The 70,559-nt window shown below is 32.8% G+C and overlaps 2 protein-coding genes across 4 annotated transcripts in view; both read left to right on the top strand.

Annotated features, from left to right (window-relative positions):
* Positions 1-12,858: 12,858 nt before the first annotated feature.
* On the top strand, positions 12,859-39,656 carry LOC136980573 (zinc finger protein 60-like). 3 transcript variants are annotated; one of them, XM_067276713.1, is made up of 7 exons: positions 12,859-13,043; positions 15,029-15,204; positions 20,444-20,631; positions 21,678-21,797; positions 32,052-32,191; positions 35,908-36,022; positions 38,913-39,256. In XM_067276713.1, the coding sequence occupies exons 1-5, from the start codon at positions 12,943-12,945 to the stop codon at positions 32,061-32,063; spliced, it is 597 nt and encodes a 198-aa protein (XP_067132814.1). In that variant the 5' UTR covers positions 12,859-12,942; the 3' UTR covers positions 32,064-32,191; positions 35,908-36,022; positions 38,913-39,256. The 3 variants fall into 3 exon arrangements, with proteins under 3 accessions (XP_067132814.1, XP_067132812.1, XP_067132813.1); XM_067276711.1 differs by lacking the exons at positions 12,859-13,043; positions 15,029-15,204; positions 20,444-20,631; positions 21,678-21,797 and having other exon boundaries at positions 32,071-32,191; positions 38,913-39,656; XM_067276712.1 differs by lacking the exons at positions 12,859-13,043; positions 15,029-15,204; positions 20,444-20,631; positions 21,678-21,797 and having other exon boundaries at positions 32,074-32,191; positions 35,964-36,022; positions 38,913-39,656.
* Positions 39,657-60,887: 21,231 nt separating this feature from the next.
* LOC136980559 (general transcription factor II-I repeat domain-containing protein 2B-like) overlaps positions 60,888-70,559 on the top strand; it is an 11,449-nt gene continuing 1,777 nt past the window's right edge. Inside the window, exons 1-2 of the mRNA XM_067276691.1 lie at positions 60,888-61,209; positions 70,511-70,559. The exon at positions 70,511-70,559 is cut by the window's right edge and continues 1,777 nt beyond it. Coding sequence (XP_067132792.1) covers positions 60,888-61,209; positions 70,511-70,559 — 371 coding nt within the window. The remainder of the gene's footprint in view (positions 61,210-70,510) is intronic.

The following is a 70,559-nucleotide window of genomic DNA, read 5'->3' as shown; positions in this document are numbered from 1 at the left end:
TAATTAACCAATGCTTTATCAGTACACATAATTTAATTTTGAGTTACATTTATGAAAAGGCTTGTATGATAAAAATTATTCCGTTTTACAATAACACATTTTATGTTTGGTTTTATACAAGTTATGTTTAATTCATTTTAATTTATTTTATTTCTATAGTCAAATATACTGTATAACTAATAAAAAATTAATTATTGTATTCGATAATAAATTTTATCGAATGAAATGCCTTTCATCTCTGCCGTGCCCTCGTCCAATAAACGTCTGTGACCATTTGTAAACACTTGTGAAATTCTTTGGTCTTTTAACGAAAGAAACTGGCCAAAGTAGAACTAGGTCAAAGTGGTGTGGCTCATCTTGAAACGTTAACCAGCTTCCTCAATCCATTCGAAGTGACAACTGAACTATTTTTGTACACATTTTTTATCACACCCCAAAAAGGAAGACAAAACAATGTCCGGCGCAAGGCGATGCCAGATGGAGGACAGAGTCAAATGCCTGACAATCCGGCGAAAATCCGGACGTCTAGTTGTCTTGCATCCTACTATCAATACAATACAGTCGTATCGCTATCACTTCTTAGTATATTTAATCGAGATTAACTGAAATCACTTTCTAGTATTATATATAATAAAGAAGTTACGGCCAAAGTTTTCATCTCTAAAACGTGAACGTCGAACGTCGAACGACGCCATCTTGTAATACTAGAAGTTTAACAAATGCGTTTGGAACGTCGAGCATGGCGAGTAGGAGTTCGGCTTAAACGTCTGCATTTTTCTGTGTTTTGGGTTATAATTATGACGTATTTTATTAAAATAATGATTATTTAAGCATTTATGAATAACACTGTAAAGAAACAGACGGTTTTTTTTCCTTTTACGTCATCATCTACGTCATTAACAACATAATACGTTTATAAATTTCTAAAAGTAATTTTTCAAGCTGTTTTCGGATTTACATAAGCCATAACTTCTCTCCAGAAAATTATGTGGTGAGAACCTACAAAACGCATTGGAATTGTCTTACTATTATATCGTACGGTGGGAGAATCGACGCTAATTAAAGTCAAAAATAATTATTTAGTGTTATTAAACATTGTCTAAATATTTTAAAATTTACTTTTGCTGGTAACCTTCGTCGTTCTTAAATTTTTCCGCCAGTTTTCAGCAAAATCCAACGAAATAGTGCGCGACGTCACGTTGTGGCGCAACTTTTTTTACTTGAAGTTCAAACGTCAAACGTTTACTTCTGCTTGCGGTACAAGTTTAAAGTTTTGAACTTCGGCCGCAACCACTATAATATCTATTATAAAATGATCTGCACGCAAATTCTCATTAGTATTTATAAATTATTTACATTTAGAAGCCACATTTCTTTATAAATCTAAAGCTGAAATTGGTGATAAAAAGGTGTATTATACAAAAGAAGTGGTTACATCTACGTTTCCAATAATTCGTCATAGACAATATAATTTCAGCATCTTATCTTCCTTCATCCACGCTGATTGATTACAACGTGTTTTAGGTCTACACGTACAAAGAATAAATGTGAATAGTAAAATAATTTATAACGAGCGATTGACTGACATTAAAGATGTAAATTCAAGTGTATTAACTAATGAACATCGAGGCTCGTGTCTTGCTAATGGGCAGTTTTCTAAAATGTTTATAAAATTATGCATGTGAATATTCTACTGTAATATTTTCATAAATACGTAGAAATATTGAATAAATTAAACCGAAAATTTGGTTAGATTTATCTTAGGTATACAAAATGGCGGTTCGTTTCTAATTCCAGCAAACAGAAGAAGAGAAACAGCGGGGACGCACGTTCTAACCTAACCTAACCTATTCTAATAATTTGGTTTGTTAATTCTAATAATTATGGTAATTTATTAGAATAGGTTAGGTTAGGTTAGAACGTACTTCCTCACTGTTTCCCTTCTTCTGTTTGCTGGAATAAGAGACGAGCCGCCATTTTGTATACCTAAGGTAAATCTAACCGAAAATTTTATGAATTTGTTTAAACATTAAATATATTTTTTTCCACATTTATTCACATTACATAACAAGCCACTACATGAAGCAAGTTATTTATAGAGTTTATTATTTTGAATTAAATTTTTTTCTGGATGAAGTTATAAACTATCAGTAGACCTAATCATATGAATTGATTTGAGTTGCATAAACAGATAAATATTTTTAATATTTTTTCAAAAATTTCAAAGCAAACGAATTTAAAAATAAATTAATCTATAGGAAATAATATAAATATAAAACACTGTTAAAGCAAAGTCCTTTTTATTTACATAAATAATAAGTACAGTATAGACTCGTTAATCGGAACCCCGGTAATCGGAATCGCCGGCAATCGGAACGATTTTCAGTCGGACTGTGTCGTGCCGAATCGAACGTTTTTGATACTAGATTTACTTCTAAAATATAATTTTCATGTTTTTATATTCTTCAATATATTTATTTTGTTTGTACAAAATGCAGAAATAATTTTTAACGATACAATAGCCTCGATTATTATTATAAAAATTTTCGTTAGGCTTAAAATCGACGAAAATTCAACACGAAGCGACACGCAACGGAGAAAAATTCAACACGAAGCGACACGCAACGGAGAAAAATTTGAACATCGGACAGGTTAATGTATTTTTCGTACATAATCGGTAATCGGAACAAATTACTAATCTGAACAACCCCAGTCCCCAATTGATTCCGATTTTCGGTTGTCTACTGTACTTTGCTTTAACAGGGTTTTATATAAAATCTACATTTTTTGAATTTTCATATATGAATGTGTTTTTATTAGTTTTATCTCATTAATTAATTTAAATACTAAAATAAAAAAAATAATCATAATAAAACGGTAAGTTGTGTATTACACTAGAGAGTGAGGATTATCATAATGTAAATATTTATGCTCTTGTTTTATTTATACACTGAAAACTAATATAAAACTAACGTATCCAAATGCGAAGTCACATCTTTACACAATGTAAAATGTTAATTTTTTACGATTATTTTTGTTTCACAGAAACTTTCCTCACAAATGAACAAATTACTCTATTTTGAAGTAAAGTAAATATTAATACTCACCTTTAACATTGCATTTGACAGTAACCTAGATGCGACAACAGTTCCAAAAGTAAACACTAGGGAAATGATGATAATAATTATTCGAATGTTAAAATTCATGTGTCCAAAAATAGCTCCGTAAGCAAAAAAACAATTGAGATAATGGAGACAAGTATAAATTAATGGAATCAGCCAGTAAAATGTCTCGTTGAACATTTGATAAACTCCCCATAATTCTGTGTGTTTTTCCATAATATCATTTAACCGGTTTGTTAACATGCTCATTCGAATGTTTGTCTCTTTTAATTCTTCGGATAAATTCACAAATCTTTTCGACAAAACGAATATAGATAAGCCAAAAACTAGCAGAAGAGATAGGAATTGCCCTACTACATACAGAAGCCACAATGCTTCGTGAATAGAACACGACAATGCTTCGAAATCGCTTCCATTTTGTTTCTTTATCTCCACGTAGATTAATAACGACGTCATTGAACACGTTAAGAGCCAAGCCAAGAAGACGATGGTTAAATACCCAACTAAAGCCATTTCTATACGTTTTGCAATTTTGTATTCTTCTTCGTAACTAAATTTCGAGTAATGCAAATTCAATTTTATTCTTTTTAAGATGCTAAATTGCAGAGAAACATATACAGAAATGAATAGAAGAATCAACGAAGCTAGTGTCGAATTGTCTTTATACATCTTCACCACTCGGAAGCAATAATAATCTGGCATTAACAAATGTAATATGAATTTGAGAGTATTTAACCAAAGATATGCTTCAACTAAATTCGCATAAAATGTGATATACTTTGACGGAGAACATCTCCTTCTTCTCTTGTTCTGTTGTTCCACGCATTGGCACGAATCGAGCAAATCTATACCAAATACTTTTACTGTGGAGAAAATAGGACCAAATAAGAATAGTGGGCAACACTTCATCTTTCTCCTCGAAAATGTTTCTGCAATATTAAAAATCGGCTTATCTTCTATTAACTATCGGACGTTATCTAACATCATCTTCATTTAAGATTGATTTTACTTTTAATATATTGTTTTATCAGCAAAAGCATTAGAGCCTACTTCATTGCAGTCAGTTGTAAGAGATTATAAGTAATTATGGATTTATGTAACGTTGTACGGTACACGTACAGATTTAATAATATTTTAATGCTCGTGTACGACACAAAAAATCACAAAAATAAATGTGATTAAATTTGCTTACTAACTGATTGGAAAATTCCAATCAACTAAATCTGTTTACTTTTCATACAAAGAATTTTCTCTGTTCATATTAATTAGTAAACGACCTATTCATAAATTACGCTTAATCGATAGAGTTTAGATTTTTGGAATATATTTATGGAAAGAAATTGTGTAGGGGAGAGCGGGGCTACAAGTTCCGTTTTTTAATCAACCTTATATTTTGTTAAGGAAAAATAATTCTAGCATAAGTATTAAGTGATTAAAATTTAGTAATATATCTAACTTTGCTATAAATACAGTTTTTGGGGTTGATTTTTTGTAAGTTTTTTTTATAATTAATAATACAATACCTAAAGTCGGAAAGTAACAACTTACCCCGGTTCGGGGCTAGTTGTTAACAGGGTGGGGCAAGTTGTTACAAGATCTACGGAAGGTGTAATATGTAAAAAAACAATAATTTATTTAACTAAGTATGTATTTAAAGACTAATCAATAATATCTTATCAATAATTAGTTGTTTTTCTTAAATTTATTATAAATAAAACATTTTTACGTTTCAACATTTATAACTTTTACTTAAAGAAAAGGGGAGAAAGGAACATCCTTTCCAAGTTCTTGTATAACACCAGAAGTTGCAGGCAAATTTACAACTCCGATGACCCTGACTGATCCAAGATTTGTCTTTCGTCAGTAAAGCTTACATTTAACAAATACTCTGCTAACTTGTTTTCCTGTTCTTCAATAAAGACCAATTTTACTTTTTTGTAGCCAATCGCAGTGTTTTCTACTCCAGGTTTCAACTTCTTTACAAATCTATATAACGTCATATGACAAATATCTAATTCTCTGGCAACAGTTTTTATTTTTTAACCATCTTTAATAACTGCATCTGCAGCTCTTTGCATCAACTCCCGAGATACAGAACCCCGTGTTGCTTTTCGAATATAAGTCCGCATACTGCAAAAGGAAAAAAAAAACATTATTTTTACTGCATTACCGGTACAGATGAACTGGGGCAAGTTGTTCCAAGGTCACAACATGCCCCCAAAGAAGGGAACATCTAGCCCCGATAGCACATGGGTTCAAAACAGCAGCTACTAGATTAGGTTACGAGACATATACAGTTTTAGCGTAGTATATCAAGATACTCGATATATTTTTGAATAAAAATACCAAACAACTAATCGCTAATTATTTAAATTCGCCAGATATACCAAAAATATCAAACACGAAAATATTTACTTATGTGGATCAGCGACGTACAGGCTCTCTTTCCAATGTACCGGACGTCACTGGCCTGATTAAGATAGCTGCCGTCGGTGCGCAGAAACGTTCGATTTCATGACATATTTACTAATTATATATATATTTTTTCCTTGTGGAGCTATTTCAATCGGAACAACTTACCCCGGGAACTTTTAGCCCCGCTCTCCCCTAATGGAAATAAAGTGATTTTGCTAGATGAGTGATTATAATTACAATTTTTATGATCGCATGGAATGTACAGCACTTTAATATAAGTGTCGTAACACTCGAAAGCAGATTTAGCATTGTACACATGAAAAAGCTTTAGAGGAATGTCGCATTTAGGCATTGTTACGGTCCTCAATACTGTTCTGTAGTAACGCAAATAGTATTTCATACGCTGCTTTATCCACAGGAATTGTTCGTATGATGTGTACATTATGCGTGTGCCACGAATCATTTGCAGTTGACCGAATCTCGTAGTGGCGAGTTGTAGAACTCTTTTCTGCATGTCAGTTATGTAATTTTGTGTGAGTACGACCTGCTATATAATCCCTACAGACAGCATTGAAGATGAATTTATAAATTACAAGTCAACACGAGTTCACAACTGCCACATCGTTAACATTTTAAATGGTATGTTTACAATTCTCTTCAATTTTTATCTTCATGTGTTTTTAATTTCGAATTCGAAACACTACAGTATATGAGAAGAAATTATACACAAATTTTGTCATATTTTTAATTAATTTGTAAAATTTATACTAGACAATAGGCATACAATAATATCGTTATGAATTGGTAGGTAAGTATTATGAAATAAAGCAGAATAACAATAGTTATATTCTTTATAATTCTTGTCAGACAAAAGAATAAATTTTATAAATTTTAATCTCAATATATTGATACATGATAAACATTAGACCAATAAATTCCCACTGTCTACTGTCTGTCTGTTTTTCTTTAATTTCGAGAACGGTGTTAAGTAGATAAAAGACGAGACCAGATATGGAAAGCGTAGGTGAGGTGATCTTGTTTAACTACATAAGAACATCCGCTTTTAGCCGGAAGTCACGTGATTTCAATTCGAAATTTTTCTCCTAGACGGAATTAGACAGATGATTGGCGTGATTTAACTGTTAAGAATGTTTAGTTATTTTATTTAATTATTTTTCATTATATATTGTAAATATTTTATATAATATTAATAGGAAAAGCATGATGTACAGGGGAAAGACACTACTAAACTTAAGTTCACTCTGACGAAAACTTACAGCTTCGCCTTGTGACGATGTCACAATAAATAATTGTTTTTTTTTTATACCTCGACTTATTTCCTTGATTTTCTCATGAATAGAATGAAAATGATAAACCTTTTTCCATATATAATATTTGTATGATGAAACGACAAATATTTTAATAGTTTTTCTCTGTATTTGTGGTTTTCTCTATCAAATGCCATTTATTCAAACCAAATGCACTATCCATTATATATACTCTACATTGTTAAGTATTGTATATACGGCGTTAAATGAAAAACGTAAAACAATCACTTTCAGGCTTATATGTAAAGTTTACCTATTAAAATCCAAAGATACACATACTTTAACGCTACAAAATTATTAAAGTTAACGTATCTAGATCGTTAAGAATGTTTTAACTGTACAAACGCAAAATTTTGAATGTGGTTTTTACGTTCAGCACATTTGACGTTACGGATTATTCATTTTAAACTATCGATACATAAAATTAAACTAATCTTCTATGACAGAATACAGGAACTTAAAAAGTCATTATATAACGAAAACAATGAAAACTGTGCTAGATGATTCTTAATCTTCCATTGTCTCTACTAATTCGTGTCCAAATATTTCAACCGCTTTTGATTTAGTTTCTTTCCTGTACTTTTTCAAATTTCTTACGACTTTATCGATTTCTTTAATCTGCTCAGTTTCTGATCCTCGGTGGATATCGATAGAAGTTGTAACCAAATCGACTAAACCCCATATTACAAATACGGCATTCAAGACACCAAGTCCTGCTCTTACTGCCAGCCTTGCCTCTTTCAGAGCAATCATAAATAATCGTCCTGTTTCTAAAATCGATTTTACGATCCGATCACTAGAAACTGCTGTTTTAGCGATATTTGCAAGAGGTCCTGCTTCTAGTACATCCTTTATCGGTGTAGCTTTAATTATATTTACCATATTATTATCGTTCATAACATATTTGATTAATTGAATAATGAGAGATAATTTTAACATGATCTCTTCATTCGGCGCCATTTCTTCTAGTTTTGAAAGAGTTGGACACCAATCATCTAACGATTTCTGTGTGCTCGTATTCACATTTTGTATACAATCGTCTAATAAAAATTTCAGTATTTGGTAATGTTCTTCGTCTAATTCTTCTAACAGATTTTGGAATCGTGTCAAAAGTCGACTATATTCATTTGCTGCATTCTCTACTTCTTTTGTAAAACTGATATGTGTATTAAATATTTCATAGACTTTTTCACATAAGTTTTTAGAAAGAACATAATTGGTGACGGTGGATCCAGCTGAAACGACTCCTCCCGTTGTGGCAGTAGCAATTCCCCCAATTGTAAGAGCCAGAGACGTTCCTGCAGTGACTGGCGAGAGAGCAATTCCCACAATGCTGGCAATTGAACCCAAGATAGTAGCAGAGGCACCTGTCAAATTCGCACAGTTTGATCCGAACGAATGCTTTCTCAATTCGTCACGAATATTAAGTAAACTGAGGATAATTTCCCAGGTTTTCTTGTGCCATGACGTATACTTTTGAAAAAATATTTCTTTCGTTTCGGTATTTTCTTCCGCTATTATAAGTAGGTTCTTGATTAATTCTTCTTGAATATCTGTAAATAACAACAATATTGTAAATAAAATTCATGATAACGTCTAGCTGTTGGTAATATAACCAAAATGCTCGCTGTTGGCAAAGTAAATAAACTACTGCACAATGGCGCTGTACTTCTTCGTATGTTCGCGCCTAACCAACCGGCTAGTAACGTGGTTGTTTTACAGTTTTAATCACGCGGAAATAGGTACTAATTTTCTTTTGGCAGATCGTATCATTTCTTGCATTCATGTATCCTGCCTTCATCAAAAGCTCACGTTAAGACCAAACGACTTGATCCATTTCATACGAATCGAACTACATCATTGGTTTGCTCACTCGGTTGCTTGTAGGAGTACCCTGTGTAAGTACCCTAAATTTTTGAGCGGAGCTCTTCATAAGTCAGAAAGTGTTATGTCTGTGATCGCAGTTTAAAGTAATTGCTCGACTGTTAAACGATTTTTTCAAAGTTGGCAAGACAGCTGTCGTGACGAAGCAGGAATTTTTAAATTCAATTTTGGCTGAAGTATCAGGGCCAGATTTCGCCGTAAACTCTATGGAAAACACGGCGTGAACTTTGGCCTATCGACCCGGAAATTTCGCCAGCTCCTCACTGATAACGAAAAATGTCTAAGTTTAAATTTTGAGCCTTCTAGAGCCATTAGTTTTTCTCTACGAGTGTCTGCAGTGCCAGATGGAAGAAGAAGAAGAAGAAAAAAGAAAATACAGTTTTTTAATTGCTTATATTTCTGAAACCACTTTATAGAAAATCTCGAAATTTTGCACACAAACTAAATATGCAATTATCGTTTGAAAGAGTTATTTGGAATTACCATAAATGTTTGGTTGAGGAGAAATCGACGCCGAAAATCGGCAACTGTGATTCCTGTATACATAGCCAGACAGTGAGTTTTTTATTTGGCAAGTGACATCGTGATCCATTAGTTAATGATGGTAAAGAAAATTATACTAACCACTATTTTAGCTTAAATTCTAATCTATATTCCTAAAATAATTAAACACAGAAAATTTTTATTACAGACAATTCGTAATTACCTGGCAAAACATCTTCCTTCCTCAATGCCATTCCCATCATTTTGCTCCTAATAACTTTTTTTCTTTACCAAAAGTTGAAAAAAACTTCAAAATAAAAGTAATTATTTAATGTTTTACATTTTATTTTAGTGTTTTACACTAAATTAAACTTTATATAATTCTATAATTTTTTGTTTATAACATTAAATCTATATATTATATATTTCAACGCATTTAAAATCATTTCTTTGGTTTAATCTGTTTTAAACATATTTAAAACACTAATTACCATAAATTTAACCTATATTTTCTGTATAAACTATCGTTTAATATTAATTAATCTGAATATTTTTCTATATATACCATACAGCCACTTCTCGTAGATCTATTAATTATTGGAAATATATTTTTAATCTTTATGTACAAGATACAATGTATCTATTATTATACACAGTTAAATCAAGTTACACAATACAGTGTATTCGTAATAACACTGCAACAAATAATAATACAAGTAAGCAATGATATATTTATCATTATAGTTATGACGATTTTAGTGTCGCTGATACTGTAATAGAGTACAGGTATCCTTGAGAATTTCGGAAATAGTCTAGAAATCGCAATCAATTGTCTGCAACGGAGTCTACAAGTATATAGAAAGCAACTTAAATATAGTACTTACACGAATATTCGGGATTAGGCACAGAATAATAGAACATTAAAATCTTCGAAAAATAGAAAATAGTTTTGATATAGTAAATTTTATACAACAATAGCTAGTAGTGAAATTATGATACGCACCAGTAACTTCTAAATACGGAGTAAATAATGAATTATGTTTATACATAATCAATACAGTGGTTGTCTAGACAATACCTAGACAACCTTAGCTGTTCCAAACCATTCTATAAAATTGTTAAATTATTCTTTACAACATGATATACTGTTACTTAATTTATATGACACTCGGGTATTTTTTATATTTATAAATTTTATTTAAACAGTACAGGATTTTTTTATATACAACGATGTAAAGCTTTAGATTGCTTTATATTGTAAATTAAACAGTTTGAGGCACGACTCTATTGCTCACAGGAAAAGAATGATGTACAGGGGCAAGACACTGCTAATTTGAGATGGAGAGCATATATTTTAATTGAAATAAATTAAAAATTTGATTTAAAATTGCTTTCTCTTCCTATTTTCACAAGTAAAAAAATGATAGTATAGATGTATTCATTTCGTCCTAAAAATATAATAGTAGAATCTTAAAAAAATTGAGATTTCAAAAGGTTCGAATTAGCAAGTTTTTGGATTAAAGAGACGTCTATATACAAGAATTAATTTCTGAAGTAATCATAATACTGCTTTGGACATACAGTATATCGATTGCAAGGTGTTTTTGGTTAAAGTTCAACGTGGAAATGGTTTCCTCTCGCAATGCATTATTCTGTGGTGAAATGTTTTACTAGTAGAACACCGGTAGAAATATTATAAGTCGCTTTGACCAGTTAGTTTCGTTTAAACAGCGTAACACAGTCTTTTATTAAACACGAGAACACTGCTTAATGTTTCGTTGTCACTGGCCACAGTAGACGTGACGTCACTTCTATGCACTTTAACCGAAGTGGAAGAACGAATCTCGAACGATGTCGAAGTAACCGTCCGTAAATTGGGATGGAAAGTCAAGTTTATCAAGTCGTAAACCGTGATCCAAGATCAATTGATTAAGTCGTAGCCAGATCAATTCCGGGTGAAAGGTAACTTCCGGGTGGCTGTGTCACATTCGGTAGAAAGTCGAAATCCGCGCAAGAAGGCCTGGGCAGAAGGAAGGTTGTTTCTTCCAGCAGCGAAACAACCTTTTCCACCAAGGCCTTTTACGCTCGACGGATTCTTCCATCATTTCTTCGGACTCCATTATGTCGAGTCCCGTCTCAAGTGACCGTGTCTCTACCGTCAATTCCAGAACTTCGGGGTATCGTCGCTCCAGATAATGGACGAAAGACGAGGCGCTGTCGTCCGGAGTTATGACGACCATCGGGTGTATACGACTCTTTCTCCGCATTTTTTTCGGAAGCACCCGTATTACACAAGGCAAAGAAGAGTCGCCATCATCGGAGTCGGCATGGCCCGAGGTGTACCACTCCTTCAATTCTTTGAAATTATCCATTCTGCAAGAAAAATGAGCGACTGCTGTGAAAACAGAACTTGCATTAATTAAGAAATATTTCTATTCTAATCTCAATTGTAAATTTCTAATGCTAAAATGATTGTTTTAATTCCTTTTAGAAAAGAATATTATAATAAAATCTCTATGCTGTTCGAACACTAATACCAAGCGAGATGTTTGTATGTTATGCATAAACGGATTTATGTGTCTTCAATGTGAAAAGCTTTCATTTATTGTTCCGTGGATGCAGTTATGTGACATTCAACAAACATATTGACTACAATATTCCTAGCTAGACTTTAGCGAGGTTGAGGCCGAAGTTTTAAACGCGTAAATGCGTACGGTCGGACGTTCGGCGCCGCTTTCTTGTAAGCCTAGAAGTTTGACAATGGCGTTTGGAATGTCGAGCATGATTCCACTGACTTTCCAAACACCATTATCAAACTTCTAGGCTTACAGGAAAGCGACACTGAACGTCCGACGTACGCGTTTAAAACTTTGTCCTCAATTTCGCTTTTTATTCCTTATATCTTAATGTTTTATGTCTTCGTGCGTAACAATATAAAGAAAATATATTGTATGTTAATTACTTATATTTTAATACTTTTAGGAAAGTTGTATTATTTTAATATTTATAAGCTTCGAATAAACAGGAGGGGCACAATCCAGTTCGAACTAACGAGTGTCTACTCTACTGTAATAGGAAATAAAGAAACGAACAATATTGTAGAATGTTAGCTTAAAAATTAAAATTATATAATTTGTTTTATTAAAATTTAAATCTGATAATTTTTGTTTATAAAGAATGTTAAAATCGTTTAATTTATATTAATTAATAAAAATCTACTATATGCATTAACAGCCACCAGAGGGCAGTTTTAAAATTAATAGGAAAAAAATTTACTTTAAAACTTTTAATTAAAAAATATTTATAAGCATTAATTAATAATTCTTTTTCGTCACTTTTATAATTTTTTATTATTTGAGTGATTCATATTTAATGTTTTAGTTTCATATTGGCCCTCTAGTGGTCAGGTCTGGTTTATTTTTACCAGAGTAAGCGCTAACCGCGAATATTGTTTATGAAAAAAATCTTACTAAACGTTTAATAATTGTGAAATTTGGTATTATTATAAATGTCTTTAATTAAGTATCGAAGGAGATAAATAAGGAGTTGTTTTGTTTATAAATAAATTTAAACGATTATTTTCTCGCTTCCAGTTTTAATTTAGTAGTGACTCATAGAGGGCGAAAGTGTAGCTCAAAGATTGATGTTTTTGAATTTTGACCACGCTGCTCTTAGCTGCATTTGTGACGTATTTAATTATTATTAAGAAAATGCCAAAATTTGGTCGCTGGTGTGCTGTTTCTCATTGCTATAATAGACGGGGAAATCCTCCAGGTATGCACTTCTTCCATTTTCCAAGAGATCCAGAAAAGTAAGCTTTGCCATTGTTTTCACTGTTATAACATTACTACAGAGTTCTATAATGAATTAGCTTGCTATTAGGCTCATAGGCCATGTCTACATGCAAAAAACTTGATACAATTACACACCTGTGAATGAGATGATTGGGATATTATCAGAGCTGTAGACAATATTAATAGAAGGAAAAAAGTTAAAGGAACCATACCTCTACATGTGACTCTTTGCAAGTTACACTTCCTCGAAATTGGCCTACTTCAAAGTCTCATTGTTCCACACAGTTAGCTATTTGGCCCTTGTGACTACCTGCTTTTGGTAGCCCACTTGGTGTTATATAGTCTCGAGGGGTGTGGGGTTCACCCTGTGTGGACACTGAAGTGCACAACTATGTGTGGAGTGTCAGTTGAGGCAAGTGATATCCAGCCTTGATTGATGTGGACTGCAGAATGGGAAGTATACCGACGGAGGCAAATATCTCGCAAAGGGTCGCACATACAGGTATGGTTCCTTTGACCGTTTTTGCTTGTACAGGAGATCTACAATTCTTGGGGGTGGGAAACCCCTTATTTAGAGATTACATCTTACCAAAAAGTTTGAAAGAATCATAGGTACAGATGTGATGCTGCATCATATATCTCTTGCTAATCAGCCCACCAATCAAGTGGATGAAACTACTGAACAGGTTATAGGTTTGCACCTCGTCAGTGGGCTGGCCACATGGAGTTATCTTGGTTACCGTTACATATTACTCTTTAATATGGGGCCAGTTACGATAAAAGTCCTGGAATGCATCTTTATTAGCAGATAACCCATGTATTGTGTTGCCTTATACCATCAATCCAACCCACTCTTGCTAATCTGACCTCTCAGTGTGCTTGCCTGTATGCTTCTCTTTCGGTGAAAATGTTCATCATGTCACACACATGCTGTTTCTGCATTTGTGGGTTTTATTTCTTTGTATTGCATAATATTTTGAATGAAGAATTAAAGTTAGTTACTGTGTCATTGTACATAATTTCACAGTAACAAATTACAGCGCTCAAAAGAATTGGTTCTGAATTGTGACAGGTCATGCCATTCATTGCCATTAGGCAGGCTTTAAGCCTATATTCAGCATTTTTGCTAATTTGGCTCCACTGTTTGCGAGGATTGGCTGGATTAGCAAGCGTCTAGTATATTTAAAAAGCTTTCTGGATCTGGCAGAATAGATATGACTGCAAGATTGTGATTGCATATTTATTTATGACCCACTAACAGGAATAGGTTTTTCATTTCTGTTATAGTGCTTGGATTACAGGCCATGAAAACACAAGCAAAAATTTATTCTATGACTTAAAATGTGAGTTTTTTAGTTTAATTTTGCTCACATAAGGATAGTCTATAACCCTAGCAGTGTGTCAGTGGTTCCAAAAAATAAATAAATATTGCCAAAATGATCCATACATTAGAATAACAGAGAATCAAAGTTCAAAATTATGAATTGTATAATTAAGTAGAAAAGGTAGCACAGATAGCCGTCATGATTATTAAAAGTACATTGCCATGGTGGCCAAACTGTGGCTTGTGATCTACTTGCAGCTCTTCTAGATCATTACTTTGGTCCCCATGTAAACTGTATACATGAAATACAGTTTTAATAAGAATGAGGCTCATATTTCCGATAGGCAGTATATGGCTAATTTGGATCCTCCAGAGCAGAATGCTGATGGCTAACCACCTCGGCCATTTGGCAGGCAATCTTATGATTTAGATGGACTTCAAATATTTCAGTATTATTGAGATATTATGCAATAAATTATAAGAATCTATGTTTAATATATGATTACATTTAGATCTAATTTTTTTTTGTTTGATTTTGGTATGATTGGCCTACAATTTTTATGAGGAACTAATTGTCTTGACAGAAATACAGTTAGGCTGCTTCTAAATATTAAATTTATACAAATCCTTTGATTATTAATTATTATTATTTATGCATATGTCATAATTTTTTTTCAGATGTCACTTATGGATAGAGAAATGCCAACGGCATGACTTGAAAGATAAAGAAGTATCAAAAATTAGCAATTATTATGTCTTGTGTGAGCAACATTTTGCAACTGATGCATTCTTAAATCCAAATCATACAAGATTAAACAGAGCAGCCGTCCCTTCCATCTTTGACACACATGTCAGTAAGTAATTATGTACTTTTTGTGTACTGTTCTATTACATTTAGAAAAGTATGCTTGTTTGTTGTCGTTATTATTTTTACTCTTTCTCTTTACGGGCTTTCAGAGGGCCTTTTTATCAAGTAAATTGTGAATACCCCAAGCCCACAGTGGGGTGGCCAGGTAAGGAGGAGACATCACCCAACATATCTGGGAAAATTTTTGGGGTATTTTCACATGACTATATTCATTCTGTGGTCCCCAAAATATTAAGCTTACACCATGAAGATTATTTGTTTTGATCTATTTAAACTTTCCCATTTAGAAAAATTTTTTAAAATTAGAAATATAAAATATATATAATTTTTTATTCATGTTTAGATATAAACTGTAAATTTTGCTTGCTTATTTAAAGACTGGAAGCACAACGATGTGTACATTTTGATAGCTAGCTTAGGCGAGTTGACAGTAATTATGATGATGATTGATTCTAACCAATAACAACAATGCATCTTCTATTGTATTCATTTATTGTCAAAGTATTCACACTACATAGAACATCATATTGTTAAAGCACAAGAAATTTACATTAATCATAGAACAAAATCATACCACACGCGCACACTCACACTCATAAATACAGGAAAAATCTCCAAATTTTCATATTTCTCATCATTTCAATGGCCACCCGAGTCCAAAAATGTAAAAATTTTGGTGGATCATTTGACCAATTGTCATACTTTCCCTCTGTCATAGCTGCCAGGAAAGTAAAAATAACACATTTTTCCATCAAAATTTTGACTATCTTTAATATTGAACAAGCCTTTTAGACAGGGTAAAACACTTTTACATTTCAAATTTTATAGGCTATAAAATTAAATTATTATAACTATAAATTAGTTTGGGAATATATCCGTAGAAGTTTTGCATGTCGGCATTTAAGATATTGGTTTCTATTGCCGGATAGTCTCAGATATAGTGGCAAAGATTAATCATGCAACCGACGATTTTCAGATAAAAGCCAATCAAGAAGCAATATGGAAATATCCTAAATCAGATTTTGCATTTTGTAAGGAATGTTTAAAGATTTTTATAAACTGTGTTACGTTAGGAAATATTTTTAACCAGTTGTTGGATAATGTTAATCTCTAGTGAACTGTGAGGAACTGGAGATTAAAACGCAATGAAGTCGAACCACTTTCAATATTATGTTGGGTGTTTTAATTTATTTTTACTATTATTATTATTTTGGATACTTTTATCAGTATATACATGGTGCATTGGTGTGAAAAAATGCTTTAAGGCTTACACAAAAACTTATAAATATAGCTTTTTATAATTATTATTATATTATTAAATTGTTTTCACACTTAAAACTTAGTGTAGTGAAATGGTTGTTAAAATATTTGAATTAAATGTGCATAAATTTGCATAGATTCAACCACAATATACAGGGTGTTTCAAAACTCATGGGCAAAAATTTAAGGGGTGATAGAAAACATGTAAACAAGCAATTTTCACCATACGATGCATGGGCGGAGAGCAAGCGGTGAACTGCTAGGAGGTATCTGTTACTATCGCATGAAAGAATGAAACACCAAATGGATAGAGGAGGTACTAAATAATGTTATTGACAGCATGTGTGGCAAAATGCAGGTGACAAAGGATCCCGTTTCGCACAGGCACCGAAGCAATCACTCAAACATTTTTTGGTCTGGCATGTGTCTTTTTGGGAAACACTGCCTGTACAGTCTTTTGGCTTCCAGAGCATTCCCATTCACAAGACCATACATAGAATGCATGTCCACCTTTTCCTGATTACTGTACATCGCCATGCCTTCTGAAATGTATGGTAGAAATGACGATGTGTAAGAAAAGTCGTGCTTTATACTTTCTATTACAGCGCCGTCTAGCGGTTTGCCGCTTGCTCTTTGCCCATGCATTGTATGGTGAAAATTGCTTGTTTAGATGTTTTCTATCATCCCTTAAATTTTTGCCCGTGAGTTTCGAAAGAAACACCCTGTATGTTATATAATAGATTCACAATATGTGGTAAAAAAATGAGGAATGATCTAAATTTTGATTGTTTTCTTCTTTCACATTTATTTAAAGTGATAAGTAGAAGCCAATAACAGAAAAATAATGTATTCAAGGTATAAAGTTATATCCTCTTGAATGATAGGCTAACATTTGTATTGACACAAGGAGAAAAACTCACGGCGTTAAAGAATATTTTATTTTCCCACGAGCACTTTCGACACAGTTACAAATGTCGTCTTCTGGCAGATAAGGAATCAAACAATTTTTCGAACAGACTTTAAATTAGAGACAGGAACGGCATTAACCGCTTAGAATATTGACAACTTTTAGAACAGAGTTTTAAAAACTTACATTTGACAATTACATAACATCTATGTGCATGCACTTTAATACATGGAGTAAGTGGATGGTGTGGTGTTACTTAACATTGTATTATTTATGCCAAATGAACTCACTAATGTAATCTACAGAAATGCATAATTCTCAAGAATATTTGCATATTAATAGTACGAATTGTGTTATTTTCATGGCAGAATCGATTTGGCGTATTAACAAATTGTTTTATCATCACATAATAATAACCTGATCACAGTGGTGCAACTAGGCTTTCAGTCACTCGGAAAACTTAAGATTCCTGGCACATCCTCTCTTGTTTCAGAGATGGATGTTGACACATGATGAGTCAGTCTATACTGCTGGTAATCTTCTTTTCCCTTTACAGACTCCTCCTTCTCTGCACCCACTTACTTGACACTAATAATTTTATAAGTCAGATATTTATACACTTTTTTATTGTGGGTTTTCTTCCAGACTTTATAATTAGTCAAGAAATTTTTGAATTATCACTGTTGTTGGAGGGACTTTATACAATTTAACACTGAGACGGAGAAAGCCTACATCAAAAGTTTAACTTTTCCAAAGAGAACTGTCGTTCCCATGGTTAAAATGGATGAAACAAAAGCTTTGTGTGTTTTCTAGGGATGTATTGAATAGGTGTTTCGACTGCTGTAGGTGAATCACTTATTTCTGGGTAATATAGAAACATTAATGTTTGTTTAGTACATTTTCATCATTCTCAAATTATGTTTATTAATAAATAATTAGGGTTTCTCAAACGGGATCCCAGTTGTTTTTTTTAACCCAGGAAATTTTTCTTATCCTGGGAAATCCCGCAAATTTCTTGAAAAATTCACTTTTTTCTTATTTTGTGTTAAGGTTGGAGAAATTTTGCAAATAGAAAGTATAATTAACTCATAAACTGTCAGAATATATTTGTATTTATTAATTTTAAACCTACTTATTAGTTTTTTTAATTTTTACTCGTTATGGCACGTCACAAATGGTGGTCAATAATCAATACGTAGCTTATTTGTGGCAGGACTCTCAAAATTCTTTACCTGTAATATCTGTAATAATTGTGCTTTATGTTGTCTTAATTTTTAACCATGCCCAGTAGCTTCGATAACTGCGTAACGCCAAGTTGGGCAAATTGGGCCAGGATACGAACAAAGTCTGCAAAGTATGAAGTTTTTCTTCATAATCTGATTATTAAAGACAAACGAACTGCCGAATTATTGGGCTATGATGTTTCAATTAAAGCAGTCGAGGTAGACAAATCAAGAATACTAGAGAACAAAAGAAGTACTACAATCTCGAAAACGAACTAGAAATCTTTCAGGATACAGGTGAAAAACACAATATTTGTCTTCTCTTAAATGCATTAAACACGATTCCAATCATATCAATTGAATAGGAAAGGGCATTCTCGGTAGCAAGACTTTTTATTACTAAAATAAGAATTAGATTGACTGATCAGAGTATTGACCATCTTTGCTTTTTAAAATCTTATAAAAATTTACAATATTTTGTATTATATTTTATTTAAAAAACGAAAATTACCTTCTAAGTTAGAAGTTTGATCTAAGTTCATTTTTTTTAAACTTAATTCAAAGCATTTTGTGGTTGTTGTTGTTGTATGCAGTTTCCAATAAGCTCTAATAAATTTTTTCTATTTGTGAAAATATCTTGTACTTTAAAGGAAATTTTTAATATATATCTTACACAGCATTATTAATATGATTTTGGAGGTTGTGTAATGTATTAAATTACTTTAAAAGACGAAAAATAATTACAGGTAGGCCTCCTACAATGCGTTTTCGCTCCAACGCGGTTGGAAAAATGCAGAAATTTTCTTACAACGCGGTTTAGGGTATTTAGAAACGAATTATCTTTCACATAACAGAAAAATTGCAACAGATCACATAAGTGCAGTGGAACTTGATGGAACAAGCTCGGACCTTGAAATAAGGCCAGTCAAACATTCTCGAACAACTATAATAAGTGACGATGAGGACTGAATTTGAGCATAACATTATGTTTCTTTTTGATTTTGACTTGAAATCATAATCTCTTTAGTTTTTATATGACGTTGAATTTTATTTAAGCTTTTTATGTACATAAATTTAAAAAATGATGAAAATGTTACACCATAAAAGGCAGTTTTTCTCTTTTTAGAACTGAATCCCAGTTTTTGTATTAAGTTGGTGTCTCCTATAACGCGATTTCCCACAACACGGTATTTTAGGAGGCCTACCTGTATATCATTTGATTTCATGATAATTTGTTTATGTTAAAAATAATTAATTTTGTCCCGGGATCCTGGGACAAGCAAAAGTCCGGGAAATGAGAAACCCTATAAATAATATATGCTTGAGATGACTTATTATTGTTAGAGAAAGAAAAAAATAAGAATATTTTTAAATATTTGAGATTTTAAATGTTACATTTTTCTATTTTGTGTTTTATCTTTTTCTTTCTCTTCCTACACTAAAATGACATTATTTGGCTGAATAGTTTTGCTTTAAGGTAATATTTGTTTCACATATCAATCATATTCATTTAGTATTTGGCTGAATATTTATTTTGTGGCCGAATATATCCGATTATATGCCAAATATTCAGTCTAGCTCTAGTATTTTCTATCAGAATTAGACTCTAATAGGTGTGAATAGCTCTCTTCTTTTCGATCTTTGTCTGCAGATAGCAAAGTTGATAAAACCACAACACTGGTAGTTGTGGATGCACATCTCATTAATAGGTTGGCTGCATATATTTCTCTGGGTTTTCTTCGCATGTCTAATACCTAAATAGGAGCTGAGAATCATCCTTGTCACGCTTTCTCAGTGCATTGCCCACATTTCTTAACAAATCGTTTTTTTTATAGATGTTGTTAAAAACAAGAATGACTCGGAACAGACAGTTTCGAATGGAGACGGAGGAATGGAAATTATTATTCCCGATGCAGATAATAAGTACAGCATCAGCCATCAGCTAGGATTTGAGATCGGCAAAACTGTCCTTGAAGTTGAATATGAAGAATATAACAGTTTTCACGTTGAAGAAGATATATTGGCAAGTACAATGCAGTGTTTATAATTAATAGAAATGATTTATTTATTATATCTGTAAAAATGCTTTTATTTAATAACATAATATTCATACAGACACATTAAATTGTCAATTTATTCAATGTAATAAAATGGAAAGTGTATTTATGAGTAGACTTGAGAATTCCCTGAACGTGTTCCACTATTTGTTGCAAGAAACAAATCTTTATGGGTTTTGATCCATAGAAAGTAGAAGGATACTTATCTCCCAATATTTTTGTACCAGTAATGTGTTCCTCCTCTTAATTTATTTGTATTTTATTCCATGGTATGAAAATCAGAAGTGAAAACAAGTGTACTAAACACAACAGTATATTTATTTCTTTATATCCACTCAAAATCTGACAGTCAGAAATTTCTTTTTACTCATTGTCATTGCCTGATCTCCAGTATATTGGAGGGTTAGGCAATTGATTGATCAACAGATTGATGCTGATATAAATCTTGAACATTCACAGGCTCATCCAAAATGGATGCCACCATTTTAACTTACTGTAATAATGTTAATTGTTATTTGAAATACACCAATCAACAGAGTAAATGTCTTAGTTTTATCTCCCATCTACATTCATACGTCTCGTCTACTACCACTACAAAGTACCGTAAACAAAAATGACGACACTGCAATACAGAAGGCATTTTGCAGTTTGCAAAGTTGGAATCACTCGTTATTGTGCCGCATAAATAATCTACGGGTGCCATAGAATTGTGGTGGAGTAACAATGGATATGCTGTAGTTCATGTAGGAAGAATTTGTTTATCAGTTGGATGTGTACCCTGTGACTTGAGGTGCATGCATTATGAAATTGTAATAGATAAATTTTCGAAACTTGAACAATTTCCCCAATGTTTTAGGTACATGACAGCATTTTTGGATAATAATTAATATACAATAATTTAAAATGGTAGCAGTCTTTCTAGGAATGTATTTTTGTGTATTTTATAAGGAATTTTTGTTTAGATCCATCTGTTTTATTTTCATGTCAGTTTAATTTATAATATTTTTTATAGAACTGCAAGATTAAAACCGAACCATCATTCGGTCACGAAGACGACAAAATTAAAATGTCTCCGAATCACATTTGTAATACAGAATATTTAAATAACAAAGACTCGAGACATATACAAAAGGTAAGAAGAATTCTGTTTCAATATCTGTCTAAATAATAAAATTTATATTTGTTTCCAGTTGCGTTATTTTCCCATTTGATAAATTTTTATGAATGAAATACTTAGTCTATGTAGATAAAAGCCAATCAGTGCTTAAATCGCCACCACCTAGTTAATTATGAAAAAAAATTGACACTTACTCCAACTGGAGTACAGCGCAACAGTTTAACTAAAACCGGTTTCTCCAATGGTAGTAGCCTGCAAACAACTGGTTAACAAATCACCAATATTGTGAGTATTTGCTATGTTCTGTTAACGAGTTGTTTGTAACTTGAGTTAATAAATGTATTTACTCATTTCTAATCTGTGTGTTTTGCAAACAAGTCATAAAATCGTTCCACAATTAAATGTTATAATGGTTATTATAGCTGTTATTTGACATTAATGTGCATTGCCAGCAGATCAGTCGCTTATATTTGTTATCTCTGATTTGCGATTCTGATATAGTTTGGTAACGATTCACAGCCAATACGCTTCATACAGGGTGTGACCTACAAGAATGTTCAATCAAGCAAGTAGAAGACGGTGTGGCTAACACCTTTTAACAAATCATGTTCAAGGACATTCTCCAATGTTTTATTGGATAATAGCAAACCAATACACTTTGTGTTTTGTTTCTGAACAAGCAAAATGTAATCAGTAAGTAATAAAGTGGTGAGTTTGCAAAAAGGGGAAGGGAAATCAAATTCAGAAGGAAAAAGTTGCGAGGAGATAAACGTAGGTGTGGAAAACACTGAGACATGTCACCTTTACAGTTGAACCCATTTACTTAGAAAAACACAGGAATCTTACGAATATGTACATAAGCTTTATATATATATAATTTTAAAAGCTTTTTCTCAAGATGATATTTTTCGTTTTAATGTGGCCTATGATGTTTCGTCGTGGACTCGTCGGTCTTAGGGCAGTGCTCTAGCCTATTATTAAGAGTGTATTGGAAATGAAAAGGATGGAATGTGTTACTCGACAACTGGGAAGAGAAATCTGTTGTTTTTCTTTAAAATCTGGAATTTAAAAGAGTAGGTCTCTGAATTAGCCGTTCTGATTAGTCCTGTCGTTGCTCTCCAATTGATTTCTATATCCAGGTAATGAAAGACTAGATCAGTTCCAGAAAAAGGCCAATTTTCAATATTCATTGACCAAAATGTAACAATGAAAGTTTTATTACCTGGCTTGGCATTCGTGAACATTACAAATTGTGGGTTCCTCAAGTCTATTCAGAATCCGAAAGTAGTTGATGGCGATAATGCGATGTATCGCTCTTAATTATGCCATGTAACATATTTCTTTTTATTCTATTTCAAAACAGATTGTTTCCAATAGTTAAACCCCTTAATTAGAAGGCTTCTTTCAAAATCATGCTCAGAAAAAGGTATAGCTTTTGATTATTGGAATAAATATTCAATTAGAAATTAAAAATATTTATTTTTTTTAATATGTTGAAAATGGTTCCTGAATGGCATCTTCCCCACTGAATAAACAACTTTACGCCTGCAGTGATGGCTTTCTCTTAGAAGTTCTGTGTTTGATGGGAAGCTGCCATTTGTGTAAGGTTAGCTTAAACAAATAATTTAAAACAAATCGATTTGAAACATCATAAAAATATTTTATAAATGAATCAGAAATAAATTATAAGAAACCTATTAAGATAATTAACATTTAGTTCAATTAAAATTAAACAGTTCTGACAAAACTGATTCTTAAATATCAAAGACAATATTCTTCCCAATACAATTACGCAACAACATTGTCATCCGATCCACTTCCGACAGGGAAGGGAGTTTTACGGAGTAATAAAACACCTAGCGGTTTGTTTATTATAGAAATGAATGTGACTCTGCTCTACTCAGCTTATCACAAAAGCAATAAACACTTAACACTAGGCATTGACGCATGATCTATTCCTCTCCGATTACAAAGAAACCGGTGAAAGTTGAGATAATCTACTGCCTAGAGAAACTTGATATGTTTATTTTTAATCTGTATCGTATCTAATTACAGAAAAATAAACGTAAATAAAACGTTATAAAGAATAAGTCTGAAAATAAAAGATACAATCACGATTTCTGGCATTCAGTGGCCACAATTTTAAAATAGAAACGGCTGACGCTATGCATGTAATGTTACAGAAGTGATCATCGATTAGTATTGTCAGTCTACAGCTGACCTTGAAGGTGGAAAAAGCCCCTCTGGCTCATTTTCCTCATCCCTATTATGGTGCAAATCGGAGCGGTCCATTTGAAAACGCTTTGATAACAGGTAGAATGCCCTGACATTGAAAGTGATCAGCTTACACAGTTGTGCAGTAGATCTGCACCAAGCTTACCATTTTGCCCTCACCTTACATTGGGGTAATTCGGCTACATACCCTCCTTTGTTATAGGGTTGCCGTTTTCTTAATCACAAAAGAAGCTCTAGAGTTTCATTTTATTTTAAAATTTTTATCAGAGAAAAATTTTTTACTGATGACAAAGTAAAAATAAGTAGCAATACTTTATTGTGACATTGTCACAATGGTGGGTTGCATTTTTTAATCATATTTTAATGTATTCAATTTAAAATATATGCTCTCTACCTCAAATTAGCAGTATCTTGTATCTGCACATCATACTTTCCTGTTAGCAATAGAATTGTCCCTGTCATTATCTAAGTCTTTCAGGGGAAAATTTTGAATTGAAGTAATGTAACTTCCAGTGCAAATCAGAAGTTTGTGTATAGTTAATTGGGGCCTTCTGCTCCTAAGCTTTTCATATCCGATCTCAACTTTCATTTATCTAATTCTGTTCTTCAGATTATGGAGGACAGATAGACAACATTGGGAATTTATAGGTCTACAATTTTTTCAAATTTTAACTCAATAATAATTGTTATTAACTGAAAATTTATTTTAGAGATCATGATTGTTCAGTTGTGTACCAAGGTAACACTGTAAATGATTAATGTTATTTTGTTATATGTGGTAGCATTGAGGGATAACTACAGTAATGAAGGGATACCCTATACATGTATACTGTATATTTTATATAATGTATGTTCAATGCCTTTTTGTATAGTCTGCATGTGCCGCTGATTGAGACTTTATAATCATGCTGTACTTTGAGATAAGGGAAGAGATTTATATAATTGTATTTTCAAATTAATTTGTCATTTTGAAAATACAATTATATAAATCTCTTTTTTTATCTCAAAGTAATTAATATTAATATTTTGAAAAAGTATATATATGAATTTGATATAACAAGCTGTAAAGGACAATAAATACGAAGTAATAACATAATTGAAAAGAAATGTTTCAGTTATTTATATAGATCATTAGAAGAATTCTTCTAATACTGTGTACAAAAAATTCATAAATACGTTTAAGAAGTTCACTCTACATTTTAAATATAGCAACTAAAATAATTTGGCATGGAAGTTAAAGGAAAGCGTATTGCGTGAGAAGCCACGGGTCAAAAGAGTGTTGGCCTGTTATCGGCACGGATCGGTGAGATCTGCTCACTAGGTCACTGGATGTCCTTAAGTTAGCATGTCGTTAGGATGGTGATATCTCTTCGACATCAGGATGCTGACACCAGTTAGGATAATTATTTTAATATCACATCAATAGAAGAGGTTTGACACACACTAATCACAAAATTGTCAAGTAAATTAAATTTGTTGTATTTATAAGTAATTTTTCAGATAAGCTAAAGTTTTATTATCAATATTAGAATTATTGTCGCAAAGTTTTATTATTAATAATATTAATTTCTCAAATTGAGTGGTAATTTGAAATAATATAACATTGAATTTATTTTGAAAATTTTTTATTTTTACATTACATAAATACAGTTTAAGTGTTTATAGTACACTTAATGAATACAGTTTGTTTATTTAAGTGTTTCCAGTTTTTCCTTCGGTTTATCTAAAGCAAGACATATTTCCGCAAGTAAGAACAGCAATATATTTTCGCGACTGTGAACAATGTATTTTTGATCTAATTTTTGATATTTTATAATGTGACACCAAAAAGTTGACATTGGAAATCACCAATAAATTGTTGGTCAAGTTTTCGGTAACGAGAAACAAAATTCCAGTTTAGGTCATCTAATTCGCATAAAGCAGCAGTGCCGCTAGCTGTTTGAGCGCCCGTGTACAATACCAATTATGCTGCCCCTGTTTAACTACGACTACCTACGCTGAGCTTGCCGGCAATACCAATTTGCCGCTCCCGGACGTGCCACCCGTGTGCGGTGCACACCTTGCATGCCTGTTTACGGCAGGCCTGGCGTAAAGTCGTGGTTTTTAATTGTTGGTATTTAAAAATTTTTCTAATATCAAACATATGCATGAAGTATCACTTATTAAGTGGTCATATCACTTATTAATAAACAATTAGATGATGGAAGAATATCAAAGAAAAAATATATGAAAATAAAGATTATAATTTTTATTGTAATGTGTAATTATTTCAGTAAGTTGTATTGCATAAAACAAAGACAAAAGTGAAGCATAATTCATATGTAAAATATATATATATATAAAATTATATCAAATAGCTATTTTGTTATTGTTTGTGATTATGGAATCATGTTTAACATATATCAAATTGTTTATTCACATTCTCTTTTATACTGAATGTCAAAAAAGTATGTAAGTTATAAACAGTTTTACATGAATACAGGGTGTCTCAAAGATGTACTGACAAACTTCTAGGGGAGGTAGATAACATCTAAATTAATGAGAATTACATAGGAACCCATAATCAGAAACATCAGGGGAAAGTGGTAGTAGAGGTAGAAGATCTGAAAAGTCACAAGACAGTGATTAATGGCAAACATATATTGGACATAATTAGTACAAGTGGCGTACCAGTTCATATTGTTAAAACAGATGCTCGAAGTTTCCACCATCGGATGCGATACATGCTTGACACTGATGGAGTATTGATTGCTGGACATGTTTGAACACACCGGGAGTTTCTTTGATTGTAGCAGCAGAACAGACAAGTCTTGCCACAAGATTCATTTCAGACTCCACAGGCACGTTATACACCTAGCCTTGAGGACTACCCACAGAAAGAATCAAGGCTTGATAAATCAGGTGAGTGGGAGCCAAGGAACCAGTTCACCACAGCCAATCCATTGATGCAGGAAAGACCTGTTCAAATGCGCACGAACATCCATTCCATAATGGGGAGGTGCCCCATCACGTTGGAACCACACGTGTCTCACATTTGCTGTTTGAGTCTCACAGTTTGAGATATCAAAGATATTTAATATTTTCATTTTCATATATTTCATCTTCAAGTAAGGCCGGTAGAACCTGTTCCAGAAAGATCAGATAGTTTGCAGTGATCATGCGGGATGGTAAAAGGTATGGCTGCCTATTGACTTACAGTGACGTTTCCAGTTATGGGTTCCTAAACCAAATATTTGGTAGAACAAACATTAAAGCGAATATATTTCCGAAAGAAATTTGAATTAAATCATTATTTAAATCTTTTGAGGAAATATGAATGAATAAAACAATTGTATGAATGTTTGTTTAATTTGTTACATAGGTAACGTGACCATTTATTTTTTGACTCAAAACAGGACATTGGTTTATTTAGGTTAATTAACAGGTAGTCAATAAAAAAAAAAAACACTTTTTTAAAGTTATTTATTCAGAAAAAGTCAGTTAGCTTAAAAGTTACGAATTAAAAAATATATATACCCGAAATGTTTAGTTATATTAATATTTATCAGAGGAACAAATTTGCTTTAATATAGCTGGTGATGATTTTAAGTAAGAATGAAACTCTTGGCACGTTTTTTTTATATTCACCTTAATTATCAACATCGCCTTTAGAACTGAAATTTGTAACTGGGTCTTCTCAGATGGCCACAACTTGTTCATCATAGAAAATACTCTTTCTACTGGAGCATTTGTAGCAGGCAAACATAAAATAAATTCAATTAAAATAGAAAAGTTTTCATGCTGAAGATTGTTGGCTCGAAAGTGTTTGAATACTTCCACCCAACGAGTTTCCGTGGAAACATTTAAATTATTCCATTCGGTTACTTTATCCGATGTAATGTAGTTACAAATTAACGAAAATTCGTCAAAAACTTCTGCATCTTTATTACAGTCAATATATTCCTTTTCAATTAATACATCCAGAGATTTCTGAACGTCTTCGCATGCGGGGACCTTTTTTAAATCTGCCCAATAAAATATCTCCATTTCTTTGGTAAGAAAGCAAGTCCACTGCTCCAGATATTCACGGCTTGTTTGATAAAATTCTGTAGCCGCCCTTTTCACAAACTCTTCATCTATGTCAGTAACCTTATATTTCGATTTCACTACTAATTGACGGACCATAAATGGAAGAAACTGATTGGTCTGTTTCTGAGTCAAATTGTCTTTTAGTTGATTGATTTCTTTTGCAGCTTCAATCGCCGATACAGTCTGACCTTCCAGTTTCAATACAGCTTGATGAAAACTTGCTGACAGAACGTGTAAAAAATAAAGCCACAATTCGGATGTGGGATGTTCAAAAAAGTTTTTTAGTAACAGGGGACATTTTTCAATACTCAAAAAGTAGTTTTTAATGGCTGATACATTTTTAAAACCCTTTCCAAGGCAGGTATAAGAGCAAGCCATCTGGTTTTGCTATGGCCGAGCATTTGTTGATATTCCGTTTCAGTTTCGGCGCAAAACTCCTTTAGAGCTTCAACTCGAATCGTGTAAATATAAAAAAATGGGTATATCTTCACAATAATGCTTTCGTAATCTAAGGGAAGCCTGTCTGCAGCAGATTTTATTGCATTGTGAATTACATGGGCTCCACATCCAATACCTATCAATGGCTTTTTCAGTGATGATTGCAATTTCGTTAACACATTGTTAGTTCCTCACCTAGCTGCACCTCCGAAATTGACGTTGGCATTGTCTCCGCAAAATGCCACGACTTTTGCTGTCAAATTATTATCTGTCAACACTTGGTTTAAATAATAGACAATGATGTCAGAAGTCTCACCTGGTTGGTCTTAGAGATCTAAAATTTTTACTTGCACACCTACGTAAGGTTGAAAAAAGCGCACTAGAATAGGGTATATTTTCTTGTTACCGTAGTTTGAAGCGTCGTTTAGTATTGTAATACAATTGGACTTATCAAGATCATCTTTTAAATCTTTCATTGCTGTAGGCGTCAAAACATTTACTACAATAGCTTCTGATTTTGTACGCGCACATGTAAATTTGGGATCAAAACATGATTGAATTAATTTCGACGCACAATCATTAGAGCGAAAACTGTGGTTTTCTTGTATCGTGTGATAAGCCCAGACGCCTTCTGCCGCAGCGATATCCAAATCCTTTAAAGTTGGTACAGTACGTCTGATTTCTTGAAAAAGGTTAACATCAAAGAACTCGAAGCGGCGGTACGATCAGGGCTGGATTTTAGGCGATTGGAGCGATTGGTGCCAATCGGGCCCCGCGCTTGAAGGGGCCCCGCATCACGTCAAAATTTATATATTTAAAAATAGTGCATGTTACAAAAATAAATATCTAGGTATATTATTATTAAAAATAAAACAACATATTTCAATATGTAAATTAACAGTTAATTAAGTTTGTTATTTAAAGTTTGAGGAGCCCCGCAAAAAAAAAATTCAGTTGGGCCTCGCACCTATTGGATCCGGTGCTGTGTACGATCGGCATTTTTATGTTTTTCAGACTTTAAATGCTGTTCAATATCACTGGCATCACCATGGGAAACGCTAAATTCTGTACGACACTTTTCACATCTGACATCTGAGGGAGTATTTATTTGCTTGATAAACGGATATTTTGCTTGTAAGTTAACATTGAACGTACACTTGCGTTTCGGCATTTTAACTTTTGATTCCAAAACAAAAGAAGTTTAAGTTATTTACTAGGTACACGAGCATCAAACAACAACAAAACAAATATCGAGAACTGGGCGAACGAAAAATCTGCCAAACAATTAGTCAACAAAGCGCGAGCGATGACGTCTTTGCCAATCTCGGCTAGCGTCGCGTCAACCGACAATGCGGTTTGCTCTCGCACACCGATCGCGTCCGGCCGGCTTGACTACTCAAATTTTCGCGCGGTTTCAGAAAACGGGACAATTTTGCGTCCCAGAGTTCATTTCGGGGACACCGGGACTCGTAACTCTAAAAAGGGACAGTCCCGTTCAAAACGGGACGTCTGGTCACGTTATACATAGGTCATGTTAAGTAATATTTTTATTTAAAATGAATAAAAAGTGAATTATTTTGTCTGTGATAGGCTCACTCTGTATTAAAATTGTAATGTCCTGAAAAGGACCTTTTGTGATAGTCCTATAGTACTTTTTCATTCAACTAAAATGTTGCAGTACAATAGATCTTCGAAGAGCAGATCCTGAAATTGATCGCACGTTGATTGTTGAAATTTCTTCTCTTTCTTCATTTAAATGATCGGTAATAAACTCCTCCTCTTTAAAATCAATGGCCCAATTATGTGAAATTACCATGGCTATTATTATATTGAGTTTGTTGTCTAAGTTAGTTTTCAAACAACTTCTAATGCATGGAAATCGCCTTTTTCAGCCCCTAAATAATCTCTCGACGATATTTCTTGCTCATGAATGAGCTTTGTTATATCGTTTTTTGGCATAATTCTGCGGATGTAAAAATGGGGTCATTAAATATGACAAGCAAGGATAGCCACTGTCACTAACCAGATATCCATTACGACATCCTTGGTGAAGTTTTTTTTTTAGTACTGCTATTAGTAAAAATTCTACTGTCGTGCGTTGAACCTGCCCTCCGAGCGACAGTATTTCTAATTTTCGTCTTTCTATCACACATTACCTGAAATATACATTTAAACATGTATCAATTATATATTTTTATTAAACTTATCAGTTTGAGATATCAAAGATATTTAACAAGGCATAACAATTTAAAATGTAAAAAAAATATATAGGCTATTGCATATTTAATAGCATATTTAAGCTACAATAAATTAATTACAAAAATATTTGTGGAGAACAACAAAATTGTATTTTATCGAGATTTAACTTAAATATGTAATTTTCTTAATTCATAATTAAGTAAAGATAATATTGTATGTAAATAATTCTCACTTGGCAGTTAATGGAATAATAGGATTTTCTATTATAAAAAAGTTGAGCTCTACTGTTGTGTGAGGGCATTGGATATGAATATGGGTGCAATCAATTGTCCCAATTATTCTAGGAAAGTTATCCATAGATAACATAGAAAAATCTTGCATAATAGACGGAAGTTCAGATTCTGTCGGAAATACAGTTTCGGCATTCTTCAGATCCAAGGTCTTTGAAACGCCTTGGATGGTTCTGATAACAATATGGCGATAATTAATAAAGAATACAATGTATAACTTAATACGAACGTTAAACAAGACCTCATTTTTATTACAAACGTCACTATAACTATACAAAAAACTTTTTAAATTTATTTAATGGTAGATTGATAGACAACTACGTACGGTAGAGATGAGAACTCTAAGTTCCTCGGCTACCCTCTAGAAGCTTTCGGTGGCATAAAATCGTAATGCTGTCAACAACTGTCGTTAAGTAGTTAATGGCAATCTTCCCTTCCATGTAGATGCTTAATTTCGGTGCCAATGTGATTTAAAATACAAACAAATCAAGATTTAGAAAATCTATACCGAATTTGAAATTTGTCTTCGGAATAGATTTCTAAAGGATTACTTCAATCTTGAATTACCCTCTCTCTTTGTAACTATCAGGATGAATAATTTTCTTGATTTGTCCGGTTTACAATATTTATTAAATGAATAGTATCCATTATAACATAAACTTTGTGACCAACAAATTAATATGGCGACTTCAATTCAGGTACAACATTGTCTAAACCTTCTACGAAGGGAGTCTAGAAAGAAGGTCAAATAACTTGTTTCTAATGGCTGTGTAAACTGTGGAAAGCAAGAAATGCCATCTCTGCAATGAAATTTTTCTGAACCGTGGTCTACACGATCTCTAAATCATTGTCGGCATCTAAACGTCTTTGCAATTGGCTTTGACAGTTGCTCTGTCCTTTGAAGATCATCACCTTGTCATCCCATAGCAAACTGATAAAAATTGTCTAATTTTTTAAAAAAATGCTGTATTATTTTTAAATAAACTTTTGTTTTTTTCTCTTATCATAATCTTAACATACTTTTATAATTTATATTTAGAATCGTTACTAGAAAAATGCAAGTTGAACATAAAAAAGGAATTGGAATGGAGTGACAGTTTTACAATGAAAGATTTAAAATTATTTTCAAAATGTTTGGTTGTTTGCGAAAGGTTGAATATCGAAATGGAAAATGAAGAGGTAAATATCATAGAATATGTTTTAATTTTTTTGTTTAAAACCAACAGACATCAGCCAGATGACCAAACAATAAAGTGTTAGTCTATTATAATAGGAGATTAGCATAATATAGTGTGGATAAAATGGATCAAGACATCGTTCCTTATCTCTCGTCTATGTTGGCTGATACTATTAAAGATCTAGTGTGTGCAGAATGAAATTATGGCCATCAAAATAACCTTGATGTGTTGGTGGTATTTAGAGGTAATGAATAAAATAAGTACATTAAAACCTGTCTGAAATGGAAAATCTTCAGAATGAGTATTAAATTTTACAATAAGCTGAAGACCTGTCTAACATGGAAATAGAAGAGGTTTTGGGATGAAATTGGCCAAACTATACAGTGGGACAGCTTCTAATCACTTTACAAATAGGTGATTAGAAGCAGACCCAACACATCCTATGAATCAAATCACCGAGGAAAATTTTTTGGGTTTTTACTCAGATGTAAATCCGGATCTTTCAGAGTAATGGGTTGACACATTTACTGTTTTGGTTATATAGTTTTTTTAATAAAACTTATTAGTATTATTTAATAATGATATACAGTATTAAATTAATTTTTTGTATTGTTTGAAAAGTTAAAAAATTTAGTTTTGAACAGGATAGGATAACAAGCAAGCAGGACCAGCTCCATATTTTGAGGCCAAAGCATTAATTAAGCATAGGTTACATATTCATGAAGCTGGCTTTACTTCTTTAAAAACCCAGCCACAGATAAATTGTGTTAAGTGGAAAATATATCTGATTAATTCAGGTTTGAGTCTAGATTGAATTATTTAGAGCACTAGGCTGATTTACTTGCCATTTAAGCCATTCAGAGATAATGCACTGCTTGTCAGTAGTTAAACATAGATCATAATAAGCTAAATAAATGCCTAAACAGCATGAAATCTCAATGAACATGAGTGTATAAATAAATATTTAATATGAGAACTATCATTTACCCCTTAAAGTTATATAAAATGCACATAAATATGCAAATGAGAACACTGGGAAAATAGTAATGCCTTTCCAGAGAGCTCTATTTTTTCTGAAATGGTACTGTAGATAATAAACAACAGAAAATAGGATTGTTACAATGCAAACAGTACATAATCATGACCCAAAGAAGACATTTACAGGATTCAGAAAGATTAGTATTAATCATTAAATTAGCAGAGTTATAGCCCGATTATTTAAGGCAATCGTTTTGTTATGTTTCTATATTGATACATATAGGGCTTTGCGATGTTTGATATACTTATGATGGATGGCAGTTGAAAGATTGGAAGCCAATCAATCAATTATTGAAGTGGCGAATTCTTTACTGTTTATCATTCTGTTATCTCAAGGCTTTGGAGACAATTTCAAACAGGAACCATTGTCAGAAGATTGGTTTCAGGTCATCCACAGGTGACACCTCTAGAGATGAATGTTATATATGGCTCCTAGCCAAAAGAAACAGTAGGGCATTTGTATCATCTCTGCATTCTAACCTCATGCCATCTGTCTCAACTGTTGCCAGAAAGCTTCACAAGGCTGGATTCTATGCACATTGACCATCAGTATGTATGACATAGACAAGTCATTTGAAGTTGAGTCAGGATCATGTAGGCTGGACTCTAGAACAATGGGCTTGTGTCTTGTTTACAGATGAGTCTAGGTTCTTTTTAGAACCTGACAGCAGGCATATATTGATCTGGAGGGATATTCTAACCCATTACAAACCACTGAACATAACAGCTTTCAGTGAACAAACATGCTTTCAGTGATGGTAGAAAGACTATCTGGACTGGGTTTTCATTAGGTGGATGTGTAAGGAACTGAGTCCGAGCATTATTTTTATTTTTTTATTATTTTTCGTTTTATTATATTTTGTTTGGGGCTTATGTTTATTTAGGACGAAGGTTCCCCACCACTTTCTTATTAGTAACGAAAAAAGAAGATAAACCAACTCACGAAAAAACAAGTGCCGTAGAAAAAAAAATCTTGCACACTTGCGCTGCCCAGCGGAAATAAACAGTTCGCAGAGAAAAAAAATGGAGGGGGGAATCCCCACACTCACTAGTAAAGAAATACTTACTAAACCGTAATAACATCCCAGAAAATTGTGCTAAATACTTTGTAAACGGTTTATAAGCTTTTGTCGGAAAATTAAAGCTGCCAGAAAGAAACTTAATATTAGAAAACTAAGTCTGTAAATAAGGGGAGTAACCCAGCTGAATTGTGACGTCACCTCACAGCATAAAACCAGTACGCTAACCGAAGAATGAGGAGGTGAATTTCAGAGCGAGGTGATTCCTGGTCGAAGTCCAGATTGAGAAGTAGGCGATCCAAGGTGTTAAAAGGGATTTCGATTGACGATTTGACGATAGCGAAAAGATTGAGGAAATAGGTTCCTAGTATAGTGAGGTGACGGATAGACGTTTAGTTCGTAAGAGATTCTGTTCATAGTTCCTAAGTATTTGATTTGTCGAATTTTCAAAAGGGGAATTAATATTAAGTTAAGCTAAATAGCTGAGTTTATTGTCGGTTTGACTTGTTGATTTTCGTTAATAAATTTTGTTTTGGGTTATAGACAATTGTACATAGTAAATTCTATTTACTAATTAAATATATTTGAAACTTTTTTTTACTTTGACTTGATATTTGTCGTTATTCTAATTCTTTTTGGTGCACGCGTAAAAGCCCAGGCCTGGCACACTAATCTTGAATCTGCGTAAAGTACCCGTTAGGTTAATGGAAGTTTTACCGGCCGCAGTTAGTGTCGGTTTCCTAAGATACTAAAAATAGTACTTTACAGATGTACCAACCTTCATGTGTTTGATGGAGGTATCATTACTTCTCACAGTTATCTGAATGAGATACTGAACCACTATGCCAAACCTTATGCAGGTGCAATCAGAGAAGACTTCATTTTAATGGACGATAATGCTTGTCCACATCGAGCAAGACTGGTTGATAAGAGAATAGAAAGAACGAATTGGCCTGCATATTCTCTTGATCTCAATCCCATAGAACATCTATGGGATATTCTAGAGAGACATGTTTCAGCTGTCATACCTCCTCCACAAACTCTCAGTGACCTCCAAACCACTCTTTTGTCTGAATGGCAATCACTGCCTTCTCACTTATTGCAATTTTGCAAGGTACGAGTCCAGGCTGTCGAGCTTGCATTAATGCTAGAGGAGGTCACATTCCATGTTGACTTCAACATTTGTATTCAAATCTCGTTTTTTTATTCACAATTATTGTTATTTGCCTTCATCTTTTATTTTTCTGTTAATGTTTGTTCATTTTTTTCCAAATTTATGTGGTATATACCTAAAGTATGTATGTATAACCCTGCAACAGTTTTATAAATTTATTTAAGTGGTTTTGAAAAAGTTTTTATGATTTGTGCTTAACTTTTGATGGGCAGTGTAATTGAACTGAAATAATGGGTCTCATTCCTCATTATCTGGCTGCCGTATTGTAGATCTGATCAAATCTACAATGGGCGCGCGAGGTCTTGTTAATGGGAATGGGAATAAAGTACCCATTTTGTGTTCACAGGTCAGTAAGAGCTAAAAGTGAAACAAAAATTACTTTATATAATAGGGTAATTAACAAATATATAATAAGTTTACACAATTTATTTTTTAATATTTAAAACCATGAGTATTGACGAAGATTTATTTTATTCTGTTTTCTAGAATGAAAATTTTTCAAATGGAAAAATTTGTAGTGAACAAGATTTTAATTTTTACAGAAGGAAAACCATAGAAAATACTTTAAATTCTTATTTGGATAATAAAGCAAAAGACAAAGGTATGTAGTTTAAGCAGCTCTTTTTGTTAAATGAGTTTACTATACAAATATTAAGAGTTTTTTTGTGATGTAGCAAGGTGTTAACAAGTACAACTGATTCATAGCATTGTCTAGTCCTCTCTTTACAAGAAATTTTTTTATTTGATCACTTGGTAGGAGTTTGTATCAGCTAGATCATAATAATGCCTAGAATGAGAATAAATGAGAAATCGTGGACTAGATTAAGATCTAGTCCTTGATTTCTATGATCTTGATGATGATACTATTAAGAAATTCTGTTGTTAGAATAAATCCGCTTCTGAAGCAAAGCCCGTTGCTTTATCTTGAGTGCCAGTTCATTAAGGTCATTGCTAAGACTCTCACTATGTGACAGTAGGAATTCCTAAACATTTTCCTCATTCACGTGCTCCATTCCTGTTTTGCACTCCTGACTTTTCTTCCAGTTCATCCAGATTGTTCCATGCTTCTGGCCAATACCTTCCTCCAGACTCAGTTTATACAGTGTGGAGTTAATACGAAGCGTGTTTTAGAAAAGTCTGAAATAGTATCTGTAGCAAGCATAATGTATTTTTTCCTAAATTGTCTAATTGATTGTTAATTGTCTTCAGTGGTTAACCCAGCAGAAAATTTTCCAAGAATTTTTCCTAATTAAAATTCATCTGTTTATTTATATCCTGTTGTGTCATCTATTTTTATACTAATTATGAATTAGTGGTCACATAAGGTGGGAATTTTATTGAATTTGTATTAAAAAACTTTTTATCCATTCAACTTGGTCTAATAGTAAATTCTGAGTGTACCACAGTTGGTCTTCATCCTCTGTTTTATTCACAGGATTCTTAAATGTATGACATAGATATTAGGCTTAAAGTTTGGTTTTTCTCTTCGATCCGTTAACTTGTAGCAATAAAGTGGCATTTGATGGAAGATAAACCATTTCTGTATGAATATAGATTTGGAGGATAATGTTTTGGCCACTCTACAAATCTAGACGAAAACTTGAAACAAACTATTGTGGTGGCCGAATAATTGTAACTGGCGCTACATCTGAAAATCCAGGTGGCACTGGCGCAACGGGTATATAAACATGTGCAAGCCGTCCGCCATATTCCTTTTTTCCTTTTTCCGACTTGTCAGCTACTCTCCAGACGCAGGTTACTCCCATGTACCGACACGTGGATCCTATCCAACCGTACCGATAGTGTAGAACGAGATTTCTATGTACATTGTGTAAATAAAGCAAATGGTGAGATATACGACTACAGGTTCTATATGTATATTCTCAACGAACGCATAATCAAGTGGTGCGACGATTATTAAAAAATATCAGTTATAATATGAGCTTTCTTGTTTGGTTTCCATATTGCTGAAAAAGTTGATTGAATAGTTGTTGGGTTGGTGTTTCAGAATGATTAATATGCTGCTATTGAGTAATTGCTAAAGGTAATTTTAAGTTTTGGTCAATGTTAGTTAAATGGTCTTTTTCAGCTTTAAATCTGTGATAAAGCTTATTTTGTCTACATTAAACTAAAGCTCAGGAGGAAGGCTACTTTATTCCAAAATAGCTTTGGAATTGCAGGAAATTCCTGTGCTGTCTAATGTGTTAACAACTGGACTAAGCTGCTTCAATAGCTATATATATATATACTATGAAGATTAGTTTTGTTTGTTTTTTACATCTATTAAACTAGTTTATTCTTGAATGTGACTGAATGTACTTTTTGTCTTTTCCCAGTTATCAGCTAGCTTAAAGATGTTGGGAAAACACATTTATCATTCATTTTCTGTGAAACATATACACACAAAAAAAATGGCAAACATCAAACATTAGTAGTATTAGGGAGCCCTCAAAAGGACCACCTGACAAATTATTGCAATTCGCAACAAGAAACATGTACCATTGCATTTGATATTCCACTTAAATACTAAGCCTTTTTTCTGTTTTTTTAACAAATGGCTTCATCAAATTAGCAATGTTGTTGCTAAGAGCATAAAGCAACTAAAATTATTCATGGTTTTAGTTGCCTAAAGTTTTAGCTTATTTAGGATTGGTCTTTTCTTAGAAATAACTAAACTTAAAGTGGCATTTACTAGCTTCCAGTCAACGTACTACTTACATGCTTTATTTTCAGAGAAATGTTTTTCCTTTCATCTTTCTCGGCAATACACTTGCACATTTCCTTTCTGACATAATGGGTATAACACCTAAAAATATACGACAAAGTATTCAGAAAAGCTAACTAAATACAAGGACTTCAAATGGATTATCATAAATGATTGAGTAAATGTATGAAATGATTCATTTTTTAAGTGAGTTGCCATAGAATGCAATATCAAAACTGCGCAGAGTGGTACAAGTCTAAAATGTTATTTTACATGTGTAGAAAACTTAAGGACAGGCAACATTTGTGCATGAATATAGAGAACTGTATATGAAAGCAGATGAATATGGCAAGAACTTTACTACTCGATGTCTAACAGTGGGTGATACACAACAATTTGTTAGATTTTACAAATAAAAGCAATAATAGTAAGTCTTTGGTGAGAAAGATACATACATAGGTGGAGAATGGATGGAAAGTGCTTACTAATATCCGGGCAGAGATACCCGTCAGTATGGAGTATGTCCATCTTGAACTGTGAAGCACATCCTTCATGTCGAGGCAAGCTGATTTAGTGACTTTTTCCAGCTATCGCTGCTAGTAGCTGTGTCTGTCCTTAAGTTTTGAACACACATATATCTATAGGAATTTTTAGAAATGCAGTTATTGAGATGATTACTTAAATTTGGAATAGGAAAAATTGAGTAGAAATTTTAAAATAATTCTTAAAATATAAAGCAAATTCTCTTTATAAATAATATTTAAGAAGTCATATTTTATGTTATTAGGAAATAGACGAAGAAAGAGGTTGAAATGTGAAGCTGACTGTGATATTAAGAAGTTTGAAGACAAATGTAATAGTTTAAAAGTGAAAAATTTGATATTATTGAGGCCGAGTAAATGTCAATATATATTTTGTAGAGAAAGATTCAGGAGGAAGCATTTTCTAAAGAAGTATCTGATGATTCTACCCAGAGAAAAATTCAAATGTAAGGTCTGTCAGATTAATTTTTCAAATAATTTAATATACAGGACTCACCTGTCTATACACTGTGGAAAAAAGTCTTTTGCTTACAATATTTGCAAAGGAAAAATTAATTTCAATTTTGATTTAAAAAGGCATGGAAAAATATCCACTAGTAACAACAATTATCACTGCAAAGACTGCAACAAACATTTTAAGTTCCAATATATTTTAAAAAATCATCTGAAGCGTCACAACATAGATAAATCTTTCTGTTGCAGTTCCTGTACAAAGAGTTTCAAGACTAAATCTGAATTAATACAACACCAGATCTCTCATTCAGGAGATAGGCCTCATAAATGTGAAGTATGTGGAAAGATATTTAAAACAAAACCACATTTAATGAATCACATAAGCACTCATTCGGAAGATAGACCTTTTTCAGTGTGACGTGTGCAGAAAGAGTTTTAAATTAAAGTCATATTTGTCAACTCATAAAAGACTTCACTCCAATGAAAAGCCTTTCTTGTGTAATTTTTGCGGGAAGCATTTTAATTTAAGCTCGGGCTTACAAAGCCATAAAAAAATTCACGATTCAGAATTACCATATTCCGATTCCGGATCTAATCCTTATCTTTGCGAACATTGCGGAAAGGGTTTCACAATAATTTCAAATTTTCGCAGTCATCTGAAAACCCATTGTGAAGAAAGGAAGTTTCAGTGTGAAACCTGTGGAAAGTTACTTAAAACAAGAAGAAACTTATTTCGTCATTACCAAAGTCATTCCGACGAAAGGCCTCATCTGTGCGAACTGTGCGGAAAAGGTTTCAAATCAAAATCTAATCTAGTATCTCATAAAATGTCCCATTCTGATCTACGTTCTCACCAATGCGAGGTTTGTAAAAAGACTTTTAGAAAAAAGCAAAGCTTAAAATGGCACAAACTAAAAAATTTCCATTAGAGAACTAAATTATCCTGTTTATTTTTTTGAGATACAAAGTTTATAAACTGTTATTTTTGTATAGTAATAAATGCAAAATTATTAACAAAGTGACTTATTGATCTATTGATATGGAATATATGTCAATCAGAGTCTTGACATTGTAATATGAAATATTTATCATACTTAAGTATCGTAGATTTTTCACGAATAGGGATCTCTACAAGGACAATTAAATTTCTGTTCAAATTTTCAGTAATGATGATGGAATTGTATGTTAATTACTCCAAATTTGTTTTATTCTCTAGATAGCACCTGCAACATCAATGGCTGAGTGGCATCGTACTGCTATAGGGACCTGGAATTGTACCAGACAGTTTAAAAAAAACTAGCATTTTTAGGATGGTTCATCTCTCACTTCCTGGTCTCTCCATTGTGTGCCTGGCTGAACCCACAATGGGGTTGCTGAAGATGCCCTTGTAATGCCCGTAGAACAGAGAGTTAAAAGAAGTTACTACCTTGCACATGATAACAATTGTCCCATGATGAACTGAGACTGTGTGTTAAATACAGTTCCACTTCCATTACTGAAATTCTGGACAGAAGTTAAACCACCACTTACACATAACCACTTTCTCCTGAAAATTTATGTGAACATTTCAAAAAGAACAGGTATGTTTGAATGCAATCTTCTGAATATTGAGATTTCACATATTCTTCAAATTTAATGGGTTGGATGTTCAGAATAAACTAGTTTCAACTAGTTAAAACGCATCCTAACTAAAAACTGGTTTTGACTGCAACATAATTATAGAGTGATTCGGGGTAAGATGGTAAGCGGGGAAAGATACCTATTTTTTGATATTGTCAAACGGTGATGTCAGATATTGTCGTGTGTTTGTATGATGAATCGTTGGGCTAATATTGAGTGCGGAAAGCTGTAGTTGGCTACCGTTACCACATTTTCTACATCCGAGAAGAATAAAAGCAAGATAAGAACGAAGTTTTTGTTGCGAAATGTTTCTAGAATCATTTTAAAACTAAAAGTTAAAATAGAATTTATTAAAAATTGCGAAAAAAATTAGTGTGTGATGTAGTTAAGGTTCTAAAGTTTCCATTGTGAGCTACCGCCGATCCCGATCGGACATGCTAGAACACGTACAACGTAGGCATCTTACCCTGACAAATGTAAAAGATGCCACATTTTTCATGGGGTAACATGCCTATTTTTTGTTAATTGAATTCCAATATGCCTATTTTTAATAAATTTTTGTTTTCTCGTTTTATTGCAGGATATGCATAGAAATTATATAAGGACTTTTCAAAAAGGCTTTAGGACTGAAAAGAGCTTTCAGCTGGCTATAGAGCACGTTAGAACAGGCAGAAACTTAACAATACTTATACTGCGCTGTTATACTTACTACGAAGTACTTTGTACTACATATGCAATAAATTAAATTTGGTTAAGATATTCGAAAATTAATTTTATGCAATTATATTTGTTATCTTACCCTAATGGCATTTGGCATCTCACCCGGATACTTGGGGTGAGATGCCTAAAATGCCAGACAGTAAAAAAGTCGTCATTGCAAACACAATATACAATTATTTTTCATATACTCCAAAGTTTTATTTGAAACACATGCTCAAGAATATGATATTTTCGTTATAGGCCTCCAAAACCCAAATTATCGTTATAATTTCCTTCATAAGCAAAATGTTAAGCATCTTCCCCCGAATCACTCACTACACATAACTTTATTTATTTCCCCCAAACATATTTATGTAGCTTATTTATGTAAAATCAAAACATGCACAGCAGTAAAATAGACAAAACGGGTTTTGTCTAGTTAAAACTAGAATTTACTACTAGTCAAAAATGAATTTGAGTTAAAACTAGTTTTAACTAGACAAAAACGGGTTTTAACAAAGACATCCAGTATAAACTAGTTTGAACTAGTTAAGACGCGTTCTAACTAAAAACGGATTTTGACTGTAGCATATTCACTAACAAGAAAACTACCAGAAACAAAACCGTTAGGTGGCATTCTGAGTATTGGGGTTTAAATACAGTACTTGCAAACATTGCTCGTGTTATTGTTTATAGTAATTTCGAAAGTACTTATTTTTTGAATCATTTAATTTTTAACTATCTGAAATTTATGTTATGCGTTTATTCAAATGGCAAAATTAAAAATACAATAAATCTAACAAAATCATCCGTAGCAATAATTAATTCACCAGTGAATTTATTTGTTGTTTCTACTGTTATTTGTAGCAATGCCAGGCATAAAAATACAGTTTATGTAGAGACAAGAAATGCACGACGAGGACAGGGAAAAACGTTTGTAGAATGATCAGCATTAAACCTGAAAAACATCTCAACATTAGGCCGAATATGCTACTACTAGGATACTACCTAGAATATGGATTAGGCAGTCATCTGGAGTGCCAAAAATTCTCGGAGAGGACCTGACAAAGAGTAACATATGCATGGAATTTTTCATAGGTCAAAGTTCAATGTCTGAACTCATCAGTTTCGTGTTGCGCGGCATTTGAAGAAGCTGCGATTCACACCATAAATCTTCGAGTAGCAGAATGAAAGAGATTTATAGGATCTTGAGGCCTCAGTGCTATATGAAATATCAGACAATCCACAAAATAAGAAGGAGCATATCAAGATGGTAAAGCGAGTTTTCATAACAATTGTTCCGGAAGTATCAAATTATACTTTTTTATTCCGAATTCTTATGATGGCTTTTCACTTGAATAACTTTTTCGAATTTATAAATGTCTTTCACTGTTAAAGTTAACAGTGGTATTAAATCTTGTAGGAATACGAGGACAGTTACTGTCTTTGTCCATTGTTTCCCTTAATTGCAACATAGAAGAGAAGATGGAGTAAAGAGATTTAACCACCTACAATAAATGGGAAGTTATAAATCGTTTATAAAGTAATAATAATATTTCATACTCACTCTTTCCAAGAAATTCTGCTGTATGAAGAAAAAATCAGCGACAGAGAGTCCCATAGGTAACCCTTTAAATCTTTTCATAAAATCGATTATCTGTAACAAAAATATTAAATATTACTTCAAGTAATAATATATATATATATATTATATTAAATCCTATATACTTTGAATTTAAACTCGAGATGAATGTCAGCAGAATTCATTTTAACAATTGAGCTGAAGTCGTCATACATCTGAAATTTTAAGGTAATTCAAATTATGGTGTCTTCTAATTGAAAAGTAAAAGAGGAATTCGTGTTTATTACAATACATAGTATATTAATACTCACCATCGAAATTGTATAAGATAGTAACCAAGACACAAGAATGATTCCAAAATCAAACATTAAAGCAGTAATCACGATCATGATTCGATACTCCGCATTCATTTGTCCAAAAATTGCTCCGTAAGTGAAAAAACAGGTGACATAAAGAAAATGAACATAAACGATAGGAATCAACCAATAGAAACTTTCGTTAATCATTTGGTAAAATTCCCATATTTCCGTGTGCTTTTCCATAATGGCTTGCAGTTTGAATTCCAATATTGGGTTTGCAATTTTTGTATCTTTTAACTCTTCTGATATCTTGATAAATCTTTTGACTGAAACATAGCTAAATAAACAGAAGAACAAAAGAATAGTTGTTATTTGTCCCCCAACGTATAGAAGCCATATTGTTTTAATGGTGGAACAAAAGATCGCTTCTATGTCGCTTCCATTTTGCCTCTTTATTTCTGAATAAAATATCAACGAAGGGATCGAAGAAAGTAATACTAAAAGAAAAAAGATAAAACATAAATATATCAATAAATACATTTCCATACGATTTGCAATTTTATATTCGTTCTTGTAGGAGCTTTTCGGGAAATGCAAATACAATTTCCTCCTCTTGATGATGCTGAATTGAAGCGCAATGTAAATAGAAATGATCACTAGTACAATCTGAGCTTGAATCGACTGCCCTTTGTAAACTTTAGCCAATCGAAAACAGTAAAAGTCAGGATTGAGCATTTGTAAAATGAATTCCAACGGTTTCAGCCAGAGATATATTTCGATTAAATTCTGATAGAAATTAAAGTACTTTCCTGAACAACCATTCTTTCCGTTCTTGTTTCGCTGTTCTGTGCATTTGCATGGGTGAAGTAGGTCGAAGCCAAATACTTTTGCAGAAGAGCATACGGGACTGAGTAAGTACGACAAACAGTGGTCTTGCATTCTTCTATCTATAATTGGAAAATTGAATTTCCTTATTCGTAAGAAAATGATATTGTTACGTTTCTTATTTATCAGTATAAGAAGTTTGTGAAACGTACCACATTGTACACAACATGGAAGGAGGTGGTCAATAGTATCTTAAAAATCGTACACGTAATTAACAGACAGTTCCTTATATAATAACTTAATTTTCTTTAGGGCATCAATATGTATTGTGCCCAAAGACTCCGTTACTCTGTGTGCAGCGCAGATTAAATCTATTCTTAAAGTTGTTATTATGTAGGCGAAAATAATAGATTCATTTACTTGAAGCGATAATTTTATCCAGTAACGAGACAATTAAAACGAATTATCCGTATAACACTACTAAATTGGCTGTTCTATTCACTACCAGGTTGAAAAATTCCTACTGTAATTAACGTGACAAAGTACATGAAAGTAATTTTATATTCAGTAATACGTCGATAAATTTTACTCATATTCTATGTTGTTTGCTGACTCTTAATGGTAAAATTTTTTTGTCTATCGATTAAATATTGAATTAAAATTTTATACATTATTATGGTAATTATTCTGGAGAAGTTACTATATTGGTAAATACCAACTCATTAAAGAATGCAAGTTAATGTAAGTTACATCAGATTTCCTGTAGGAAGAATGTATTAGTATTATAAAGGAATTTGATGGATGTGGCTCATTAAATGAAAAATTTCAGACTTTTTGTCGTTAAATTCCTGAATACTTGAACATTCATTTATCCCTGAAAACTGAAGTAGAAATTATTCTAAAAGATTCACGAAATTTATAAATTATGCATGGATTTTTGAATTATTTTAAATCCATTATCGTTCCTGAGCTGAGTAAAATAATTATTACAAACAAAATTTTCGGTATTTAACAAACAACAGTAGAGAGTCGTTTATCCGAACACCGGTTATCCGAACGCTTTTCAGTCGGACTGTGTCGTGCTGAATCGAACGTTTTGATAATATATTAACTTCTAAAGTATAATTTTTTTGTTTTTATATTTTTCAATATATTTATTTTGTTTGTACAAAATAAAGAAATAATTTTTAACGATACGATAGCCTCGATTATTATTATAAAAATTTTCGTTAGGCTTAAAATCGACGAAAATTCAACACGAAGCGACACGCAACGGAGAAAAATTTTAACATCGGACAGGTTAATATATTTATTGGTACATAATCGGTTATCCGAACAACCCCAGTCCCCAATTGATTCGGATAAACGACTCTCTACTGTATTCACGTTTAAATATGATTTATTTTTAAGAATTAATTTTTTACATTCCAGGCTGTTTATATAACACAGGAAAAGTTTGGCTTTCTGTCAAAAAATGACCCTCTCAACATTTTTATATTTCTGGACTTAGGACCTAGAAACGTCAAATACCGAAAGAATAAAAAAAAACTAATAATAATAAATTGGAATTCTTTCGTGTATATATAAATGTTAGTGTAGTGTGGGGGACACGACTTTTATCGCCCACTTTGTTTCTTAATAATTCCTGTACTTTTTGTCGAAAATTTCTGAAATTTTGCAGAGAGGTTTATTTATTACCACTAGTGATGATGTTAAATTTTGGTGGTTAACGGTCGGGGGTGGGGAGATAATGAGGGTCGAGTGTATCTCCAGTAGTGTCGAGCTTACTGACGATTTTATTCGTTATTAGCATTTACAATTTTTTATAGTACCCATCCCTACCTTAAAATTAAGCGATTTGCTATTTTATCATAATAGTTAAAAATAAAAAAAAAGTTGTTTTAATAAAATAACAGATGGCGCAACCGAAATTTTAAATGTTGCCGGGAAAGTTGAGAAGCTCGTTACTGGTTTATGAATATACTACTCGGTGACATAAGGTGGGAATTTTATTGAATTTGCATTAAAGAGTTTTCATCCTTTTAACTCGGCTCCCCAAGTTTAAATTCCGACTGCATATTGGTGATTAAAACGCATAAGCAATAACTCTTGTGAATTATTTAGGGTTGCTAGGTAATTGGAGATTAAATCCGGGGCAAGATGTCTTTTTACGGAAAGAAACTGGGACACTACATTCGATATAAGCTTTTAGTCTGTTAACCTAGTAAATAGTGGTAAGTTAGGCCGCATCAGCCTGCTGGCCTTATTATTATAATTATCAAACTTACTACACACGTATTTCTTTAATCAACGCTTAATATTGGGATACCTTTATGTAATAATAATTGTATCACTCTCATAATAGTGAAAATAAAATGTAAATGCATTTCATCGATGGAAGGGAGGCCAACAGAGAGGATAATGTGAAGTGAATAGGGATTATCAATTTATGATGTATTGCACTTGAAAAAAAAAGATAAGAAACATACCAAACTACAAACCAAGAACATATGAACTGAATATCAAACAGTATTTTCGACATATTTTCGATTATCAAACAGTATAACATTTAAGTATGATCGCAGTGTTTGGTAAAGTAACATTAAGTATGGTTATAGCGTTTGGTTATAGTGGAGTTTTCCGGGTTTTCTCCACGTCTGTAACGCATAAATAAGAGCCAGTTTCCCTTAAAATACATCCCGGAAGGCATCCCCCCTAGGCAGATCACCCAAGTGTTGCGTTGCCATAACTTAACAAACAAACAGCAAATAGAGAAAAAAGGACAAGTCTGATATGAAAATTACGTTACGTTCATCAAAGAATAACTCCTAAGAAAAATTTTTACTGTTGTCTTAATTGTGAGTAGTGTTTACTTGGCTGAATTTTTTATAACTCAGATGTGTTTGTATAGATTTAATTTGTTATATATCAAGTTTGGATCACAAATGAATATTTAATCCTAACTTGAATTATGTTTTTTGAGGACCTACGGACAATTTTGTAATGAGGGTCTTTATGTAGAAAAAGTTTTTCGCATTAAAAAGACAATAAAATACAGTAGAGCGTCGAAAATTGGAGTCAATTGGGAACTGGGGTTGTTCCAATTAGTCATTTGTTCCGATTACTGACTTTGTACGAAAAAATATATTAACCTGTCCGATGTTCAAATTTTTCTCCGTTGCGTGTCGCTTCGTGTTGAATTTTCTCCATTGCGTGTCGCTTCGTGTTGAATTTTTCTCCATTGCGTGTCGCTTCGTGTTGAATTTTCGTCGATTTTAAGCCTAACGAAAATTTTTATAATAATAATCGAGGCTATCGTATCGTTAAAAATTATTTCTGCATTTTGTACAAACAAAATAAATATATTGAAGAATTTAAAAACATGAAAATTATACTTTAGAAGTAAATCTAGTATCAAAAACGTTCGATTCAGCACGACACAGTCCGACTGAAAATCGTTCCAATTTCCGGCCATTTTGATTACCGGACGTTCCGATTAACGACGCTCTACTGTACTTATATAATGACAATAATTCTTTTTTATAATATACAAATTTTAAACGTTTACTAAATTTTTGAGGCATACTAACTTTTTACTATATAATTTTTGGGGTTTCTGAAGACGACCAGGGCCAAGGCATGCGCCTTGTGCGCCTATTACCAAATGTATCACTTTCTATTTGCATTGTACAGTACGTACTGTACATACGTACTTATACAAGCTTGAAGTTACTAAAAATTGTAGGGCCGTAATTATAAATATTAATAAATTTCACGTGCAAGTTTTGCATATAAAAGGAATTTGTTTGTTTTCATAAAACGCTTGAGGTAATAAATAACGGCTCTTTCTATAAGCTGATTTCCCTGTTTATGGAAATAAATTCAGTTAGTGTTATTAGGCCTATTTTGAGCTTCTATACTTTTTCCATAAAATTTAATGAAAAATAAGGTATTTTCTAAATAATTCGTAACGGGCAATGATTTGTTATATAACACGAATAAAGAATCTGACAAAAATTTGAAATTTATGAAAGGAAAGGAGCTTTGCAATTGGCTCATAAACGAAAGATCCTTTAATTTCTTCTAAACTAATTCAACGGACGATTTCTAACGAACAAATTTAGTTCGATGTTTCCGAAATCCGTTCAATCGGGATTCATACAATCGAGAGTAACAGAACTTTGTATTTTTTGAGGCCGGACGGCCGAAAGATCCTGGTGTCAGCCTATCGCTTTGAGTGACCTGGGAACGAAACCGGACGGGTCGAAAAATCGTTAAATTTTTCGGAAGGTGGTCAGATCGGATATATCGTTCCCCGTCCTTCACCATCCTGTCGCTCCATTGTGGGCTTGGCCGAACCCCCAATTGTCTTGCTTTGAGGGCCCTTTCACTGCCCACAAAGCGGAGAGAGTTTTAAAAAAGTACTTTATTTTCGTAATGCAATTACCTAGTGCTATCGCATTCTTCGTATAATTTTAATGATTATATTTCAGACAGTTAATATTAAATTAATATTTTAGGATAAATCTGCTTTACTGAGGAGTAAAGACTATTTGAAAAGAATGCACTTTTTCGGTTAATGAAATATTATAGACCTATTTCATTACATAAAAGAATGGTTATGTAACTTTCCGTTACGTAGCTATTCTTTTATGTAACGGAATATATGTACGTTCCAGACTATCGTGTACGTAACACGATAAAATCATAAAGAATTGCGGATAATTTATGAGAGCTCCTTTCTTTATTTTTTCTAGTATATTTGTTCAGATGATTGCTTATTGCTTTTCGTACTAGATTTTTATTTTAATGATAAACAAACTTGCCAGATGGAGCAGAAATTGAAATGTTTTCAAGAAATATTCATATATTTCAAGTGTTAATATCTGAATGACGTTGTGAGTAACTTCAACACTTTACACTTCTTGTATAATAATATTAATACTTTTGAAAAACCTTTCAGAAGCATTAATTATGCTTCGCGCGTAGGATACAAGTGTTATTCAAATGCGTGACGAGTAAAACAAAGACGAATGCTAATAAAGATTTACACTTTTCACGCATCGAAATAGAATGTCTTGTCTAAAAATACGACGTGCCAGAACAGCGATCGATCTCCGAAATTAAATTATTCGATGATTGTATGATACTGGAAAGCATTGATGATCATGCCAATTTTAGACGTTGCCACCAGAAATATTACTTTTCACAAACAGAAAAAGGTACATAAGTAGGAAAAATGTTTACACATCCTCCTACTCGAAATGACGATATTAATTAAGGAAATATTCAGAACTGGAATGAGGCGAAGAATTGCACTTTGCTAGTAACATCGCTACTGCAGACAAATTTGTGGAATGTCGCAACAACGCACAACAACTGTAGTGTCTGGAAGTCTGCATAATTGCATAATCCGAACATCGAGATGGAAAATTTATTACACCTCTACACAATGTCCTGCCTAAAAAATACGTTACATAGAGCTGTAAAGCCGTTACTGGAACGCTTAAAGGAAGAAATAAATCGAGAATGGAAACAAAACCGACAAATTCTTTATTGATTTCGAAACCGTCTTTGTGTTCAACATTCCCTCTTATATAAATGGTTAATTTGTTTGGTCGAAGAAGTTGGCGAATTTATCGGAAGAATTAAGAGACCAACATTCGAATGGGCATGTTGACAAACCGGTTACATATCTTCATTAAAAAACACAAAGAATTATGGGAAGTTTATCAAATGTTCAAACATTTTACTGGCTGATTCCATTAGTTTATACTATTATCCTTTATTTCACTTGTTTCCTCACCTATGGAGTTATATTTGGAACAGATGAATTTTAAGATTGGAATAATCATTACAATTCTTTCTGTACTGTTTAATGTTGAACTTATTCTTGTAGCCTGGTTACTATCAAAAGCAATGTTAAAGGTAAGCATTAATATATACTTTATTTGACAAATAATCAAATTTGTTAATTTGTGAAGGAAAGTATCTCTGTCTGCGGTACAAAAATAGTTATTTATAAATTTACACTACTTTATAATAGTAGCCCGTGACGCCCCCTAGTGGGCGTTCTAGCAACAGCGGTGAAATTCCGTGGTATAAATAATCAATTCATATTACAAATAAAAATAATAATGTACTGAATTTCTCATGGCAAACCCTACTAATACGCAGTCAAAAACGCAAAAAAACCGCATTTATTGTTATTTTAATATTTTTACACAAAAAATGAATTTATTGTTAATTTAAATAATAACTAGGGCACCTCTAGTGGCGGTTTTTAGCATACCGTGACAGAGACTGCCCAGTTTTTCAGTTTTATATAGTACATTATGTGATATCATTTTGTGTTCAAATTACGTTTCTAACAATCGGTGGTCTACAAGTAAGCTAACACATGAGCGTGAATATTTAGATTATAATAATTCTCCTTCTATGCTGTAATTTTATAACCTATCTTTTTAAAGTTACTTGTTTTATTTTCACTTTATTAGATGTATAACAGAGAGAAAGTATGGTGATCAGTTAATAATGAACCTTCAAGGTTTTTATATTTTCGTACTCATACTTTCGTACTCCTTGAAACTTTAAGAAATGCAAAAAAATTTAAATTTTTCCCATTTTATTATATTTAAAAATTTAGATATTTTTCCGGCAATTTCATAATAAAGTGTTCCATTTCTAGATGAAACTAAATTGAAGGAAATAATATAAATTACAGACGAATACGATACACAAAGAACAAGTTACGTGCAAACACAGTGAATGTAAAGTGTTTATAAAACAAGTTAGTTTAAAAAGTTTTTTTTCGTTTTGAAAGTCGTTAATTTGTTGCGAATAATCAAACTCACAGAATATTATGCGATACACCAAGTTTAGATCACAAATAAAAATTTGATCCAAACTTAGATTATTGTCTTTTGAAGCCCTAAACACAATTCTATTATGAGGCTTTTTATGAAAAAAAAGACAATAAAATCCTTAAACAATGACAATATAATTTATAATATAAATTTCTTAAACGTTTATTGAATTTTTGAGGCACATAATATTATGCCTGAAAATAATTGCGCGCGCCTTGTAATCATATTTGGTAATTCATCACTGTATATTTGCGTTGTAGGTACAGTACTGTACGTATCTGCCTATATAACCTCCAAGTTACTAAGAATTATAATTTTAGCAATTAGACGTTATAGGTTTTAGAAAGCTAATTATAAATATTAATAAATTCCATGTTCAAGTTTTGCATATAAAAGGAATTTGTTCGTTTTCATATAACGCTTGAGGTAATAAATAACGGCTCTTTCTGAATTTAATTCCATAAATAAACAGAGAAATCAGCTTCTCTGTTTATTTATGGAATTAAATTCAGTTAGTGTTATTAGGGCTATTTTTAGCTTTCGCACATTATTCATAAAAATTTAATAAAATTAATGAATTTTCTTAATAACTCATTACATCTAATGGCTTGTTATCTATCACAAATAAAAAATCTGACAAAAATTTGAAATTTATGAAAAGAAAAAAGCATTGCAATTCGCTCAATCAACGAAAGATCCTTTACTGATTTCTCAATCGTTGCACGTGTACAACATTCCCTCTTATATAAATAGTAAATTACGTATAATCTCTGGTATCTGGCTCATATCTAGTGATGCAGTCGCTCCTACAATAATATCTGAAAGGCGAAAACAATCATATATAAAGATAATATTAGAAACTTCCAAAGTTAATAGAAAGTAAGCAGATTTTTAATATATCACAAAAGTTTTTGAGGAAAACATGAAGCGTTGCCCATTATACTTATTTGATCCTATTTTTTGTACGGCTAAAGTATACGGAATAGATTTGCTCGATTCGTGCCAATGTGTGGAAGAAATGAACAATAGAAAAAGGAAACGTCATACCACAAATTATTTCAAAGTTTATGCAATTTTAGTTGAAGCATATCTTTGGTTGAATACTCTCAGATTCATACTACATGTGTTAATGCCCGATTATTATTGCTTTCGAGTGATGAAGATGTATAAAGAGAATTCGACCCTAGCTTCCATAATTCTTGTATTTTTGTCTACATATGTTTCTATACAATTTAGCATAGTAAAAAGAAGAAAGCTGAATTTGCATTACTCGAAATATAATTACGAAGAAGAATACAAAATTGCAAACCATATAGAAATGAGTTTAGTTGCATATTTAACCCTGGTTTTTTTGGTTTCGTTGGTGTTTTCCTTAATGGCCTCATTTTCAATGTACTCGTCAATAAAGAAACAAAACGGAAGCGATTTCGAAGCAGTTACATGTTCTGTTAATGGAGCAATGTACTTCCTGTATGTAGTAGGACAACTACTATCTCTTTTGCTAGTTATTGGCTTATGTATATTTGTTTGGTCGAAGAGGTTGGCGAATTTATCGGAAGAATTAAAAGAGGCCAACATTCGAATGGGCATGTTGACAAAGCGGTTACAGATCATCATGAAAAAACACACAGAATTATGGGAAGTTTATCAAATGTTCAACGAAACATTTTACTGGCTGATTCCATTAGTTTATATTAGTATCCTTTATATCACTTGTTTCCTTACCTACGGAGCTATTTTTGGACACATGAATTTCAATATTAAAATAATCATTATAATCGTTTCTCTACTTTTTAATGTTGGACTTATTCTTGTAGCTTGGCTACTATCAAAAGCCATGTTAACGGTAAGCATTAATATTTACTTTATTTAAAAAATGATTTAATTTGTTAATTTGTGGAAATAAATATCTCTCTGTGGTACAAAAACAGTTATTTATAAATTGACATTTCTTTATATTACGTGATCATGTCATTTTGTATTTGTGCAAATTACGTTTCTAACAGTCGATAGTCTACAAATAAGCTAACACAAGAGCGTGAATATTTAGATTATGGTAATCCTCCTTCTATGCTGTAATTTTATAACCTATCTTTTTAAAGTTACTTGTTTTATTTTCACTTTATTAGCTGTTATGTATAACAGAGAGAAAGTATGGCGATCGGTGAATAATGTACTTCCAAGGTTTTTACATTTTTGTAGTACTCACGGGTCAATGAAACTTTAAGAAATGCAAAAAAATTAAAATTTTTCCCGTTTTATTATAATTAAAAATATAAATATTCTGCCGACAATTTCATAATGAAGTGTTTCATTACTAGATACAATTAAATTGAAGGAAATAATATAAATTACTCACGAATACGATACAAAAAGAACAAGTTACATGCAAACATTGTGAATGTAAAGTGTTTATAATGAGTTTGTTAAAGGTTAATTATTTTTTCGTTTTGAAAGTCGTTAATTTGATGCGAATATTCAAACTCACAGAATATTTGTAGAAAATTAACGAATTCGTCTTTCAAACGTATGAGCGGCGAGTTTATCGAGGCGTAAAATACGATTGTGTCCCATTATTATCCCATAGAAACGATCTTACGGTTTAGCTCCATCTGCTGAAGATCGTGTGCATAACAAAAAACGTTACAGTCATTCATAAGGAACCACAGAATATTTATCCAGATGATTTTTATCGAATATGATACAAGGTGGACAATGACGACATTAGAAACTCAGCAGAAAATTCTTTTTTAGGCCGCGACTCCACTAGCCGTAAAACAGCCGTAAAACCCCTCGCCGTAAAAGCTTTTAATCACGTGACCTATTTGCGTTTTCGCTCGGATTGCGGTGGAGGTCCGGCTAGCGAAGCTTTTTACGGCGATAGTACTATTACGGTGTATACGTGATATATCGATATAAAGATAATAATTATATTCTAGAGTTTTTTCTGTACTATAATTACAAATGTAGTAAAAGTAATATCTTTACTTTCATATATTGACTTTTATTATTATATTATTAAGATAATATACAGCACTTATAAGCTTAGCTTTTTTATTATATACTCCTCTAAATTGAAAGATTTTTCTTTGGCCGTTCATATCGCGTGTTTTAGGGCTGTTTCACACTATGACCGACTGGGCCGACCGGTCCGACTCCTAGTCGTATTGCCATGGCAACAGCAGTCGGTCAACCGACTGGTCGTTCCAGTCGGACAGATTTAAAAAGTTAAATATTTGTAGTCGCGTCGGAGCAGTCGGTGAGCTACAGCCAATGAGAGCTTCGAAGCTATAACCAATCAGAGTTTAGATTTATCCGAAGTTAGAAAATGGCGGAAGGTAAAGTTTCTCGGAAGCTTTAATAAACGAAGTCAGAAAATATCCATGGCTTTATGATATTCGGCGAGCCGATTATAAAGGCGACATTGAAAAAAATAATTGGTTAGAGTAAAGCGAAAGGTATCCAGCTAAAAAATAGTCTTAAACTTCATATTAACGAATAGACGTAGACATATCTAAATGTAATTTGATACGCTGAATCGATTGGTATTAAAAAAATATTACTTATGATCAACCGTTTAAAAGTTACGAACGATTTTTTATTTCCGTCTATTTGCTTCGTTTAAGAACAACTTTATTAAGAAATACGCAGGCACTCATCGATATTAACAAAACGAATTACTTTAATTCACCATAATACATTTCATTTACAAGAGAAAGCGACATTAAAAATGCTAAAATGGTGTCGTTAGCCCGCGAACACACGACAACCTTTCAAAGACTGCCATGTTTTCTGTTTAAATTGAAAAACTTACCACGATTAGCTAGTGTTCTGATCTGTAAGACGCGTTCCGATTGGTCCTTACGAGTCGGCCACCGACATAATCGTACTCAGTGTGAATTCTTTTACTACTAGTCGGTCCGATTATAGGCTCGGTCGGGTCGGACCGGTCGGACCAGTCGGTGACAGTGTGAAACAGCCCTTAGGCATCCATTATTATAATCGGGATACCTCTTGTCGTAGATACATGAATACTTTCGGATGTTTTCGATAAATCTTTCCAAATCTTCTAGAGTAGCCACGAGAGAACGTACACAAAAGCTCGTTTTCCGCCATTTTCGCACCGTGTCACGATGACCTAGATTTAACTGACTTCTGATTGGTGGATGGTACCGGTTCACGGTACCATCCACCGATCAGAAGATCTTCGAAAGTTGAACACTGCTCAACTTGCTTTTACGTTGGTTTTACGACCTGCTCAGGCGTAAAATATCATGGTCACGTGATTGAAAGCTTTTACGGCGAGGGGTTTTACGGCCCTTTTACGGCTAGTAGAGTCGCGGCCTTACTTTTTCTGAATGAATTATTCGATTTATCTCTGAATGTAAATGAATATGTTTAATTTGAAGGTTAATGTTACCCTAGGTATACAAAATGGCGGCTCGTCTCTGATCACAGCAATCAGAAGACAGGGAATTGGGGACGCACGTTCTAACCTAACGTAACCTATTGTAATAATTTGGTTGCTAATAATTATAGTAATTTATTAGAATAGGTTAGGTAGGTTAGAACGTGCGTCCACAGTGTTTCCTGTCTTTTGATTGCTGAGATCAGAGACGAGCCGCCATTTTGTATACCTAGGGTAACATTAACCAATTTGAAAATAGAGTAAAAGAGTTGCGTGTTAACTTATTGACTCGAAAAATATCTTTATTATTTATAAATTTTCTTAAAATTTCAGATACACGACGATTTCAGTTCAGTTGGTAAAATGTATTGCTCTAATATACGACCAGAATTCAAGTTCAAGGTGAGCTTAAATACAACTTAATTCATATTCTGTTGTGTATTTGCCGTATAGTTTACTAACATCTCACATTTTGGAGTAGATAATTGGTTTTATGAAGAGATTCAAAGGACTGCCAATGGGAATTTCTGTTGCCGATTTCTTCTTTATCAAGAGAAACTTCTTATTAAGAGTAAGTACGAAATATTATTATTAGTTTTTCAGAAGTAATTTCTTTCTATTTCTCGCAGGTGGTGAGCGCTCTTTATTCCATCTTTAGTTCTATAATGCAATTGAGCGGTGTAATGAGTAAAAATGTAAAATGCACGAGAAGCTACTTACGAAGTAACGATACTTACAATTAATTTAGATTTCTAAGTTGAGAACCGTTAAAAATAAACATTTCTTGATTTAACTAAAGAAATTCACTTAAAATATAAAAATCGGGAATCTGACCGCAGTTTATAAAAGTTATTATTATTATTTATTTTATTTAGTAAGAAAAGTGGTGACATTTGTGCACTTTATTGCAAAGTTTATAGAAATAATCGCATAAGTGAGCACATATTGATAATCTATATCTATATATATATATATATGTATAATCAAGACGAGTTGATAATAACAATAATAATAATAATCAGCGCAGAGCCCAATTATTTGTGCGATTTTTTTAATGCGAATTTTTTAATTTGTGCGGTATAGTTGGCGACTAGTCTCGTGCGATTCGTCATGTCTTACGTTGACTTATTATAGCTAAATAAACTTATTATAGCATAAATGCACTTATTATAGTAATATTATTGCATGAATATGCGAAAAATGAAATAATTTACTTTTTAAGTCAACAAAACACCACCTGGACAAAAATATGTAAAACAGACGATAGACCAGACGATGCAGTCGAGTGCTGACATCTGTTGTCAATAAATTCTATTTCGTACGGTTTTGAGTTATTTTCTATGTGAGACTTTTTTTATGCGGTCCCTGTTGACCGCATAAAAACAATATTTTTTAAATTGTGTTGCGAAAACTATTATTTACAGCCATTCGTGAAGTTTCGTGAGATTTCTTTTATGCGTTTTTTTTAATGCGGTCCCTATCCCCCGCATAAAAACAGGTTTGACTGTATATATGTATAATCAAGACGAGTTGATAATAACAATAATAATAATAATCAGCGCAGAGCCCAAACGGTTAAGAGTTGAAAGTTTGAAATTTGGTACACAGTTAGTGTACGCCACGAGAACGCACACTAAGAAGAGATTTTTCGAAATTTTTCCCCACGGGGAAGAAGGACAGGATTAAGGCTTAACACTTCCATTGTTGATGGAAGTGTTAAGTAACAACGGAAGTGTCAGCAATGGAAATGTTACGTAACAATGGAATTGTTAAGAGAAAGCGACGTGCAAGACGCAGATGCAGTTTTTTTTCGTTTTTGCGGGAAATCGGACATATTTTTAGACCCATCTTAAAATTCTCTAATTAGTCCGGAAACAGGGGGACCCAATTCTTGCATTTTGTGAAAACGGGTAAGGTTGACTATAACGTAATAATCTTAATCTTCGCTATCGTTACTTTTGCCCGAGTAACGCAAGTCTTATCTGCTAGTAATAGTCAATATAATAATAGCCACAGCAATTTGCATAATTGGGCAACTAATTTTAAAAAGGAGTTTATTATCGATTATTTAAATGAAGAAAGAGAAGAAGAAATTTTAACAATGAATGAGCAAATCAATTAAGAGTTACAAAAATTATTCAATTTTTTATTATATCTTTAAATTAGTTTCCTTCTTCTTCTTCGAATTTATTTAATTTTTCTATCATATCATCGACAACGTTAGAAACATCATTAAGTATATAGAGTAATAAACTATTAAATGCGTAGAAGTAATCACAAAGAAAAAAAATCAGTTATTTTATCAGTAAATTATCACTTAATATACAATTATTGTATATATTTTTGATCTAGTTTTTGATATTTTAGAACATTACACCATGGAAGGTTATTTTTGAAATCACGAATAAAATCTTCGTTCAGTATTTTATCCTGGTAATGCTCTATGCAAGGCCAGGAATGTATTTGACAGTACATAATAGATTTAAAAAAAATGAATGATGTATTTGGTAACGGGAAACTAAATATTAATGTAGATAATCTTTTAGCTCCTGTAGACTGTCGTTTTTTAAATCGTTGTTAGTTTAAATCCATTTTGTGCACCTAATATGTTTTTCTACTACGTTCATCGAAAAACGCATTTCAGAATTTTGTTTAAAACCTACATCTTAGACTTAATTGACACATTACTTAGATATAAAATATAAAAATTCCATATTGTAAAATAACTTATTTTTAATCTCTGTGTTTTAGTATGCTTTATATGATAAACAAAACGTGGTGTCTTTCATAAATAGTGAAAAAAAGTGAGTTTTAATTTACTCGAAAAGTATTAAATAAAATTTATGTAATCAAGCAAGTCAACCTGTAAATGTATTACTTCAAAAATTTTCATTAGACAGTTGTTATATATAGCATTTTTTATTAAATATTTCTATATACTGTGTAAGAGGTATTCGTGGAAAACTGTTTATAACATGCATACGTTTTTGACATACAGTATAAAAGAGAATGTGAATAAAGAATTTGATATATGTTAAGCATGACTCTGTAATCCCAAACAATAGCTAAATAACTATTTAATAAAATTGTGTACATATGTATATATTACGTATAAACTATGCTTTACTTTAATCTTTCTTCTATGCAATACAACTTACTAAATTAATTACACATTACAGTAAAAATTATAATATTTATTTTTATATATTTTATTTGATATTCTTCCAACATTTTCTAATTATTTATTTAAAAATTTAACTACTATTAATTAATTTGCAATTCTAGTACTTTGGAAATTGACTATGAGAGCGAAGAAAGTAGCAATGAGGAATTGCCATCATTTCCTGAAAATTATGAAAAAAAAGTGTAATAAAACGAAATTAAAACTAGAAAATTAAAAATTGGATAAGAGAGCAAAAATTAAAGCTCATTAAACTGTTAAAAAGCGGTATAACAATCACTGCATGACAAACATCTCTGTATGGATTAGTTACGCTTCTTTTTAATAGTAACTGTCAATCAACAAGAAACGATATTTATCTGACATTTGACGTGTCTTCAGAGTCCGGTTGACTGAAAGTCCACTGCAATTTTATTCTAAAATGTAAGGTAAACAATTTCCTGTATAAAAATAGCTTTTGTTATTTGATTAATTGTAAATCGTCCCTGTAATTTTGAATAAGATTGGAGTTGTTACCATAACACAAATGAAACCGAAGTTATAAATGTCATCTACAATGTTATTTTTATAAATATGTCATCAATCGTAATTTCAAAATAACATGTAATTGCCCAGGAAACAATGCTTTTCTTTAATACTATGTAAAGATATTACAAAGTAAAAATTATTCGAAAAGAAGCATTATAGGCTTTTTTCAACAGTGAAAAAATGTTAAAATAAAAAATACCTCTTTACAAACAAAATAGAATGCATAATTTACTATAAGTAATAGAAAAATGTTTTGAAAAATTTCTTCGTTATGTATTGTTTAGTGTAGTGTTTCCCAACGTGGGGCCCACGCCCCACAAGGGGCAATTTGATTGTTAAGGGGGGCAATTTGAAACTCGTCCAGAGTTTAAGTTAACCGTATAGCCTCTGTACGCCATATTTATTGTAAATATTGATTTAAGTTAGTTTTAATTTTCTTTGTTTCCCTTTCCTTCTAGAACTTTCCTTTATAACCCTTTTCCCTTGGGGTGGGATTAACCATTCTGGGAACCACTGAGAACAAAGAGATGAACGAGGCCCTGAGGCCAGTGAAAGAGGAGAAAGAACATTCTTTGCCCAGACCTCGAGGTGGGCAGACGTGAGTTGTGGTGTTCCAGGTCGCGTTTGGCAATGACTGGAAAGTGCAAGAGACTTTGATGAAAGGATTGGGTTTTATCGTGGTTACAATAAAACAGTGTGACAATTAAGTGCAAGAAAAAACTTCAACGAACACGGCAACGAGAGACATTCCAAAAAAGTTCAACATATATGTTGGGGGGCATAAGAATTTTAGAAAGGCTTAGGTGGGGCATAGCACAAAAAAGGTTGGGAAACACTGGTTTAGTGGTTTAAAGACTGATAACAATTAACATTTGTAAGTTTAAAAATGCTTACAAATTAGCCACTCAGCAGTGAGGGATGTATATATACGTCGAGGGCGATCGTGTGGCAGTGGTGAGGGACGCATATATACGTTAAATTCTTTTGGGGGTATCACCAGAATCTAGCCAAAAACTACCGCAAAAAAAAATTCACATAAAAAATGAATTATGTAACAATAAAAAAAGACTTTTCTTTACTAGACATAACTGTTTACAAATACTTTTTCTAAAACGGAAATGAGAAAAATTACGTGAAAAAATACTTTAAAAATTTTTCGGGTATATTCTCCACTACTAAGGGGTAGAACCATACCTGACTCTCCCACTGCTGAAAGGTTAGACATGAACCCTGGGGGACCATTAACAATTATCTACCACATAATAGAATCAGATTAGTGTCACCTCCTGTGGATTGTCCATTAAAGTTAAGATTAAGGTTAAGATTGTCCATTAGTTGTTGTTTAACATTCTAATGAAGTTTTTGGTTTAGTGAGTTATATTGTGTTGTTACTATTATATTAAACTATAAGTGCTCATTGTTAATGGAAAAGTATCAAAAATTTTTGATAGCAATTCAATTATTGTGGGCCCTTGACACTTGGGGGCCAGGCTTTAGCCCTATAAGTGCTTCTGCAGGAGAGAAAGCAAGAGGCAGTGACCGTGATTCTTACTTTTAAGCTCATGCTCTCACTGGCGTTAAGCTTTTGTTTAAATTAGACCAATCGGAAAGCATACTTATACGTTCTTTGTTTGATTTATTTCCAACCGCAATTGGCTGTGACCTTTCACCTACTGTCAAAACGAAAGACGAGTGTTCCAGTGAACAACTACATCGTGCGTGTGTGCGTGCGTTTGTGTGAGTTACTTTGAAGTCCGAAATGAATTCTAACGGATCAAACAGCGAAGAAACTGAAGAACTTATGCTCGATTCTTCAGGAAACGAAGATTGCAGAGATTCCAGATTCGAACATCTACCGATTCAACAAAATAATGGGACTCCTTGTAAGAAAAGAAAACCGGACGATTCAATCAAGTGGGTTCAATCTTCTAATTTAGTTGCAAAATATTTAAAATTTGATGGCAGCGGTTCGGGAATTAGGTCAACGCCTTTAAATGAGAATACCACCGAGTTAGAGATATTCGAACAATTATTTACGGGAGAAAGTGTAAATTTTATAGTAGAAGAAACTAATCGCCATTGTGAATATTTAAAAAAAGCAACACGACGTTTCCGAACGAATGTTTAAATGCGAAGACACGAACAAAAACGAGATTATGCTATTTCTGGCATTGTATATTAGAATAAGGCAGGGAAAATTTCCGTCTATCTGCAGCCATTTGTCTGTAGATTCGTTATGGTGCGAATCGTTTCTTCACGAAACGATGCAAAAAGATCGCTTTCTCATGCTGATGGAAATGTTGCATTTTCCTGATTCGCCTACTCATCAAACGTCATACAGATAATATAAAATTCGCAAGTTAATGAATAACATGAGAAATTCGTTTAAAAGTGTATTTTATTTTTTGGAAAACCTATTAATCAATGACATACGTATTAGCTGGAACGACCGATCATTTCGTAAGTGTGATCCTTCGCATCGAAGTCAATTTGATGGAGATTTATTTATGCTGGCAGATTGTAAAACTGGATACATCGTCGATTTTATCTTTTATACCGGCCAAGATACCACAGTTCCATCTTCGTTCTCTCAATATCATGATCTGGTCGTGATAAGATTATTACAATTTTTTTTGGGAAAGGTCATAAATTACACGTGAATAATCTATCTATATCTCCCTTATTATTTGAATTTTTATACAAAAATGGGATTGAGGCGTGTAGTTTTGTAAAATTATCGAGAAAACATATTTTTTTCGATAATAATCATTTAAAGAGAAAAGTGATAAGAGAATTCGGTACAGGTGGACCGCACTTCGAATACTGCAAAGAAATCCGGGAAATTACAAAGTCGTCTGCAATTCAAGAGCACGGAATGGTCGAAAGTGCAAGCTTATCTGGGAGAAATGCCCGTATCACCGATATTCCACAAAATTGGTATACAAACTTATTTTTAATTATACTGCGCATTACTATAAGAACTGCTTATGTGTTACGCAAAACACTGGCCAAAAATAACGTAAGTTTTGCAACATTCAAACTGAATCTTTTCAAACAAATGGAAGCTAAATACCGCACGAAAAACGAGGTTGGTGCTCATTTTTCAGAATCAATGAGCGGCAGTTTTCACTGGAAATAACGTTTATTTCCGGAAAACTAAAAGCGCTATGACTGCCATATTTGTTATAATTCTATTCTGTAACCAAGAAAGCGGAAATCAATCGTATGTGCGTTGTCAACGTGCAACGTATTTATTGTTTATACGCCAGATAGACCACATTCGGATATTTTATTCTCGTATATATTTTTTGGTGTTTGCAATAAAAACGAAATAATTATATCGCTAAATTGTCGTATTTTCTTCATTTAAATACTCAAATTCGTTACAAAATAAAATCTAATTAATGTGTATAAATTCCAGAAACCGACTTTAAACAATGAAATCACTAAGCCAGATTAAAAGAGTGGTGCATTTCTATTATATTTTTAGATATAACTAAGTCAAGGGCATCTACGGACTAATAATAGATAGAATTTCATGAAAGTTACAGACTTTATAACTATTTATATAAATGTTAGTGTCGAGATAACATAGCTCTCGAGTAACGCGTGCGAAACGGGATTTATATTCGCATTAATCATTTTCGGTTGATCTTAGTTGAGAATAACACTACTGAATAAATAAGCAAAATTTTAAGCGACTAATAGTGTAGTAGATGTATACGGATCTATAAAGCATCTTTGTTTTTTCAAATATAAAAAGCATCATTATTCAGCACGTATATATTTTGAATTCTAAATACAATTTTTACTTTTCCGGCTGTTATATATAAAAGAGGGAATGTATAAAAAACGACCCCAAAATTTTTACATCATTTAAGAGTCGACAAATGCAAAAAAAAATTGTAATTTTTCAAAAATTGAGGCATGAATTTTAATATTGAATAGCTACAATAAACTCTTGCATGTGACACTTTCAACTATATTGGCAAACGCCGAATCCGACAGAGGGCGCTCAAGATGACTGCCGAAACCAAGGTCAGGACACGCTCCCGTGATTGTATGCGGCAGCGGCCATGTTGGGGCATATCGATAGAGATCACCATACGTGGTTCCTGCGTGAATCGACTATTATTACGTATATACGTACTCAAAACGTTAAACAATGGGTTACCTAATTGTGGCACCTAATTGTAAAAGTAAGTCTACCGACCTGAGACTGTTTAGATTTCCTGCGTAAGCAGAGGAAAGCGAAATGGGTGCAGAACTGCAGACGGGATAAGTGGCAGCCAACTGAACGTTCTAAACTGTGAGAGTAGTGTATATTATGTATTTTTCTATAGGTACTGTCTTTGAGATGTATACGTGAGCTCACATTAAATTATTTGTTGTTCAGCCTCATTTCGAAGAATCTCAGTTTCAACTGTTAATCTCAACTTTTCTGTCAGTGAGATTACATATTTTTGCCAGAGATACGAACAGTACTTTGAATGTAAAAAAACTGTATGGAAGCAAAAGCTCATTTATGCGTACTTCTGCTGACTTCCGAAAATGGTGTTTTATTATATTTGTATCTTGTGTGTTTACAGAGAAAGAAGTTATGTCTCAGATAAGCTGTGTTAAAAATATCATCAAATTGTGTTTAATATTATCCTTTTTGATTAAATTTTTTGTGATTAGGAAAATATGACGTTTAAGTCTTTGTAAAGCCAAAAATGTTCATTAATTAAACGTTAGTCCAGTATTTATTTTTTAATGCATTAATATTGTATTGGTAAATGCTTTAAAAAAAATTTTGGATAACTTATGTTATTGCATTACTTTACCAAGTATACTTTATATACGTAATTGCATCAGTTTTAGCACCCATTTAATTAGTTTCATTCACGACAGCAAATGATGTGGATGATTGTTTCTTTTACCCTGCGTGAGTCGCTAGGAATCGTTCTCTTACTTAGGTCGCATGGATCTCTGATACCCCCTCTTTATTATGATATTATTAAATTTTAGTTATCGCGTAAAAAAACTACGATTTTTCCGTTTAATTCTACGCTTTGTTTTTTATCTAGTAGTATAAATTACTTCTGTATTGACAAAATTGCCATTTTAATATCTATTGGTATGTAATTTGATGAAAAAACACAAAATAATAAACATATCAAATTTCAACTCGCTGTAAGTTATCTCACGTTTTACCGATCGTCATCGGGTTTGTTTGCAAATGGGGAAGAAAGATGACTCATTCGTGTGAAGTTAGTAGAAATTCAGTACTACTGCCTAAAGATTTTTTAATGGACCTCGCGTTATCCCCTACCTCGAGAGTCAATAAACGTTAATTGTTTTATGGCTCTATTAACAAATGCTCTTTTCTGGGATTCAAATCGACTAATTGTCAAAGTTTTTATTCCGTTTTACTCATTAAAAAGTCCTCTTTAAGATTTAATAGATAATTTCGTTAGATTTTTACACATGAATTTTATTTTTAACTTTTTATGTAATATAGTCGTGTGTTAGGCTTAACTCGATCACCTAATACAAAAATTGACATCTGTCAAAATATTATTCAATCCATCAAAATTCTTTGCTGATAGTTTAGGTATAAATGTTTTCTCTTCACGAAATGAATCAATCGAAAAAAATAATGAGAGGACCATCAAAAATTCGGCAATTTACAACATGTTTTCAATTCTGTAAATTGTTTTCTTCATAATAAAAAAATTTTTCATAATAAAACGTAAAAAATGTATCCATATCAATACCTGAATGTTATCAAAATGCAATCATCAAAAATTTTATAATTTTCACGATTTGTATTATCATAATTTACTTTTGAGTTTTTTTGTCGCGCGTTGTGTATCGCGCGACAAAAAGTCGCTACGCTATCAAACGCAGCGATTTCATTTATAATTACTTGTCATGTAGATCGGGATAACTTTTTAAGTTTTATGTATTGTGCTGCGATGGAAAATGAATAAATAATAAATTCAGATTATAATTAAAAGTGTTTTTATCAGATTAATTAGGATTATTAGATTATAGAATAATGATATCTACGCGATATGATTGTCACGTAGTTGTAATTATTTTATTTATATCTAATTCCATAATGTTTAGGGTGTAATTAGCTAACTTCTAGTTTTTTTTATTACGTTTGAACGAGTAAGCATCTTCTCACAATTGTCTACTGGGAAATTCACTGCGATAAGACAAGCGAATTTATAGCGATTGTTTACATTTGTTTTCCAAGATCATTGCCGAGAAGGCAGGATATTTCTCGGCAATTTATAGCTAGACTGTTTTCACAAGTCTCTGATTACTTAGTAAATGTGAAAAAGGCAACTCGCATCGCCTAATATACGAGAAATAATCATAAATTAATTATAAAAATGATAAATAAAAATTGTATGATGAAAATAAAATAATAATTAAACTAATTAAAAATTAATTATACATGACTTTTGAAAATAATATTATAACAAAAAAAACAAAAATATAAATATATAAATGAATAACGATATCATAGGATTTAATAAACACCGCGCGACAATTTGAACGCGCTAAAGTTATTGCGACACTCGCTATCGGCAACGGCGAGAAATTAATTGGTGTTTTTTTACCCCTATTGTGAGTGGCATGGGTCTGTCAGACCCGAAATATTTTTTTTCTAAAAAATGAGCGTTGGTATTCAGAAAATTTTAACAGCGTGTTAATCGGGTTAGAGAGATATAAGAATATTAATTTTTTCAGATTTTTTGAATAATATTTAATATTAAAAAATGTTTACTAAAAGTCGCGCCGGGTCGGTGAGACCCGTTCGACTCACCTACGGTTAAACTATTTGATCGAAAAGTTACATAAAATTGGGGATGCATAATCATTCGAAATTATTATTATAATTTTGACTGGAAATCACTGGGTTTATGCAATTTTAGTTTAATTAATGTCGTATAAAACTGACTGCTCGTACAAGTTTGCTTAAAACATGCGACTCAAAATACCCCAAAATGGCGGCTCAAGAAGTAGGTCACGCGTGTCCTGATCTTATACAGACCTTGGCCGAAACAAGTAAGGAACCGACCATGTGTTTGTTCAATGCCTGAGCCGATTCAGTTTCCATCGGTGACGACTACAGCGATGACCAAATGGAGAACAAATCATTGAATTTATGTCAAATTCTAGACTGTATTTGCGACAGGAAACGTTGTCTTTTAGAAGGCGAAGCCGTTTTGGATGCTGGACACATCGTATTTTGTGGGTTAAACTCTAACAACAACACTGAAAAGTTTATGTTGTTGCTTTAGTGTTGCAATCTCAGATATTGTCGTTTTAATACATCTGAATTACGGGGAGAATGCACGTGCAAAGCGGGGCTCAGTGGCATAGCTAGGGTTCTCCGGGCCCGGTGCGAAACCAGATTCGTGGGCCCCCGAAAAAATTTTTCGGGTCTTTTTTCCTGATTTTGGGGCCCTATGAGCCTGTCGCTTTCCAGGGGCCCGGTGCGGACCGCATCTACCGCACCCGCACCCCCCTAGCTACGCCACTGGCGGAGCTGTCTCGTTTTCGTAAACGTGTGATAGCCGAGCATAATACTAAAATGAAAACAAAAAAATGTAAATTAACTTATGTTTTCAATTAAGAATATTTTTAAAAATTTGACTGGAAGGTTATCTCGACATATGTATATGAAGATAGAAAATTTACCTATTTTCTTTCCGATCTGCGTACAAAAACAATTTTTCGACAGACATGTCCATTTACAAAAAAAAAAAAAAAAAAAAAAAAAAAAGAATTAGACATTTTTTTTCTTTTTATGTGGACGGCTTCAGATTTTTAAAAGAATAATTTTCAAACTTGAATTAGAATATTACCGCTACGTCACGACTACATAAGAATTATTATTTAAAAATAAAATAAAAGACTATCGTGTGTAGAATTAAAACACTTCTCACCTGTTACACGTTAACAGGTGAGAAGTGTTTAAATATTTTAAGCAGTATACACCATGTGCCAATATAAAAACATAACCATTATGATAAATAAAACTATGTTGTTAGAGTTTAATCCACAAAATACGATGTGTCCAGCATCCAAAACGGTTTCACCTTCTACAAGACAACGTTTCCTGTCGGTTCCTTACATGTTTCGGCAGCCATTTTGAGCGCCCTCTGTCGGATTTGGCGCTTGCCAATTGTGTCCTTTGTCGTATGCGATTCATTGTCTTCTTTCTTGAAAGATGAAACAAGAACGAATATACTCAGGTTTAATATACAGTACCAAACGAACGTTAAATCACGTCTAAAAATTTCCTTGTATTTCCCGACTGAATTCTCTGGCAACACGCGCTTAGAAGTAGGAATTAATCATTATGGTAATTAGCTGTAAGTGTCACGTGATTTCTATGCCATTGCCTGTTTTTCTACTTGAGAAGAAGCACGTGATTGCAGTATACAGTAGAAGTGGAAGGTCCAGTTCTGCAGGCTGTAACTGGAACTATTGGAACTGACCCGAGTGCGAACTGTTCGGACGGAACGGTTCCTCGGAATCATTACGTAACATTGGAATTGCTTAGTCAGTTGGACTAGACCAGTCCAACAGACTGGTCCGTGGTCAGTTTTATATAGGATATAAGATGTGTCTTTCTATTTTTTATTTGTTTTTATTAAATCTGCTCTAAATTATTCCTATTTAACTCGGAATCTGAGGAAAATATAGATTCCTATAAATCAAATTTTTACTTTATAAGTCGAAACTTCTTGATAAACGTAAGTACGAAATATTATAATTAACTTATAAATTTTCACTCTTTTTGCATCCTGTAGCTGGCGAGTGCTCTGCATTTTACTTTCTATTCTACGTTGAAATTAATTACCAAATAGCTTTTCCAATTTATTATATTTGTGAAGAAACTGTTCTTTAATAACGTGAAGATATGTTATGCTGTATGGATATAATGAATGTTCTATATTTTTACTACTACACGTGCAAAATTTGATATGTACTGTACAGCTGTACGTATTGCTTGCCAGCTTTATGGTATCATACGCTAACTTTTCTCAAAGTAATGTATATAAATACAATTTAGACAAAAACTATAGTCACATTTTTAACATTTTGTTGAATACAGGAGACTTCAATTCAAAATGTGAACTTCAGGGTAATACAAACAAAGTTTGAGTCATTAATCAATTTTCATCCTTTATTCCAACCAGGAACCACGAAAACAGCAGGCAACAACAGACGAAATACTATCAAACGATTAACACACAATTAAAAGTGATCTCGACGCCGACCTGTTTTTAATAATTTTTAATGTTTGTAGACGCCGTAGCCTACAAAAACAGATCGGCGTCGAGATCACTTTTAATTGTGTGTTAATCGTTTGATAGTATTTCGTCTGTTGTTGCCTGCTGTTTTCGCGGTTCCTGGTTGGAATAAAGGATGAAAATTGATTAAGGACTCAAACTTTGTTTGTATTACCTTGAAGTTCACATTTTGAATTGAACTAAAATAATCCTGGGCAAATTGTACAATTATACAGGAGACTTGCTAATGTAACTATGACATTAAAAAGATTTTAAAAATTTCGTTCACGTACATGTATTTAAATGCATATCTATTGCAATAAGTCTAGGGTTTCCGAATGGTTCAATTTTTCGGGATTGTCTGGATTTTTCCAACTGTCATCTAGCGACAGAAGCACTGGTTCTACAATAAAGTACTTTTTCCCCATTATTAGTATATTTCTGTCACTGGCAAAATTAAAATACACATCTTGCATGTCGTGGAATCGATATGTCCCATTAAACAGTAGTAAATAACCATTTAAGCCTGCTTGCCCTACTATCGGACTTATCACCCCGATTTCTCTAATTAGCGCATAATTAATATCCCGTAATACATTTCGACTATTTTAATAGCCCTTTCATCCGGGTTACTTGTACTTTTCGAATATACGGTATTATAATTAAACTACACGTTAAAAAGCCCATAAAATACAATACCCGAATAAACTGAAATTTACATTACTATATAACTACTACGTAGAACATTGTAACGATAATTATAAAAAATCTTAACAAAATTGAATTTATACATGAGTAATAACATGAGCTATAATGATGCTAATGATACCGCAAAGTAATAAAATAATTTTGTTACAAAAAAAGAATTAAAATCGCGCAAGTTTAACTTACTTTATTGATTTAATATGTGCGGGTTATTGCACTGTTCTGTACGTTAAACATGTAGTTAATAAAGTGATGTTAAGTTCAATATACGGTGATGTGTATTATTCCTTAGTGCAATTAAGGTTGTCGAGGATATTTGTTTCATAGTTTGAGATGGGTATGTGTGATGGCGTTACGGGTTGTTACAGTAGAATAAGATGGTGTTGCAAAGTATAACAGTAGGCTAAATTGTTTAAGACTGGCTACTCGCTGTCGTAACATTTTTTGGTGTTCCCTACTAAAACGAGTCTTACCAGAAATAAGTTACGGTGTTCATTGTTCAGTATATTCTAAATAAATATTGCCGGGCATATTAGCAAATTCTTTATACAAATGCTGAAGTTTTTCACCAAAAATGCCGTTTTGTCATTTCTTTATTGAATTACTGGAGATTGATATAATTAGAATTCATTAGACTTTCGCTAATATCCAGCTGTTTGTTGAAACATAATTGCTGTTTTCGTGCTTACGGAAGTGCACACACGATCAAGTTGTATATTTGACAGGTCGGATTAGCGAGTCTCCTGTAGTTTTTATACTTGTATTTTTCAAATCCCAAATCTCGAAGTTGTCAGACACCACTGTACTCACAATTCCAATAAAAGGGTAAAAATTCCTATAGTGTGCTTATGTGTTTACATCGCTCGTAAATTATGAAAGCTTTAGAACAGGGGTGGGCAAAAGCCGGCCCGCGGACCGGATCCGGCCCTTTTGCTAATTTTATCCGGCCCGTTGAAAAATTCCGCACGCAAATTTTTTTAAACTCTTTTATGAGATTTTGTTGACATCAACATTATTAGTGTGCGTACTGTATATATAATAGGCGTAATAAAATGGGCGGTCGGCTGACTACACTAGTGTGGACGATGTCGCGACGATCGCTCTCAGGGCGGTTTTTTCGTCGAACACAAAGGAGATCGCGCTAGGTTCGAAATGCATGTGTGGACGGCATATGCTGCACTCCTCTCACTTTTCGAGGGACGACAGGTCGCACCACGCGTATTGTTAATTTTGATTTAGCACTGATCGCATACTCTTTTTTGTTCGAGTCTAATATTAGTTTGCAAATATAAAATTGAAAAAGTGGACTTTTTGTAAGTAAAATTTTAAAACATTGGTTTTATTTTATTGTATTAATTAAATTATTTATTTGTAGACCTTTGTAAAATGAGTCAATCTAAAAAAAGAAAAGTTGATTTGGAATG

This window comes from Centruroides vittatus, unplaced genomic scaffold (genome assembly GCF_030686945.1).
Source record: "Centruroides vittatus isolate TY-2023 unplaced genomic scaffold, ASM3068694v2 contig_711, whole genome shotgun sequence".
NCBI lineage: Eukaryota > Metazoa > Arthropoda > Arachnida > Scorpiones > Buthidae > Centruroides > Centruroides vittatus.
This window is presented reverse-complemented; position numbering and strand designations above follow the sequence as displayed.

What these genes read in the sequence shown, in the direction of transcription:
- LOC136980573 (XM_067276711.1), top strand. Translation starts at nt 32,117, where the DNA reads ATGAAAGATTTAAAATTATTTTCAAAATGTTTGGTTGTTTGCGAAAGG. An exon ending in TCGAAATGGAAAATGAAGAG is followed by an intron (nt 32,192 to 35,907) that starts GTAAATATCATA and finishes TCTGTTTTCTAG; the next exon opens with AATGAAAATTTTTCAAATGG. An exon ending in TAATAAAGCAAAAGACAAAG is followed by an intron (nt 36,023 to 38,912) that starts GTATGTAGTTTA and finishes TTATGTTATTAG; the next exon opens with GAAATAGACGAAGAAAGAGG.